At 36.4% G+C, this 72,089-nt stretch overlaps 2 protein-coding genes across 2 annotated transcripts in view; both read right to left on the bottom strand.

The window, feature by feature from the left end:
• Positions 1-83, bottom strand: part of LOC127130288 (uncharacterized) — a 4,196-nt gene extending 4,113 nt beyond the window's left edge. The window contains exon 1 of the mRNA XM_051059326.1: positions 1-83. This exon is cut by the window's left edge and continues 3,217 nt beyond it. Within this exon, the coding sequence (XP_050915283.1) occupies positions 1-83 (83 nt within the window).
• A 25,211-nt stretch (positions 84-25,294) lies between these two features.
• Positions 25,295-33,786, bottom strand: LOC127126094 (auxin-induced protein AUX28). Its single transcript, XM_051054944.1, has 5 exons — positions 33,356-33,786; positions 30,084-30,304; positions 29,860-29,995; positions 25,767-25,828; positions 25,295-25,588 (listed from the first exon to the last, which is right to left on the bottom strand). Exons 1-5 carry the CDS (start codon positions 33,631-33,633, stop codon positions 25,551-25,553), a joined length of 735 nt encoding a protein of 244 aa, XP_050910901.1. The 5' UTR covers positions 33,634-33,786; the 3' UTR covers positions 25,295-25,550.
• Between the last annotated feature and the right edge of the window lie 38,303 nt (positions 33,787-72,089).

Raw genomic sequence — 72,089 nt, 5'->3', positions numbered from 1 at the left:
TCTTGTGCTTCGGCAACCTGAGCTTGTGCTGTTTGAAGTTGAGCAGCTTGGGCTGCTTGGTTTGCTATCAATGTCTCGACCATAGCAGAAAGGCGGTCAACCTGAGCTTTCAATTCTCGGTTCTCGTTATCTGTTATCTCCATTCTTCTTTTGTAGTTGGCTCTTGTGTTGTAATTATGCGTCAGCTTGAAATGGATCTGCTGGCGGGAAGCAACTGTTAGAAGACTGGACCAAGACAGACAACCTATATGCACGTGATGCATGGATATGCAAAATGAATGATTTTCCAAGGAACTCTAAGTGAAGGGAAAGATAGAATTGCAAACATTTTTGATAACAAAACAAAATTTTCCATTTTAAGCATTTTTATCAAAATATACAAAGTTATCAACCCAAAATACAACCAAGAAAACCATTTAAGGACATGTGTCATCAGGACGAGCATAAACAAGTAGGAGTTGTCCTTCAAGTCTCTCAATTCTTTCTTCATAGGCCTTCTGCATAAAAGCTTTCTCCTTCACCAAACTGTCTACAAGACCTTTCCGTGCACCTGAGGACGGTGGAATCTGGGAGTAATCTGTTGTGCCTGAGGAAAATAAATCCTCTTGCACCATTGGACGTTTACCTGCACGATCTTCTCCACTCTGCTCCTTTAACTGTCTCTGAAGTTCTTCATTTTCCATTTCGAGTACCTGGGCCTTATCCTTCCAAGCGTCTCTCTCTTTCTCGACCCTCTCCAAGGTGGCTTGGAGTTCTTCTTTGTCATCTAGCGGAAGGTAGAGGGTCTTCAACGGAGCGGGTTTGATAGGATCATGATGTGGGTATGGAATTTTCAACTGTATAGCTCTGGCTCTGATCCACTGGAGGTACGGCTCATAGGAGGTACAATCTTTCTTACCCAATTCAAGTCTCCCTTTGCGACAAACACGATGCCAAGCTCTTACTACTCTCTCTTTCATGGTAGGGTCCTCCTCGTTGTCCCTCAAGAAAAATACCTTCTAAAAGAATGTTAGGAGGCTTGTCCTTCATAGGGTAACCGAGTTGTCTCCTAGCAAGTACTGGATTATAAGAAATGATTCCCTTTGTGCCAATGAGGGGCACATTGGGGAACTCCCCGCAACTATCAATGATCTTCACATCGTCTAAAACTCTACTATACCATGCAATATCTGACTGGGTAAGAGACATAATCCTCTGTGACCACTGAAGTCCTGACTTGCGATCCCAAAAAGTAGCTGACTTAGGAAGATGAGAGACAAACCATTTGCAGAGTAACGGTATACAGCAGACTATGGTTCCTCCTCCTTTCAAAGTACGGTAATGGATGGAATGATAGGTGTCTCCGAGCAAAGTTGGAACAGGATTACCACTTAGGAAGATGCGTATAGCATATGAATCCACAAAACCTTCAATATTAGGAAATAGTAACAAACCGTAGATCAACAATGCGAACAGATGCTCCACAATAATATCACAACCTTGACTGGAAAAATAAGAAACCTTCCCCATTAAGAACTTGGCAGTGAAACCTGGAAGTCCTCCTTTGGTGGTGAAGTTATTCTTGAATTCTGACTTCTTCATGTACAACACTTTTGCAAGAGAACTGTGCTCGGGTAACTTTTCTGAACCAGAGAAAGGTACTGTATCAGCAACTGGGATGTGAAGCAACTGGGCATACTCTTCCAATGTAGGCATGAGTTGATAGTCTGGGAATGTGAAACAGTGATAAACTGGATCATAGAACTGTACTAATGTCTGCAATAACCCTTCTTCCATCCTAAGTGTCAATAAAGATATAAGTGCCCCATATCTATCTCTGAAACCAATAGGATCTGCGATCGAAGAAACCAGTTTCTTTAGTTCATCTATCTTTGGATTGATGAGATTGTACTTTTTCACACTTCTCCGTCCAAAATCCATGTTTCCTGCAATATTTGCAATCCTCACTTTAAGTTCCTTGGAAAAAGGTTGAAATAATGGGAATGAATGCATGTCATGCATGAATGCAACAAACACAAACATGGTCAAACAATACAAGGCTCAAAATTCATCACCAGCATGGAGTTTAGGACAAAGCCCCAAGATAAGTTCTAAGGTTCACCTGCCAAACGGGTTCTAAAAGTTCCCAAGGTTATGGATCCTTCTTCGGATAATACCGGGTTAAGCAACTGCTCGCTTTCCAATATTATTCTCGAAAGAATCTCGCTTGAGTGTGATATCGCGTATCAACCAAACCAGACTTTTGGTCCGAAGTGGTCACCGCATCACATCCTAAGTAAGGCCAAGATGGGGTAAAGGTAAACTAAGGTCCTTGGCTTCACGGGCCCGTCGAAAGCAACAATGCCTCACAAATGACTTGTTTAGCACTATCACCCTCAAAGAGGCCTCCACCAAGCGGACAAAGGCTCAAGTCAACTCGGTAAGGATTGTCTCATATCAAGTCAACCTGAATTATCATCCATCCTATCTCAAATATGCCCCAAATCCGGGTATAGGATTTATCACAAGTATCCCCCAAAACCCAAAATAACAAACATTACAAACAATACAATTTAGCAAATATTCACAAAGCAAACATATAAATAAGCAAAGATAGGCTAAACCCTCAAATAAGTTTAATCATGATATCCCCAGCAGAGTCGCCATTCTGTCGCGGCGGGATTTTTCACGAGATTAAGTATTGATTGAACTTAACCCGTTTGAAAAATATTTTAAATGCAAGAGTCGCCACCGTCTTTTATTTTATCCAAAAAGAGGAAGGGAAAAATAACGATAAATCCCTTTAGAGTTACGGGTTCGGGGGTTGGTTATGCAAAGGGAAGGTATTAGCACCCTCTACATCTGTGGTACTCCACAGGAACCTTTTTGCTTATGTTTATGTGAATGCTTTGCTTTTTTCGCTTTGATCGTTTGATTGGGGAGATGAGAAAAGAACTTGATTTTATTGTTTTTGGACTCAATAAAGTCGTAGACTTCATGCCTACGTAAGCCCAAGAGCCTAAACCCTAAAGAAATAAATAAATGGGCTCATTACAGGAAAGCCCAAGAGTAAGCTTATGAGTGTGTGAAAAGGGTTTCTTAAACGGCGACCGTTGGAATCGCATCGGGTTTCTCTCTTTTGGATTTTTCGATTTTTTAACATAAAACGTGAACAATACGATTAAACACACAATACAGAAAATAAAAAATGCGAGAAAGTAAATTATTACAACACAGTTAGCTATGAATACTTAGTATTACGAATAGTTAGTGGAGTTAATCGAGCTGAAACTGAAACGAAACGGTTAGTAACAACATAAACAAATATAAAAAACAATATAAACATTTACTTTAGACAAAATAAACATTTGATATAAATAAACATTTAATTAAAATAAACATTTAAACAAATAATTAATTTAACTAACATTTAAATAAAACATATATGCAAAATAATAATAAAAGATAAACAATATTTAGTAAACAAAAGTATATATATATATATATATATATATATATATATATATATATATATATATATATATTATATATATATATATATATATATATATATATTTAGACAATAAATATATAGTAGACAAAAATAATATATATGTACATTTAGACAAATAATATATAATAGACAAAAATAATATATATATATATATATATATATATATATATATATATATATATATATATATATATATATATATATATATATATATATATATATATTTATTTAGATATATAATAGACAAAAATAATATACATATATATATTTAGATAAATAATATATTAAAACACATGTCGGCAAGCCGGAACTTTGCCGATTTCAGAGATAAGTGAAGAATATTACCTTGTGTGAAGAGGATGAACTTCTGATCGTCTAAATGATCGACCGAAAGCTGGAAACAGTCACCGATGCAGTGCTGGCTGCCTTCGTGAGTACCTGACTTCAACGTCGCTTTTGATCGGTGAAACGACGCCGGAATGAAATGAACCTTGGATATTTGTGACCTGGACTCAATGAACTTCAAAGATATGAAATCAGTTTTGTGTTTCGGTGAATAATCGGGACGATTTTGGGTTACCCAAAATGAAGAACAAGTGAAATACGGTAATGCTTTTGGAAAAATATTTCTTTTCAATTCTCTGTTTCTCTCACCACACGTTTTTTCCTTACTGATCCCCTCCTTTTTTTCTTTTCTTACTAACAACATCTATATATATATATATATATATATATATATATATATATATATATATATATATTTAGATTACTTAAACAATAGGAAACCTAAAAAATATCTAACATAAATTAATAATATATATTTAGATTACTTAAACAATAAGAAACCTAAAAAATATCTAACATAAATTAATAATATACATTTAGATTACTTAAACAATAAGAAACCTAAAAAAATATCTAACATAAATTAATAATATAATTTATATATTATATAATAATAATAATAATAAACTAATATAATATTAATCCTAATTAAATAAACTAATTAACAACTAAATACAATTAATATTAAGCACAAATAATATTAAACGGCACACGATTAAAATACGATAAAATCGAGCGACACGAACGCGATAAAAACGATGACAATTTGCACAGCAAAACAGACAAATTGATAAAACCAATAAACCAGTAAACCGATAAACCAGTAAAATCAACAACACGACTCAAACAGACTCGATTAAATCACACGGCACAATACGTAATTAAATAAACAACCCTAGGCAATAATAAAATCAACACGACATCACGAAAACGCTGACAAACACAATCACAAATAATCGAACAATACGAAAACTCTAATATATTTGAAATACAGTCAAAATACCGACAAACAAACAATTAAATAGATAAAAACGCACAAAACCTAATCGAAGCGATGCCACGCACAAAAGAGATAAGCGAGATAAATACGAGGCAACGATATCGGCCAGGTTTTGCTAAAACAACGAAATACAACACGGTAAGCAACGAAAACACACAAAACCTAATCAAACCAGTTGTCACGCGAAGTTTAAGAAATTGAGATGAATACGAGACAACGAGATTAATCAAGATGTGGTCAACAAAGCCAAAGTCAAATTTTGGGGTGCGACAGTTGGTATTTGTTAAAATATTTTGTGCAAACATGATTGGGGAGATGAGGGAAGAATATACAAGTTATTTACAATTTTGTGTTTGAATGGATAAACACATTGCCTACGTACCATCTTAAAAAAGATTAGGATCAAAACCTCGTAGTTCGGGGTAAAAATCTCAAAAGAAGTTGGTGAATTGATTGGTCAAAAGCCTTAAGGTCTTTTGTTATCAAAGGGAGAAAACTCAACCTAAAACCACAAATCCACCATGTGAGGAGAGCTTCAACATGCTAGTGAGGGGTTAACCCTATAATAAGCATGAAAGTCTTATAGTCCATCACTAAGGATATAGGTGAGTATTATATCAACCTCTATGATAACTCAAACCTAATAGCTAATGCTTATGAAAAGCTTTGGCAAAAGTGGCCATTGGAACCACAAAAACAATTGAGTGAGTTGTATTTACAAATGAAAAGTATTCACAAAGTAAGGTCAAAGTTGACTTAAGGATTCAATTCAAAATAAGTGTTATGAAAAGAGTTTGAAAAATCAAAAGCATAGTGCTTAAGTTTCTAATTTTGAAAACAATGTTAATGTTTGCACAAAAGTTTGGCTTGGGTTAGAGTGGAGAGAAGAAGAGAATGGCTAGGTCCTAAACATGCAAAGATGAAGGAAGAAAAATAAAACCACATTGGAGTTCCCTTCCTGAGATCATAAAGATTATCCAGGTTGCTCCCATCCTTTGGAATTAGCAAGCAATAAGCAAATAACTCAAGCAATCAAGCATATATCAATCAAGCTCCTAGGAATCTTCCAATTGGCTTTTGTATCTCTCACTTTGGATGTCCATGACAATGGTTCTTCTATTTGGAAAATTTGGAATCCCTAGCACACAAGAACACACAAATCAAAAAGTTCCACAATGCATTAGAAAGAATGGACAAGAGTGAGTTTAGAACTAGGATTCTTTCAAGTTCATCTTCAAGATTAAGCATTCTAAAGGCATGAGGCATAGTTGCTCTTTGACAATTTTAGCACTCTAAAGGCATGAGGCCTAGTTGCTCTTCAAACACCATTAGCATAGGTAAGGTCCTAAAATCTAAGTCCTTTGTCCATTTGCATTGGGTTCACACAAACAAAACAAAACAAGCACAATAGTATATACACAATAATGTGCTCAAGTGAGCAAAAGGCAAATTGCATTAACATAAACATGAGCTCAAGTGAGCAAAAGTCAAAAGGAACAAACAAAGGTCAAACTTCAAACCCATTTCAAATAAAATATTTTTGGTATTTTTGAGAATTAAAATAATACTTGAATTAAAATAAACAAACAAAGGTCAAACTTCAAATCCATTTCAAATCAACTTGGAAAAGTCCAAAAGGATCATCCTAAGTTCAACAAGGTCAAACAAAGTTTGACAAAAAATTTCATCATTTTTAGAAACCAGAAACTAACTTTAAACAATTAAAAATTAAGAAGATATAACATAATTGAACTAAAATCTCAAATCAATTAAGAAATTGATGAGAATATTTTTCATAGATTCATCATCATTCAAAGATGTTAAGAAAATATTTTTGCATTTTTTGAATATTGGAAACTATTTTAAATGAATTAAAAATAACCAGAAAAGAGAAAATTCACAAAAAATATTAAATGACATCATAAAAAAATATTAAAAATCATTTTCAGAAACTAGAATTAAAAAGGGAAATAATGCAATTGGTCCCATATTTTTTGGATTTAAAATGAAAGAGTTATGAATTGTTGAAATAAAATGAAATAAAAGAAAATAGAATAGAAAATCAGAAATTAGAAAAATCCTGGCGTGTTGGATCACATTCATTAATTGACGTGTCCAATCTGAGGGTTGTGAGGCGCGCGTGTATGATGATCCAAAGTCAAATGAGAAACACAGGGCATTAATAAAAGTCATAACATTGCATGGTCCAGATCAGATTGGAGTCAAAGCATCCAAGGGCTGGGAACTCAGCCACGTGGGGACGGTGGTGGAAACCACCGTCTTCTCCGGTGAGCTTCACAGTTCCGGTGGAATTTGCAGGTATTGAAAACTTAACCAAAATGGACGATCCTCATATCATTGGAAAGCTGGGGTGATGTACATCACCCCTGTGCCATTGGTTTCTACTCTAGACCCTCATGGAAGGAGAAATCTGAGCTAGAAATTCATGGTCTTCAAACTGAACTTGATCAATTCATGAAATTAAATACACAGATCAATTGCCTCTCACATGAGGACTTCAGAAGAACCAACAAACACAAGAAATGAGCAAGATCCAAGGAGTTTCGAATCAAAAAAGTTTGAACAACAACCTTTGAAGTGAGCTTTACAAGGCATGATCTCTTCCAATTCTTTGATGCAGTGTGATCTTGAGATGGCAAAGTAGCTAGGCTTAGGAATTGAAGCTCAATAATCAACTAAGGAAGTTGAAAATTGAACTGAAAAAAAATTGAAAGTGAAAAGAAAAATTCCTTTGAGTGAAGGGTGGGGATTCAGTTCTACAGCAATTTAGGCGCCTTGAGGTTGGAAATGAATGAATCCATGCATCTGTATTTATAGCAAATGATGATGCAAGCCATGGAAAATTCGTGTGCATGTGGAATGAGGGCCTCCATGCATGGGCCTGTACAGGCGCATGTAAGGCCGAAAATCCATTGCAAATGCAAGCTGATATGAGTATGCAATGGTTTGGATGTGCAGTTTTGATTACATTGGCTTGTGCATGGAGTTTCAACATTGTTTCCATAAATGAACACAAATCTTCATCTCTTCGAAAATGCACTTTGCCAAATTGAAACATAGCCATGTGGGTAATGGTTGGAAAGTTCTTGACATGAGGAACATATGTTATGTTGAATAAAAATCCATTTGGAGTTGGAAAATATATGAAAACAGGTCATGAAGTTCAAGGTACAAAACATGTGTATGTGAATTTAGCCAAAATGGACCAACTTCAAGCCCTTCTATTTCAATGATGCAAGCCTCAAATGACAAAACCTTCAACATTAAAGTTGTATATATTTTCAAGCAAATCTATTTGGACTTAAATTTTGCATCATTTAGATTTTTGATGAGAAAGTTATGGGTACTTGAAGTTGGACTTTTTCACATTTCAGTGACTTTGGTCCAAAGCGACCTATAATGTTTTGTATTATCAAATGTGTTTCTTTTAGGATTATGAAATTTTGTCCAACATAACAATTGAATTAGACATCTTAAAATTTCCAATTCATTTGATACCACCACAAAATCATGAAAAATAAGGGAGTTAGGTCCTTGGGAAGTTGACCCAAAATTAGGGTTTCAGTCAAAATGACCTATAATGTTTTGAAATTAATGATGACCTTCCAAGATTCAAATCAATTTTTGATGAACATGAAAGTTGTTCATATGGTTCTTAAGAACACATTTGCTCATGGGTTCATCATCATTTGAGAAACACATCAAAATTTAGGTCTCAGTGGATTTCAAAATAATGAGATGAATTGACTGATCAACTTCTCAAGTCCAAACTTCAAATATTGATGAATTGATGATTGAGGACACTCACATAAGCTCAAATGTGAATTAAATGATGAATTAAAGAACTTCCCTTGGTTGTATTTAATCATGGGTTAAGGTTACTTCATGAGCAAGACATAGTCAATGCACTGTTGAATTAGGGTTTCTTTGGGAAACAATCCTCAAGCACTTTGGTTTATCTTGATCAAATTGACAAATTGAGATACTTGGGAGGAATATATGATGATTAAGAGATTTTTGACCCAATGTCATGCTTGCTTTCACTTTCATCTGGCCATTCTTTGAGCATAGGGGCCTCCTAGGAGCCTTGGATCACATGATTGCTCAAGCTTCAAAAGAAAAGATGTTAGTGACATATTTTTGTGCTTTTGGTTAGTAAACAAAATGAGAAAAGCAATAGTATACAAATCAAGCATGCTTGGTGGTCTCAAACCACTCACACAAGTCCCAACCCTAGGGTAAGGGGCCAAGATGTTATGATCCTTGAGGCAAATACAATGTGCAATGATATGATGCCATGAGGGATCTTAGGGTCAAAATTAGGGTCTTACACTAAGTTCTCTGGACTCGTGAATTATTATTGACTCTTCACACACACACACACACACACACACACACACACACACACACACACACACACACACACACATATATATATATATATATATATATATATATATTAATTATTATGTTTTTTTTTATATATGTCCATTATTTTATTTTATTTTATTTTGTTCTACTTTACTAGTTTATTTTGTTTTGTTTTGTTTAATTTTGTTTTACTCTATTATGTTTTGTTTTATTTCATTTTATTTTATTTTATCAAGCTTAAAATAAAAAACAAAAAAATAGCATTCGTGGATACCTATATACACCCCCCATTACAAAAATGAAGACGAGAGGATTAAGGCCCAAGAAGCAAACAGCACAGCCGACCCAAACCAAACCCGAAGACATGGCGGGCACCATAAGCTCCATGGCGGGCGCCATGACGTAACGGTCAGATTTTCCTTTTTCATTATTTATACCTTCTTCCACCTCTCCAAACCTATTCTCTTCTCCTCCAAACTCCACCAAATTCATAAAAATTTCCAAGCTTCTCATTTTCACTACAAGCCATTACAATTCTCCAATTTCACTTCTCCAACTCTTCACCAAAAAAATCCATTAAATTTCATTTTCTCTTTTCTTTTCTATAAATACCCATTTATCTCTACAACCACCATTAATGGCCGGAATGGAGTTTAACAACATCGCTCTTCGTGGAGGAAAGCCCGGTGAGCGACAAAACAAGATTTTGCAAAGATTGGAAACTCGGGAGATCCTCGCTACCAGGTATGTTGACGAGGACTATTTGTACACTCTAGGCACATATCATAGTGTTTTCCACATGCTAGATAATTTAGGATTACACGATATTTTTGCTAGTAAAGCGCTCACCTACGATAGGCTCACTAGGGAATTTTTAAGTTCCCTAATTTACACTGTTCATCCTGGCACTGCTAGCACGGTAGGTACCGTTTATTTTAGAATGTTTAATGTAGAATACGATTACACTACCGATGCTTTAGCGGGTTTGCTCGGAATGCCTTATGGTGATGATGCTATTTGTGAGACGCCCTTAGATACCGAATGGGCACTCGAGGCATTTACTTTTTGGAACCAATTATCTAATGTGAATGTCACTTCCTTTGAAGGAATTTTGGCTTCTAATATCCATAACTCGGCCATATGTATTTGTAGATACCTTTTGGCATGTACTATATTTAGCCGAGAAAACTCTAACAAAGTAAATGCCCAAGAATTGCTATTTTTACAGGGTTGCCTCACTAGTCACATGATCAATCCTGTTCCTTTCATGTTGGCCCATATGTCTGCCCTCCTTAAGAAAGGAGGAACCATATCTTTCGGTGGTTTGATTACCTCCATTGCTAGAGCGTTGAATCTACATACTGAGTTAGCCACCTTGGAACCACTCCCTCACCGAACCATTAACTTAAAGTTTTTGAAAGATATGAAATTATGCAAGGTGCGGCAAGAAGGTGGTTTCTACCTCATGATACATGGTGCAGTTGTACCCAGTGTTGTCCTACCTTGCTCTCAGCATACTGATGTGCAACATGTGAGGAACTGGACATACGATCTTGATGCTCCACCCTTTACCGATCTTTTGCCACCTAACGTTCCTATGGACGATGGGTTAGGGACCGATGATGAGTATGACCAGCGCGACCAGTCACCAACTCATGATATTCCCGCTGCATCACCTGCACACACCGCACCTTCTTCCTCTAACCCTTTTGCAGGTACCACTCCCGATTTCTACATCACTGAGGAGATGTGGCGCAAGCACTTGGCTCGTGAGGAAAGGCGTGACACCCTCTTGAACACCATAAATCAACAACTGTTAGATAATATGAGTTTTATGGTAGCTTCCGAGCAGCGTAGTGAGCGAGCACATCAGACTGTCACTGAGTCTTTGCTTGCGATCACTAATGAGCAACAACGCATGTGACAGTCTAATGAGTGTCACTTTGCTCGCATCGAGGCCACCCAAGGATCTCTCCTAGGTCTCTCTCAGCAGCTGTAGGAAGGACTTAGTACTCGAACCAGTCGTCGTCGACCCAGGCATCCTGACCAGGGCGGTGACAGTACCGGTGCTCATCCCTAGCTCTCTCTCTCTTCCAGGTTACTCCTATCCTATATCATATCGAAACATTGAGGACAATGTTCGGTTTAAGTGTGGGAGGAGATTTTATCGCTTTTCATCTTTCCTTTATTTTTTATTGCTTTTTATGGCTTTCCTTTACTTTTAGTATGTTTTGTTTATTTTAGTTGCTTGTTTTTTTCCTTTCAATAAAATAACATGTGTCTGACGAGTCATCTGTGTAAGTGTATCCTTATTTCCCCTATTTCTTTAACCTTACCAAAAAATTTTAGCCAAGAAACCAATACATCATGAACATTCAGGCTACAAGACAGGTTTATAATAGGATGTAAAAGATTTGGGAAAACTTTTTCTAAAAATCGGTATTATCTTAACACCATAGGCTTCATGATTATAAGAGTCGATCCTGATACCCCATATGTTGTAGCCCCAGTTTTTGTTCCAAATAGGTCCTTAAGTAGTTTTTCCTAGCAGTTTGCTCCAGCTTAAGCATGCTCTACGTAGGGGACCGATGAAAATAAGTGAATGATCACAAAAATCCCGGCTTTGTTCCCAAATCGCATGAAAATCCGGGCTAGGTGACTCTCACACGGTCATTTAACCCAGCAAAATAAAAACATATGTGGAACATGCAGGAGAAAAAGAAAAATAAATAAATAATGATAAGCCTATTTATTTGTTGGTTCAGAGGTATCTGGTGCTGAACTTGGTAGGGTGGATTACGATCCAATCCCCCACAACTGCAAATTGGGTTGAATAAAGGGGTTACACCAACTTATGTACCGAAGCCCCATGCTTAGAAAAATAAAAAATAAAGCTTATTTGTTTGTTGGTTCAGAGGTATCTGGTGCTGAACTTGGTAGGGTGGATTACGATCCAATCCCCCACAACTGCAAATTAGGTTGAATAAAAGGGTTACACCAACATTTGTACTAGAGCCCCATGCTTAAAGATCATTATCACTAATCGGTCACTTTACTATAAGTATGTACGGATAACGTGCTTAATGTGATTGCACTTGAATGAAAAGGACTTTAAGAAAACAAAAAGAAGGCTTAGGTATGGTGGGGTAATGTGGATTGATTTGAATAGGAACGGAGCCTACGACCGCAATTGCGGGATGTGTCACTACAATACCCTTAGCTCGATTCGTTAGTACCTATCGATACATCCCTTGAACGAACTTTTAAGTCTTTTTGCCTCGAATAAACTCTAGTTGGTATTGATTTTCTGGCATAAACTATAAAGAGTTTTGGTTGAGGACAAGCAAAGGTTTAAGTGTGGGAGAATTTGATCACACTGAATTACACCATGTTTTTGACCTGGATTTCACATGTTTATTAGGAGTTTATTATCATTTTGTTTGCATTATGTTATCTTTTCTCTTGTTTTCAGATATTTAGCACTTTCTGACTCTTTTGGAAGAAACGAAGCAAAAAGACCTAAAATTAGGGTTTTTCAGCGAAATTACACACATGGCGTTGCACATGGCGGCCGCTATAGGGGAAGCCATGAGTCATCAGCCCTCAACTAGGAGGTACCCGCCACGTTCCCATGATCCACCCTATTTCCACACATGGCGGGCGTCATGAAGGGATGGCGGGCGCCACCTTTGTTAATCATGTTCCCACTAAGTCCCACTAAGGAGAAGTTGGAGGGCACCATGGTCTTTACAAACTGCTGAAAATCTCTATAAATAGCTCATTCCATTTTGTTTTCTAATCATCCAACTTAGTTTTACAACACTAAGCATATATTTATCATTTGTAATATCAATAATCCGTCACATCGGAGGGTTATCGCACCTTTGTGAGATTGAGTTGGGTCACTTCGAGTTGCTGTCGTCTTTAGCTTCAGGAATCAGAGGTTTATTTTTGTACCAGAATCGAAGCCTCCGTTTGGAGCAGGTTCTTATTTATCGCTTTATTTATTTATTTCCCACACGCGCTTTTATTTTATTTATTTCCCGCACTCGCTTTACTTTATTTATTTTCCGCACTCGCTTTATTTTATTTCTTTTTCGCACTCGCTTTACTTTATTTACTTTACGCACTTTACTCGCTCTCTACGCCTCACATTCTAAAACAAACTTTTCATCATGATTAACACTGTTGTGTTCGTTTGTGTTACCATGTCTGGCTAATTCTTTTAAAGGTTAGAATGTAAGGATCGCGGTTAAAGTAATGTTTCACATATTGAAATCTGTAGAAATACTTTAAAGGCTATTTTGATTTTTAACTTGAGTTTTCTAAAACAAACTTGGTTAGTTTTAACTATTCTAGGAGTGCGAAAGCACCCTGGCTTAGTAACTAGGAATTTTTATCACTTTAAGGAAAAACTATTTTTGAAACTGTTTTCAGACGCGTTGATAGATTTAAAATCAGTAAACTCCTTGGGTAAACTTTCCAAATCAAAATCACTTTTCAACTAAGTTTACGAGTCTCATTTCTTAAAAATAGGTTTACTACTTTAGCATTTTGCGCATCTTTTATAAGTGACAATAAAAGGCCTTAATTTAAGGGTAAACTCGGCTCTGAGTACGCGAAAGCGAAACTTCCTGTTAAATGGATTCTTTTCAAGAGTAGAAAATATTGCCTCATAAGTAGTTCTATTTAGACAATCGAAACATTACTTAACTGACGTGAATTACATTCATCCTGTCTTTACCTGTATTTATTATTTACCGTTATTTTGCAAACCCAACATCTCTTTTATACCGCCTTAGATAAACACCGTAACGATAGTAATCGATAGATTGACGATTGGTCTCTGTGGGATCGATATTCTTTTATATGACTTTGACATAATTCGTGCAATTGCGAATACACGCGATCACATACCGATACCGATAATTTAGCCGGATATGTTAATTAATGCAAACATAGACGAACATAAACAAATTAACAATAAGGCAAACATGATTATTTAATAATAAAGTAATAATAATAATAATAATAATTGAATAAAAACCTGGAACTTTGATTAATTGAATATGCCGAATCTTGAAGTACTTGAGCAGTCCTCCACAGGTCGGTAGGATTCTGCTTCTTCGAAACAATTGCTTAAATTAAATTAAATAAATTGCAGTAGTTCTCCAATGTAGGAAAATACTACTTTTGGCTAAGTGAAAAACGGAAAGGGAAGGGAAAAATCAAAGCTCTAAACGAAACGGTAAACAAATTGCGGTAAAAGAAAACAGTGTTGCTGAGGAAAAATAATAGAAAACAAAATTGCAGTGGAAAATAAATGCAGAGAAAATAGCTTGAGCGTTTGCTTCAGGGAGGCTCAAAACAAACATGCTTGTAGGTTTCTAACTTCCATCCTTTTATAGTATCCATTTGGTCTTCATAGTTGGGAGAAATAAGGGTGACTTGGTTGAGTGAGAGATTCATGGGAAAATGGGTTGAGGAGCAAAAAATGGGGCGTGTGGATCACTTCTGTTGACAAATTCATTACGCTGCCTTTAACTTTGTGACAGTCGTGGTGGGCCTGTGGCGTTCGTCACACCCAGGGAGTGACGATCATGACGGGGCGTGTGACGGTCGTTGCCTGCACAAGATTTATACTTTCTAGTTTTTCTAGTTTTTATGTTGTTTCTCTTCTGTTTCTTCTTCTTTTCCTTCCTTTTCTATACTTTGCTCATTTAAGCATGTGAATTAAAATACCTGCAAAAATAACTCGAACACTTGCGGAATAATCAGAATAGAAATGAAAATGATACGATTTTTGAATGTAAATCAAGGCAAATATACGATGTATTTTCACTTTATCACCCGTGTCAGCTGACACGGGCCGTGTCAGGCACCACACCCAGCCATGTCACCCATGCCAGGGGCGTGTCAGCCAGGACAGTAGGCTGACACGGCCACCCGTGTCAGCTGACACGGGTCGTGTCACCCCAAGCCCAAAAATTCAGTTTTCTCGGGCTTTTGTTCGTCAGGATTTTTCAGAGATATTTTTGGACATGTCCAACTACTGCTTGAAATTTTCACTATAAAATAGGACCTCCTGTCTAAGGAAAAATCATCTTGGAATACGGCAAAATACAGTATTATGAAGCAATCAAGTATTACAGAGGGCAAGGCATTCGGAAAGTTGAAGGTTTTCATAAGTAGGAGTGATTGAAGATCAAAGTCATCCAATTACTTGTAATGTGTCATTTTTATCTTGCATTTGTTTTACACAATAAGAGTAGATAAACCCCCCAATGCTAGGGGGGTGTCCCTGATTTAGAATTGTAACGAATTTGAGTTTGCATTTGCATTTATAATATTCTTTTTACGGTAACCTTTTTATGTGTTTATTGCTTTCTCTTTCGGACCAATCGAGATTGATTTGTGGTTATCAATTAGGATGGACCGCCATTGATAAGGTTTTCATAAGGTTACTCTACAATAGATATCACCTAGGACTAGGGATACCCTGTATGAACCAGAGTATTCTTGATATTATAAAGCTTAACTTCACCTTAATTGGCTATGGACATAGAAATTAGGGTAGATTGATTAAAGGTTTTCTCACCAAGGACTTGGGAGAAAATACCCTTAAGAACTGGTAGTAATTTATATTTGTTGATGCAACAGTGACTCAGAGTTGTTACAGGGATAAATCATACACCTTCCCTGGCATTGTTCCTTTTTCTCTATAAACCCTTATTTTCATTCTTGTTTGCCTTTACCTTTATTCGTATATTTTTACACCTAAAATACCAAATTTATACTTTTTGTTTAATTGAATGATAATTTAAACTCGATAGTGACTTGCAGTCCTTGAGATCGACATTCAGTGAATTTCCCCATTATTACTATAAAAGGCAAAATAATACACTTGTTATTTTCTCGATCACATATGAAAATGATTACAAGAGCAACGTTACTCTAAATGACATTACAAACAACTTTCATGTTGAAGCCTAGAGCTAGTTTTGCTTGGAAAGTCATTTTTTGTGGTGAAAGATTATAGGTCATTTTGTCTAAACCCTAATTTGGAGGTCAACTTCCCAAGACCATAACTTGCTCAATTTTTATGAGATGAAAGCCATTCAAATTGCACGATCAATTTCAAGATGTGTACTTCAACTTTTAAGTTTGTAGGAAGTGTAAATTCAACTTGCAAATGCATGTGCTAAGAGGAAACATTATAGGTCATTTTGGGCCAATACCATTGAAAAAGTGATTTTCCTCAAATTCTAAAATGTATAACTCCTTCATCCCGAATCCAAATGTGGTCAAGTGTGTGACAAAATTGAAGGGATTTGAAATAGATACAAATTTTATGAAGGAACTTTTCACATTTGAAGCCCATAGAAAAAGTTATTCAAGGTGGAAGAAGTGAACATATGGATTGGTACTTAGAATTTTTTTTATATGTTTGATTTTCCAAATTTCCACCTCAAAATTCATCATGATCCAAGCTTCAAATTAAAAAGTGTTCAACATGAAAGTTGTTCCTCTTGATCCAACCTTTCCAAAAAGTCAAAAATCATCTCATTTGGACAAAGGATGAATGACTTGCGCATGGGTTAAATTTGAAGGACCATTTGGATAATTTCAAGTTCCACTTTTCATACACGAATTCATGGCTTGACAGCATGATTTCAGCATGGCTTACACTCAATTTTGGACCTTAATGCATCACTTGATGGGCCTATCACACACCCATGCAAGCATGCAAGAGAGATTTTCATGTTTTGCCAAAAATGGAAGTGTGCAGTTATCAATCCCATTGGCCTATAAATAGAAGCTCTCTTACTCAGAAATGAGGACCCTCATGCATAAGCTTTGATTTAGCAACCCTAAACCCTCACCATTAAAGGATAAGCTTGAAGATTTTCTTTAAAAATCGAGTTTGAATCTCCCACTGTTTTTGAGATTGAAACTCCAAGAGTCCATCCCTTTCCTTGATCCATTTCTACTCCATCAAGCATCTGAAGCAAGGCCAAGCATAATCGAGAGCAAGAACGTGCCAATCTGAAGCTCCATTGAAGGTGATTTTCCAGATTTTTCCATTCTTCAATTCTCTCTTATTTATCCATTATTCTAGTTGATTTTTGGTTGTCTGAAGTCCTACCAATGTAGGCAATAAGATTGAGTTGCTTAGAGGTCAAATCGAAGTAACTCAGATCATGATCCTCAAAATTCAACTCCTTGTATCTTCCTATATACTTGGAGTTAGACAAAATTGAGGCCAGATTCGAGCCCATAAGCATTTTTTCTTTAAATACATGTCTTGCTTTTTCATTTTGGTGATGGTTGAAGGTAGACCAGTCCGGTGAGGTCCACCGGAGAAGAAGACTGAAGCTCTAGCTCCGGCGATGTGTTGGCAAGTCTCTAAACCACATGATCCATTTAAAATGTTTTAATCCTGAGCGTTGGTTGTGATTACCACGCCTGTAGCGTGTTTGAGTCAAGACCACATGGAACATGCGCTAGGGAACATCTAATTTTCCACCTCAATTAATGAGGGAGATCAGATGGTCCACGTATTTTTGATTTTCTGAATTTCCATTTTAATTTCTTTATTTTCATTAATTCATATTAATTTTAATATTGATCCAAAAAATATGCGACTTTCACCAATAAATTTCAAATATTTTTCTCTTTCATTTTCTGAATCAAAAATATTTTTTGGATCAATATTAATATTTTTCATGATTTAATTGTTTTTGTGCATATTTTAAATTGTTTAAAAATACATTTGCATTTCCAAAAATAATGAAATTTTTTCTCCAAGGTCCTTTGACCTTGCTTGACCTATGATAAATCTCTTGGCCATTTATTTGGTGTTTTGAAGAGGTTTTAGGTTTTTGATCAAACATAATTTAATTTAATGCATTTTTAATTGATTTTTAATTGTTTAATTATGAATAAATTGTGTTGACCTATTTTTATTGACTTGTGAAGTTTGACTATTGTGTTTAGGCCTTGGTAAAGTTGATTTGACTTTGTTGGATTAAAATCATTGGATTTAGGGGATTGATGGAATGTACATTCCATCTCCCAAAATAAATGAATGATTTTAATTTGATAAAATTCCTCCCATGACCAATTTGTGTTTGTCGTATTCCCCCTCCCTCTTCATCTTCAATCCCATTCTATCCCATCCATTTCATTGACCAATGATATCTCTATATCCTAAGACTAATTGGTTCATAAACCAATACAAGTATGGATGAGATTAGGTCCATCCTTTTGCCAATTTCTTTTTAAGTGTGGTATGTTTTAGGAGTATGGTTCATTATACCATATCTCTAACAGGCATTAACACTAAAATTTCTATTGCCCGACCTCAGATAGTTGTGCTTCTACATAAGTCCAATTAGGATTGCTTAACATAGCGCTAAATTTTGACCCAAAAGCATAGCATTCTAGTAAGTGAGATTGTAAGTCTCCCCCCTTTCATGGTATTGTATGGAAACTTAGCCTTTTTTCCTTCCTTTGGGAGATGTCTTGGTTCAATGATTCATGCTTGTGAATAGAGGGTTGAGTGTTCTCCAAAGAATGACTTAAACAATTGAAAAGAAAAAACAATACTAACATCTAATCAACTAACATTTGACTAAGTTTTAATTTCAAGTCATTTACCTTATGCACTTTAAGTTCAAGCCCTTTTATCATTTGCCATTATTCATATCATTTAACTTGTTTATTTTAATGCCATTTTTACTTTGCTCACTTGAGCCATGAATTGTGAATATATTGTGATTGTATATACTTGTTTGTGTATTTTGTTTGTGTATTTTATTTGTGTTTGTGGTCTTAGGACCTTAATGTACATAATAACAACAAAAACCCTTTAAAAATGTTTGTGTGGACTGTTGGATTTGATTTGAGCTTTGGACTTAGAATTAGGCAGCACTTCCTATGCAAAAGGACTTGGCCAATGCAAACTTTTCTGAAGCCAAGTCATTGTGAATTGAACTTTCATCTGATGTAATTATTGAGATCCCTTTTGAGTTCATATGCTACATGGTTTTGATGCAAATTTTACTTTGAACCCGTGTCTAATGCCTATTTCTGAGCCATTCAAGGAGTATGTCATCTGATGCATGGGAGATTATGAAGAAGACTATGAAGTTGCTATCTTGGATGTGACTATCTTTATTTGATGCCTTGCTCTTCATCTCACTTGCTTATTGATATTGCTTGATTTTAAATTCCAAAGGAAAAGTGGGTTTCTATATGACATTCTTGTATATTGGATTGCATCCCATTGGTCAGATCTTTTCAACTCTTAACTTTTAAATTTTTGCTTAGGATTAGTCTCTTCATCTCCTCCCATTTCTTAAATTTCAAATCTCTCCCCTCTTTCAAAACATTCTTTGCTTGTGATTTCTAAACTTAGACTTTATTGCAAATTAGAAACTTTGGCCTTACGCCATTGCATTTTCAAACTTCTTTTCTTAATTCAAACTTGTAAATGAACTTAACCATACTTGACTTAAAATTTCAAAAGACAAAAAGAACTAACACTCATTCAAACTCTTTTAGACCTTTTGTGCATCTCTTAAACTTAAGTTTTTGTTAAAAGCAATTCACTCACTTTGAAATTGATACCACGAACTGCGAGGTTTTGATCCCTCATTTTTATGTTGTTACGTAGGCACAAGTCCGAAGGTCTTGTCAAACACAAAAATATAATTAATGAATTCTTTTCTCATCCCCCCACTCTATTTATTGCAAATATCTTTTATACCAAAACACATGCACACATAAAAAAGGGCTCCCTAGGAGTACCAAGGACACTTTGGATGCTAACACCTTTCCTCTGTGTAACCAACCCCCTTACCTACAATCTCTGGCATTTTATTAGTTTTGATTTAAAAACTTCTTATCTTTGGGTTTTGTTCGTACTTTTCCCTTTTCCTCTAGAAATAATAAAAGCGTTGTGGCGACTATGGTTTAATTGACGTTAACTTTATCCATAGCTTAATGGTCATGAATTTACCACTACACTCCTCACGTTTTATCATATTAGTTTGATCAATCCTTAATTTGATAAACTTTAATATGTCTTGTCGAATATAACGTACATCATTAACAACAATACCTTTTCCAACGCATCTTGGATAGAAAACATTAGTAATAAGCAATATAATTTTACCAATTAAAATAACACTAAACTTTAACCTCTTTAGTAACACATTATATCTTCCTTGTCACCAAGTCAAGAAATATAGAAGTGTTACAAGTATTATGTCTTAAGCTTCCACAAACGAGATCCCATACTCTTTTCATAGTGCCAAGATATTTATCCTGCAAGATGAACGACTAGTGTTAGGTAAATAATCTTCATTGGGTCCTTGATGATTAGTGAAACCTTGGTTGCATTTAGGCAACCATTGATGAGTTCCTTTGGGGACCAAGAGTCTCCTAAAGTTACACTTTGAAATGGTATCACCCTTCATGCAACAAAAATAACAATAAACATTGTAAGAAGACGCTCTTTTTCTAATCGAACTCTTTCCAACATAACTATACCTTCTATGAGGATTATGAGAAGGCATATCATATTTTGAAGTGTCAATAGAAAAATGACTTTGGGTTGCAAATCCTTATTCAACCTTGCTTTAATATCTCATGACTCTTTTTGCCAAATATGACAAGTCTCACATCCAAACCACGAGATTTTATTATCATCACACTTATCCTTTAAAATATCTATCATAGATTTCCTTAGAGCCTCCATATTCTTTTTATTTTCCAACATTTTAGCTTGCAAATGAGAGAAAATTCTTTTATTTGAGGCTAGCTTTTTGAAAGCTTATATGGCTTGTCTTTGTAGATTTTCAAAGGATTCTTGCAATTGAGAATAAGATAAGTCATTCGTAGATTTACGCTTAGAGTGACTTACATTCTTTTTCTTTCCTTTGTTGGCCATGTAACACGTCTATTTCATGTTTTTCCAAGAAAGTAAGTTCTTGCTCATGTTCTTCCAATTTTCCAAACAAGGTAGTCAGATCAAGTTCTTTAAGATCATTCGCCTCTTTAATCGCGGTGATCTTGGGTTATCATTCCCTATTAAGACATCTTAAATCCTTGTTAGTAGCAATAGCATTGGAGATAGGATTACCAAGAGCATTCAATCTATAAATAAAATATGTGGATCTCTTTTGCATGTCGGCAATGGTTTCACCATGCTTCATACGAAAGAGTTCAAACTCTTGATTTAATGTATTGATTCTAGCTTGTTTGGCATAATTAGTTCCCTCATGGGCAACTTCTAATGTGTCCTACATAGCTTTGATGGTACCACAATAAGAAACATGATAATACTAATCAACACCTAAAATGGATATAAGAATATCATGTGACCATAACCTCTTATCATTATCATTCCATTGACTTTTTGGTTTTAGTATGGTGACATCTTCATCATTGGTCATTGTAACTTCATTTTCACCATTGATGATTGCATCCCATATACCCTTGTCAACGTAGTTGACATGGATCCACATACGAGCTTTCCGATAGCCATATTTTTTCCGGTAAAAATAGGTTCTATATCATACGCCTATTTAGATTCAGTAGCCATTATCTAAGAAGAAAATCTTAAGACTGGAGTTCGTGATGCCACTTGTTAGACGATAGGTCTAGATCTAGACGGGGGGGGGGGGGGGGGGGGGGGGGGGGGGGGGTGGAGGGGGGGGGGGGGGGTTGAATATATCCCAAGTTAAAAATTCATCTGAAAATTTGGCTTAAAAAAATTTATGGTGCAGAAACAAGTTTAAAATATTTCCTGGATAAAAAATCGTCTAACTGAACCTACCGTTGAATAGCCCGGGTATGCGTAAAGGTGTCAATGTTATGAAAATAATCCACAATTCAATCAATAATATTTAAGCACAAATAATTGAATACTCTACAATAGTGAAAGTCTATCTCCAATGATATCCACACACAAAAAACTAAGTCAAACAATTTATCGAACATTTGGTGTGCCAAAAATAAAGTTTAGAATTTTATATAGTGTTTGTTGTTCTAAGAAATTCAATCACAACCAAATGGTTAGTGATCAATACAATAAACACAAGATTCAAAATGTAATCAAAATTATGATCCAAACTATGTTGATCTGGTGATCATAGCAATCGACAATTTGTGAATTGAAAAATAAGAGAGAGAGAGAGAGAGAGAGAGAGAGAGAGAGAGAGTACACAAGGACTTGTTTAGGTAGTTCCCCAATCGACCACGCTATGGGTACGTCTGCCCTCAATTCGAATTGAGATATTATTATAATAAATCTTACTTGGCAAATGTGTGTATACAAGAGATGAGAGATCAAATCCCACAAACCTTAAGTTTGTTCTTAACTCTAGCACCTCCAAAAACCTTGATCAAAGATTGATCAAGACACCAACAATGTCTCTTCAATTCACATGTTGTTGCTACTTCCTTGTATGACCTTCTTGTCTTAAGGCTTTCACCCGGCTGAATTAATCCCAAGCGCACATTTATTGAACCCAAGATTTGTCAACACGATCCACCATTTCACGCTACTCCCTTGCATGACACACCTAGTCCGAAAGCTTTCACTCGATCAGATCTTTCACTCTAAAGATCTTGAAGGAAAACCTCACCTTGTTTTTCTGATTTGAATCCGTCAAAGATCTCAATCCAATATTCTCGGTACAACTAATATAATTGGAAGTTATTAATCCTAATCTAGATGGTACCCAATCAAAAAATGATTATGTGTAGGTTGATTATGTGTATGCATAGATTTAATTGAAGATGATGAGATGCTTTGAAATCCTGGATTCATGTAGGTTTTACTCACTCTAGAAACCTTACTAGAGAATGATGCATGTATATGGTATTTATATGTATGTGACTAATAGAAATCAAACAGAATGCAAAAGGACTGAAAATAAGAGCAATTTTTTAACATTTTTGTTCAATAGGTCGACCTATACGAGCCATGTGTTGACCTATTGAAGCAATGTGTCGACCTGTACGATGTCATGTGTCTACCTATCAAGGCAATGTGTTGCCTATAGGTTGACCTATTCAGTTAGCTCATAAAATATAACCTTATGGGCTTTAATAATGCAGTGTATATGTCGACCTGTTCCTACAATGTTTCAACCTGGGTATTTTGTAGATGAGTTATGTGTCGACCTGTGTTTACATGTGTTGACCTATAATGTGAAAATTTTCACACAAAACCAAATTTTCAAGAACAACACAATGTTTTGATGCACAACCCTTTTCAAAACCATTTCCAACAATGTTGACATGCTTCCTAATGCAAGAACGCTAAAATGCACACCTAGACTCAGATGATAATGTCTAATATACATAAACGCTAATACCTAGTTTTTACATCATACAAACCCTATCTAAACAAAAAGATGCACTCACAATAATAATTTAAAATGCCCTACAACTTCCACCTCCACCTACTTTCCATCTCCTACATAGATGTATCTTTCAACATCATTTGCCTTCTGGTAGTTCAAGCAACCCCTCATTGAAATACTGATGTTATTAGTTGCACCAGATTTTAACCATCAAGTATTTTCAGGTACTAAAGCTAAATTGACCTTAGAACAGATCAAAGCATGACTCATGTGATTGGAGCAATCTCACTTCTCATAATCTTTCCTCTATTCAGAGGTACTAGATTTCATAGGAGAATGTAGTTCCTCCATCGTTAATACAAAGTCAAGATCAATGCAGCCAAGAACAATTTCCTTGTTCTCATTCCATTCCTTGAAATTTATTCCATTAAGGACCGAAATCGAACTCATATTAGCATATATCGAAGCAATTATAACTGAAAATAGAACAACCGAAATCGAACTCATATTAGCATATATTGAAGCAATTATAACTGAAAATAGAACAAACAAAACACTATAGATATACTCACAAAATAAGTTGAATCTTTAATACCTTCAACTAATGGCATAACATATCTTAAGGTACTCAGTGCACCATCAATATCAAGTCTTTTGATAATAATATTGACAAGTAGTGGTACTCTTGTTGTAATGATCAAACATTGATAATAAAACATGTCAAATAATAAATCTCTTTTTGAAATGATTTATCATTCACATATGAAACCTTATAATTATCATATGTTTACCATCACAGGTGTGTATGAAATCCATCCAAACATCAATTGTCATTTGGGTCAGTTGACACTCACATGGATAAATACAAACACAAATTAAAAATAAAAATTATTTGACATCTCTCGGAAGTAATCTCCATTAAAGACATTTGTGACTTTTTATTTTAACTCACTCTTAAATATGAAACTATTGTATAAATCACAAACCATAGTCAAAATTAAACAAAAATATATCAAAATTAATCGATAAAACAACTAGAAGACACGACCATGCAAATTTACACGACCTGACCGTATTCCAATCCATGTTTGAGTTGTTATGCGAAGCATAGCAAAATAATAAATTCTGAATTTTATAAAAGTCAAAAGCAAAAAAAAATAGGTGTTCTAAGAAAAGATGACTAAGATATGATCCTGAACAAACCTCATCAAATCCAACTATTTGAAGCTTTGGACACTATTTGAGAATTTCAACTAAGAAATGCCAACGATAATTGATCGAGTTAAGGTCCAGGTAAGGCAAATTATAAAAGGTAGGAAGGACATGATTATTGGAATCCATCTTAGCCATTGAAATCCAAAGAGATTGTACATTACAAAGTGGTTCCAATAAAAAGTGAAAATAAATGGGGCCATTAGCACATATAGAAGCCTTTATTTCTTCGTCCTCGTTAGTTTATAAAGCATGCATAAATGTTCCATGAACAAGCACATGTTTTTGTTTCCCCACCCATTCCACCATGTTCAGGGAACATTTCCAGCTATTTATTCGGTTATTGATCTAAATAAAAACAAAAATATATATAAATAAATTTTTACTATATAAAATATAAAAAATAACTGATTTAAATTTTAAATATTTAATATGAAGGAATCATATAAACTTTAAAGCTAGCAAACACACTAATTGGAAATCAAATATATATAATTTAGAGTCGTTTATTGTGTCTGTTCTTACTACTTACTGCAGCACTTAAGACTCTTAATTATATTTTGTTTTAAACAATATATATAACAACACAAACCATATAATAAATAATACACAAATTAATTATATTGAACATCCTGTTATGTCCATTAATTTGTGGCTGCTGTGCTCTTAATTATCTTACTATAATTCAAACCGGCATCAAAATATGATAAAGGATGGAGCAGGTGGTAAACTAGCTCCTGTTTTTGCATTTCTCCATAGCTCTTGGTGCTGAAATAAAAAAACCGAAATAAATTATTCTTGAAATGAAATTTTCAAAGATTTTCTTAGCAATTTCATGACTAAAATATAAGGTTTAATTGCAAATTTACAAATGAAATGATGACTCAGTAATGTGATTTTATTTTCCTAAGATTAGTAGTAATATAATTAAAGACTTGATACTAACCGATACCAATAGCCTCCTTTCCTTTCATGATACGGAGACGTTTGCATGATTCAACAAACATCCTGGTTGGCATGAAGACAGTCAATGTCAGTGTTGGCATGAAGATAGTCAATGTTGCATGATTCAATAACCCGTCGAGCATGTCTCAGGGGAAATTATCCTAAAAACTAGATGCAAGTTCAAAGAACCGAAAAACCATTTTCAACATGCATATATTCTCCATTAATGACTCGCCTAGAGTAAATTATTATTTAAAACAAAGCATATTAAACAATTTAGGGATCCTTTTATTTCAAACTCCTTAAGACATTAACTTACTTTTTAAGAATTATGTTTTCTTGTACACATGATTATCGGATGTTGAGACATATTATCTGATATTCTACATTTTATGTTTTAGTAAACATATTGACCAAGATGATGAGACTTGTTGTCTAACATTCAGCAATTTGTTTTCTGAATAGGAGTAATACACCTTTTCTTTAAATTTGATGGCTCGCCATTATGTAGTCTTTGAAAGTCACAATATTGTTTTCTTGATTAAATCCACCTTTTTCATCTATCTTATCATTAATGATATAGTAGATTTTTCTTTGCTTCCTAAACAAACTTGAGCATTCAGTTTGAATATGTCCAAAATCTTTGCATTTAAGACATTAGATCAAGTTGAAATTGTCATCACATATTCCTTTATGTTGAAAGTTACACCTCTTGAAATTGTGTTGCTTATTGTCTTTAACATTTGAAGAGACATTATTCCCAGATCTCATATCTAGTTTTGTAAGACTTTATTGAAGATTTTAGCAAGTCTGGGATTTTCTTCAGTATAATCTACTTGGTCTTAACAATGTTCATAATTGTGTTTGACTACGATCTTTGGAGGCCTCTTAATACCAAAAAGAATATTTGGATGACGAACTCCTCCTCCTCTTTTGAAATTCATCTTGAACAGATTAAGAACCTTAAAACACACCCAAACTGAATAGGGTGCCTACTCTGATGCAATTGAAATTATGTTCTTTGGAGGACAGATGTTGGACCAGATGCTTGGGACAATGTGTACAACTCGTTTATAATAGATAACATATTATAAGGACAAATGTCAAACACGATGTTTGGGACATGGTATGCCATAAAAGTATATCGGGAAATAAAAATCAATTACACAACCAAGTTATGACAAATTAACTTATACAAGATGATGAAGCTGCAAAGCAATAAAGAACACAATAATTGTTAATCAAATTCAGTGTAAATCAAACCTACATCTAGGGGGCACTTTACCCAAGAAAGTAAATCCACTCTTCTATAGAATTAGTACAAAATGTCTTAGATGAACAAGCTCCTTGTTCAAGGCCCTTCTTCTTAATTCTACCCTAGTGTCTCTCTATCTAGGATTCCCCCTAAATATGAGAACTCCCTCTCACTTTCTCTCAATCACTAATCACAAGTGATCAACATTAATAAACAAAATGATGAAAGTTCAATACAATTCAACTAAAACAAACCAACAATTATGCCTTTTGAATGAAGCAATAACGTGGTGTATAATTAACAAAAATAACTTATTCTCAAACTTATAGAATTAGTATCTTGGAACAAAGTTTTACAACTCAACAAAGAAACCATATTTTATGCCTTAAGATATGAATTCAGGCGCTAGAGTGGTGCACAACGATAATTCAAATAAATATATATATTGCCACAAATGAAATCAACTTGCATCGGTCCACATACATCCGAATACACCGCATGTGACATTTGGTTTTACAAAAAATTTAGCTTATATGTTTATCAATGGCCCCCCATCATCATTCCATTATTTAGCAAGGCATTGAGATCTCATAATTTAATATGCCCAAGCCTATAATTCCATATCCACTCTTATTGACTAATCGATGTAGCAAGATACCTACACTCCATAACCTTCAACTCAACTTTGAGAGTTCTATTAGGTGCTATAGGAGCCTTTGGACCAAAATCCAATTTGCATTCATAAAGCGTAACACCTTGTTCTCTATTTGAATCTTATAATCATTCTTAAGTAATTGTCCCCTACTCATAATATTACACTTGATTCTGAGAATATACAACACATTCTTTATCAAAGAATGTCTACCAACCCTTCTCTCAATCGATGCATCATCGATCCCTTCCTCCGCGAATTTAACATTGTTCTTCATGGAACGATTGATCATAACAAACTAATCCCCCCCCCCCCCCCTCCCGTCATATAGGTTGAACACCCAGAGTCCAAATAGCAATGATCGGTGCATTGCACTGCTTCTTTCAAAGTCACAATGGCATTTTCTCTAGTATGGTTGGCATAAAACTACAATGGTTCCACTTTGGTTCTATAGTGTTTTTCAAGCCGCTGTTGCTGCGTTGCAACCAATTGTTGTTGCATTTTCCTCCCATGATCATGCCCAATAGTGTTTTTTCATCATCAAACTCTTATATTGCAACTCTAGTTTCATCTTCTTGAGGTTCCTTTCTTGTTGACATTGCACTCTCTTGCAAAATGATCAAACTTTTGATAATTATAGCACTGCACACTACTCTTGTCAACCATCATTTTTCCTCCTCTACCTCTAGGTTGCCTCCTCTAGAGTTGTTTGATCCAACAACCCTATTGCCATTGTTTTCACCCTTTTGGAATATCAAATTCTTGGAATTTTGGGACTCTCTTCCACCAAAATTCTAAAAGTTCCCTCTACCTTTGTTCATGAGCCACTTTCCCTTCGCCTTCTTGTTTCTCCCATTAAAGCGCGCTTATAAAGAGATATCCACATTTGCCTTATTAACATTCCTTTCCTCCATTCTCTGCTCATGCGATTCAAGAGAGCTTTGCAACTCCTATTTGACACCAACAGAAGATCCTTCGATTCCTCATTCACAACCACCACACTGTGAAATCTTTGCGTCAAAGAACATAAGATTTTTGCGGTAACATACTGCTCTGTGATTGTTTCTCCACACACGTTTACCTGGTTCACCAACCAAGTAATTATCTTCATAAAATCGTTGATAATCTCATTCTCATCCATTTGAATTAGCTTAAGTTGTATTTTTTTAGTTTGTAACCTTACAACCTTTGCATTATCGGCCCATGCATACGTTTTCTCCAAGATTTCCTATGCTTGCTTCGATGATTATAAATCACTAACTTTTTTGAAATTATATGCATCAACACATTGATGGATCAAAAATATTATCTTGTAATTTTACGTCTTCTCCTCCTTATGCTTAGACTGTTGTGCATCAGTTGCACCTTCTACAAGTGTAGTTACCCCGTTCTTGATCACTTCCAGAACATCTTAATTGTCAAACAACACATTCATTTATTTGCACCACTTGTCGTAATTCTTCACATCAAGGATAAGTAGATTCGTAGAAATTACTGTGTTTGCACATTAGGTGTTTGATGGATCGAACCAAACTGTTGATGGAAAATGTTGGAACTTGCAACCACAAGGTTGATGAATAATTGAGTGTGAAGAGGGAAAGAGTGAGGGAGAATGAGAGAGAGTGATTGAGGGAGAAAATATGTGGATTCATAAGATACTCAAAGGGTATATATACAACAATACAAGATGAGGTACAATTATCAAACAAATAAAACTAAAAACTCTCAGGTGTAACCGATTGTACTATTATATCAATCGATTACATTCATTCACTGACTCAAATTTTAACTAAAAAATTTCAAATATAATCGATTCATACATTATGCCAAGCGATTGTATTTAGCAACTGTAAATTCTCTTTAACAAATATAAAAGGATGTAATCGATTATACTAATATGCCGATCGGTTCCATGCAAATGAATTCCTCTTTTCTAAATTTAGAAGACTAATGCTAATTATTCCTAAACTTCTTAATCCAACGTTTTAGTCAATAAAACCAATATTTACCGTACCTATTTTTAAAAAATCTATGTTTTGATATTTTTAAATGAAAAATACACTTTAAAGAATAAAATAAGAACTTCTAAATGATTGAAAAGTTATCAAACACTATATTTTAACATTTTTATCGATGATACCTAATATTACCAACCATATATTGACAAGTAAAAATAGAAATACTTACTCCCATGGAACGTCACCGACAAGCATCCAGTCACCATCCTTGTCTTCGTAGGTTGGGACATAATCAGAGTTGTTTAAAAGATCCATCAACTTACTCTCATTCATAAAATCCTTCATGCCTTGAGATTCACAGTTTCCTTAAGTATATAAACACAAGAATATTTAATGAGCATTATCAATAAAAAAAAAGGTGAAATTAGTTAAGCTTAATGAATGAATTAATACCAATGGTGAAGGAGCTGAACATTTTGCCTAAGGAATCGGAAAGCTGGGAGTAGTTTTTGTACATCTTCAAGTCTACTTTACGGAGGTAAGGTGCTCCATCCATGCTAACTTTCACAAAGCTAATAGCAATGTGATTTAGATTGCCACTTTCTTCACTCTTTTGTGTTGCTAACATGTTCTTCCTGAACGACCTCACAGGTGGCCAACCTACCACTTGCGTCCTATACATACATATATAAAACTCAGGCAATAATTTTACAGTACCTATTACAAATCTGAAGAAGATTCATACTATGATCGGGTGATCAAGGACAGCGTAATGTGCGCGGAATTTCTTTATATTATGATAGTGTTAGAAAATGTGATTGTTAGAAGATGATTCAAAGTTTGAATAGAAACCGACTCTAATGGAGCTCTTCATTGCATCATGAATGAGACTTTCATGCCATGGGAGCTCCTGAACAAATAGATTAATTGCAAGAATTTTCGGATATATAAAACATAACTCACAAATCACGATATGAGCTAATAATAGGGTGAGTCACTTCGGTCTCCACTAGATGTGTTATTGTGTTGTTTTTTCTATTACTTTTACAAGTATCATTGGATTGGAGAGATCTAACTCTGTCTGGATTCTATTTTTCTTTGTCTTGCCTCTACTTTTTTTTTTCTGGCTTTGATATCCTCGCCTGATGGTTGGAGTTGTTATAAATATTCATATTTTTTTTTAATTTTTTACTCGGAATAGATACTCTTTGTTTATTTTCTTTCGGGTGTCTCTTGAACTTTACTTGATTGAGTCTTATATATATATATAGAAAATTCAAACTTTGAGTGAAGTGAAAATCCAAACTTTTAACGAATTATACCAATCTATAGAAAATAAGGAGAGAGAAAAGTTTATATATAGACTTGCTAAGGGAAGAGAAGAAAAAACTAAAGATTTGGATCAAGTGTTAAAGATGAAGAAAGCAATGTTTTCACTCAGGAAAAAAATATAAAGGATAGGTGAAATACTCATTTTTACAACCTAATTAATGAACTATATGATATCACGCCGGAGTCTAGTAGACTCAACATTAGAGAAACATATCAGAACTATAATCACTACCGTCAGATCCATAAATAGGAGGTAAAGGAAATGTTGAAAAGAATGAGTAGTAGTAAGGTGGTTGGACCAAACAACCTACCTATTAAAGTGTGGAAAATTCTTGGAGATAGAGGTATTGAGTGTTTCTAACCTAGAGGTGAAAATTGGAGACCATATTATCCCTCAAGTAACACAATTTAAATATCTTAGATCCATAATACAAAATGATAGAAAAATAAAAGGGGATGTAAACTATCGAATTCAAGCCAGATGGTCGAAATGTTGAATAACATAAGCTATTTTATGTGATGCAAAGGTACCGCTAAAGTTGAAGGGAAAGTTTTATCGGATTGCGGTAACACCGATGATTTTGTGCGAGATAGAATATTGGACGGTTAAAAATCAACACGAGAATAAAGTAAGTGTAGTAGAGATGAAGATGATGCAGTGGATGTTGGTAAGATTTGAAATGAGAGAATTAGAAATGAAAATTTTAGAGTGTCAGATAGCGCCTATACTAATGAAGATGGTGGAAAATAGACTTAGGTGGTTTTAGCATGTAGGGTGAAGACTGGTATATTTTGTAGTATGGAGGGTAGACCAGATGGAGAGAAGAAAAATAATTAGAGAAAGGAGAGGACCAAGAAAGACTATCAAAGAAGTTATTAAGAAAGATCTTGAGATTAATCATTTTGAGAGAAACATGATCTTTTTAGAACATTAAAATTGATCCATGTAGTTGATCCCACTTAATAGATAAGGTTTAGTTATTAGAGGCCATTAGTAGTGGCAGAGTGGTCACAAGTTTTTGGAGGCCTATGAGATTAGTCTAGCTTAATCATAATAAAACAAATAGAGCTCATATTTAATTAAGATTTAACCTAATAAATATTTTATGAGGTTTTATATAGTTATAATTTAACTTTGACAAATTTGAGACTCCATCCAATAATTTATCATGCACGTCTTCAAAGACGATCCTTGGTGGTGGGATTCATTTCCTCGTTTTATTAAAGATGAGTTTGACAAATATCAATTGAAATTAGTCATATTATCAATTTGTTGATTTTTTGTTTAAAGGTTGGAGGATGGATAAACATGCTGAAATGGTAGGCCATCTCTTGTCGTATTTAGTTTTTTTATATTTTTCAATTTTTTTATTTATTGATTTTCTCTAGTCAGACATAATCATATATATATATATATATATATATATATATATATATATATATATATATATATATATATATATATATATATATATATATATATATATATATATATAATTAATGTTATGATTGATTGAAAATTTAATTTTAACTTCTTTTATTGTACACATATATAACCAGAAATTTGCAACTAATATTTAATTATAATTATTCTGGCCTCTTTAAGTGACTAGGTATAATAGAACAAATTTGTAACATGAAAAGGTACTCTATTCCATATTTATGCGTTGCAGCATATAATCAAGAACTTTTTATTCTACTATTATTGAGTTTTTTTCATTTTAAAAATTTGTTTTTAAAAATAAATAAAAAACCATATTTTTATTTTTTTCACAGTCTCTTTGTCTAACTCACAAATTCTTATTTCATCCTCTTTCATTAATTATTTCTATCTTCCATGATCTATGCCTATTTCTCTCACACACATGCATAGAAAACTACTACATGCTTACACGGCCTAAAAATGGCTTAAAAACAAGTCAGTTTTCAAAAATAAATACATGTGACAAAACGGTATCAAAGGACCATTATTCACTATTTTTATATAAAATATAAATTAATATGAATCTACTACTATTAGTATCCCAATTTTTAAACCGATTAAAATCGTAAAAGATTTTATACAAACTACAACCCAACTGTAACTGTTATTTAAAACCTTACACCTAACTAAACCATGAGTTTGTTCATGGAAAAATTTATAACCTATATTTACAAGTTTTAATATGAAAGTTAAGAAAAGAATATGAAGAGATCTCGTCATTTTTAATATAAAAATATGTAGTTACATCTCAGTTAATCTTTAAGATATTTTAAAAAATATATAACTTTCTGTTTTGTTTTATTAAAATGATAATTATTAAATCTCAATAAATCGTGACAACAAGATTATGCATGCAAATTAAAAATGTCAAAAGAAAATTTAGTGAGTAACTTATTAGCTAATTACTTACTTTGTAGGAGGTTTAGCTGGATCTGCAAGCAAGAGAGTCTTCTCCTTTGGCAAAGTCTTGGTGCTCTTATGATTTGGATCTACCTCAGCAGTAGCTTCCTTAGAGGAAAGATTAAGCATCAAATCCATGGTAGTTTTCTCATCATCATGATGAGTTTCAGTCTCAGAAAATCCTCTCTTCCTTACAACTTCTTCAGAAACTATGGCTGATCCAATTCCAAGTCTCAGCTCAGTTTCTTCAAATCTCATATTCTCCTTCTTCATGCCAACAACCTCCATGATCAGTTATCACTCTTTCTCTCTCTAAGCATTCAAGTGAATAATTTGTATGGTATGTGGAAATAATAATAATAATAGTGGTGGAAAGGGTAAGTATAGTGTAGTATAGGGGCAGGGAGAGTTTTGGTGGGCATTAATAGAAGAAAGTATGGTGCGGTTTGTCTTTTTTATTAACTCAAGTTTTAATTAGTGGAAATTATGGGTTTGTTAATTACACGTGGAGGAATGTGTGAGTTGGACATGTTGGGCTGGGTGACGACAAGGTGATGTTATCTTACTATGATTGTTCAAGTGGAAGATGTGGAAGTGGACACTCCATGTGCATTGCCTTTTACTACTTTCTTTACTTCTCTCTCTCTCTCCTAGGGTTTCTTTTCATAATTTGAATCACAAGGCCGAGTACTATTGATTTACTTATGAATGTTTGTCCCAACTACAAAAGTATTTTTCTCGAGGTTGAAATGGAGATTTAACCATGGATGGTTTGTATAGTAATAAAGTGTGTGATAGTAATTGAGATATTTATTATCACGGGTTAATAAGTATCGTAATATTGGCGGAGTCGGACTATAAAGTTTGGGGGATTACAAAATTAAATTATAATTTATAGATCAAATATTCATACCATATTCATACAATAAAATATTTAAATTGTAATACCTTGAATATGAAATGATTAAAAAGTGTTGGATGTAAATATGGAAGTAGAAAAAAGGTCTAGAGGTGTGTAAACAAACCTTTCTTACAAAATTCAACCGCTTTTTTAAAAACAGAATATCAAAGTTTTTTCAAAAGATGCGCGCGGAAGGTTTAAAGCGAAAATATGAAATTATATTTTTCGAAACTTGATCATGTTATCACTAAATCGATTCACAAAGATCAAAGATGGTTTTATGATGATACACAAAGGTATTCAATTGATTCAATTGTATATTCCACGAGATGTGTTTATACAACGATTCAATATCAATGAATTCTAACCTCAATTATGTCTCAGAATTTAATCACCAATTCAGCTCGATTAGGCATTAATTCGAACAAAATCTAATGTTACGTTATAAATTGATACAAATTGAATAAACGACAAACTATGCTAGAATTGAAATACCCAAACATGCAAATCCTTTAAAAATTAAATGCAAGAGTAAGGGATAAAGAGTAAACTGAGATTTATAGTGCTTCAACGTTCGTCCTCGCTTTGCCTACGTGCACTCTTCAATGATTTTCCATTGGAACAAGCATTGTTCCTTTTTATTTTGACAAATATTGCAAGAGTTCATATAATCACCAATCCACAATAATGTTGAGAAAAATAAAAGCTCCTATTTGGATCTTGACTTGTATACAATGTAATGCCAAACTCTTCTACGTGATCTTTACTTGATTGACGCTTCTTGAATCTTCCAATATCACCAATATGCTAAAAGCCTTTGTGTGTAGTAATCACCCCTTGAGTGATGAATTGTTCAAAGATTTGAGAAGAACTATGTCTTGTCTATAGCCTTCCACGCAGTCACTACCAAGGAAATATGGAGAGAAGAACCTCATTTTTTTTGCTGGAATTTGTCAGCACCAATGACAACAACCATAATCTTGCAAGCTACCTGAAAATCTTTACCCAATCTTCAAGAACGATTAGTTTCGAGACGGTTTTTCCTTCAATCAATTATAAATCTCTCATTATCAAGATCTTAAATCAAACTAAAGTTGAAGATGAAGGAAATTTGTTGAAAGGTTTTTTTGTACTTTCAAAAGTGAGAGGGTGTTAGTTTTTCTAAAAATCACAATGTTGATTATGAAAATCTTTTTGAGTGTTTTTGAAAAGTGAAGACAAAATGATTTTATATATGCTTGAGATGAAGCACAAAAATGGATGAAAAAAGTTAGTTAGATTCTAGTCAAGTGCATTTCATGATTTGAGTCAAATCAGCAAGTAATGTGAAACAATAACTCATAATGAAAGTGGACCATTTTTATGTGATTTGACTGTAATTCGAGTCACACATGTTCATGATTCGAATCATGTGTTAAGCCTAATTCTAATCAGACATGGCAATGGAAAATAAGAAGTATGTGATTCAAGTCATGTGCAAACTATGATTCGATTGATTCACATAGTAGCATGATTAAAATCAGGTGTAATATGCGATTTGAATCACAGGCACCAAAAATTTCTTCTTTTGCCTATATTTTGATTGATTTGAATCATGGATTGTGAGTGATTCGAATCATATATAAGAAATCTCAAATTTTCAAGTTTTTGAAATAGTTTGAGATTTCACTTACCACGTGACTTGAATTGATATCACTTATGGTTCTTATTTCACTAACTCGGACAATTTTCTTAAACCATCATGATCAAAACTCAAATATAACAATTGGTTTATGCATTCTAAAAATGAATTGTTTCAAAACTTGATTCAAAGAGGATGTGCAATTATGAATGAGACTCAATAGTGAAAAGTAAATAAGAATGAAAGTGATAAGACAAGAAACAGAATCACTGTATTAGGGTACTCCCCTGAATGTATCAAGTACATGCAACTATATTGTCCCCCATTTCTGATACTTGGCAAGCTTGTTATTTGTGGATATGGAAGTAGAAAAACGTTCTAAAGGGGGTGATAGACCCCATTTAAAATTCAAAAATAAGAGTGTTTTCAAAAATAATTGTGAGTAGAAGGTTTGATGCGAAAATGTGAAAATTATATTGTTTGAATTTTAATCAAGTTAACACTGGATCGTTTTACAAACACCAAAGATGAATATGATGAAACACTAGGTATTAGATTGATTCGATTGTGTAATTCATAAGATGTGCTTATACAATGATTCAATGTAAAGAGTTCTAATGTCAATTTGTTCCATAAAAATCACCAATCTAGCTTAACAAGTTACCCAATTCCAACAAAACCTAATGCTTACGTAATAAATCGTTATCAATGAATAAATGATATACTACAATAGAATTGAAAAACCTTTACTTGAATTACGTTTCTTAAATCTTCCAATATCACCAATATACTCAAAGTCTATGTGTGTAGCAATCAACCCATTGATCCTATCGATTCCTTGAGCGATGAATTGCCCGAAGATTTGAGAAGAACTCCACCTTATTCGTAGTCTTCCATATTATCGCTACGAAGGAAATTCTGGAGAGAATAACCTACTTTTTTTCAATGGGATTTGTCACCACCATTGATAATCACCTCAATATTACCAACAACCTCAAAAACCCAACCAGATCTCCAAGAACGATTAGTTTCAAGGACGTGCCTCCTTCAACCAATTATAAATCTCTCGTTATCAAGATATGAATCAAATCGAAGTTGTAGATGCAAGCATTTCGTTGCAAGTCTTTGAACTTTTAAAATAGAGGAACTTGATTTTTCACTAAATTACACTGAAAATTATGATCAGAATGATTAGATCTTTTGTGAAAAATGATGAAAAAAAGGTTTTATATGTGCTTGAGATTAGGCACGCAAAAGGGTTGAAAAAGTTAGCTAGATTCGAATCAAGATTTGTTCATGATTTGAATCAAATGAACAAGTGAAGTGGAATAAAAGAAAAAAAATAGAATTTTGAACATTTGACAGTTGATTTGAATCATGAGGAAAGTGTGATTCGAATATGGACCACGTGATTTAAATCATGTACAAAAAATGATTCGGATCAAATCTAACAACCCCAATTGAAAAATGCTGAAAGAGAATCATGTTCTAAATTTGGTTTGAATCAAATAAAGCAGATGTGGACATCAAGAAATTGATTCGAATCATGTGTAAAAAATTATTCGAATCAAATATTCTGAAAATTCGAATTTTGCCTATGTCCAATTTGATTTGAATAGTAAGTGTGTTTGATTTCCATGATTCGAATTAGACACATAAAATCTCAAATTTTTATAGTTTTAAAAGAACTTTGAGATTTTACTTTGAATCAAACTCAAATGAAAAACATAAAAGGTTTTCATTCCATTTACTCATGCAATTGATAAAAAAAATCATGATCAAGATCAAACCTAACAAATGGTTTATGCATGCTAAAATTGAATCTTTTCAAACTTGATTCCGAGAAGTGCAATCACAAAGAAGACTCAATAAATCAAAACTAAATCAAAGATGAAATCGATAATTCAAATAAAATAATAATCGGATATAGGTTATCCCCCTGAATGAATTAGGGACATGCAACTACAATCTCCCCCTTTTTTATGCTTAGTAAGCTTTCATTTGGAATTGAATCGACTTTGAGTATAATGCAAAAAATTGCTTATGCTCCCCATGAAACATTGCACACAAGCCACTCACAGCATAAACATGCATAAAACAATTCTAGACTCATTACAGCTTCTCCCCCTTTGACAAAATCAAAAAGAGATATGTCAAAATGCACCGAAAATCAAGTAAACAACCACCAACGAATAATTCCAATGAACATATGAGCTAAACAGCTAAGAAGTATATACAACAACAATGATCTTATATTGAACACGAAGATAGAAATATAAAAAAAAAGATAATGCAAATAGACATGCAACACCAACATTCAACAACTGACAATTAAGTGATCAAAAACTTGTATGTCAAGGTATGCATTAACAATCATAAATAATGCATGAACAAGTACACAAAAGCTCAAATGCACACAGTTAGCGAAACACATTTAAAAAGACTTAAATGCAAATAAGAAAAATCAAAGACATAAGCTAGATATAAATAAGTAAGATAAGGAGGAAATAAGCAAACAAATGTACAAATCTAGAACAAAAACATAGAATTATGTAAACCAGATACAAGGGTTATAGATACATACCATTGTAGTTCTGTAAAAGCTATGATTTGGCAAAAATTAGTGTTAGTGAAAATCAAACATATATATCAAATGAAACTAAACAAAATCCTCATTCTATTTAAGGCATGAAGAGTGTAATACTCCCAAACCCTACAAATATTGTGAAAGGAATTTGATGACAACAATTTTATAAATATGATAGCAATCTCACTTTTAGTGTCAATGTATTCAAAAATAACATCCCCTTTTCCATATGATATCTAAGGAAATGGTATTGTATCTCAATGTCGACTCATGACCGGTTCGGGTTGGAACATGATCCAACATGTCGGCTCATAATGTATTTTTGGGTCATTTCACTTCATTTCTCATTCTATCTTCATACATGCATTCATCTCCAAACCTCTTAATTTCCTCTTGATTCTTGTAAATACTTCAATTTTCATTAACTCCTCTTAGATTCATTCACCATATCTTATCCAATCTCCATTTACCAACATAACCATTTAACCTTATCAGTAAATCATCATATTTCCTCTTATATAAAACCCTCATTATCCTCACATTTCAAATCACATCCAAGTCCTTAAAACTCATAATTTGCTATCGTGTTCAGGTTACTTTGACATCTTTATGTGTTTTTGTATCTGTTTCTCTGATTTGAGTTTGTGGGTACTCATATATCCCTGAAACTTTTGCACTTCTCTTTCACACATTCTATCGAACACTTGGCGTGTAAACTCTTTTTGAAAATTCTCCATGGAACCTAATCTTACATGAACCAATGGTGATTCCAAGGGTAATGGTAAGGCTACCACATCCTCTACCATTCCGGAAAAATCCATTTTCATTGGTTTCGTCTAGGTGTGTTGAAACATTTGAAGAGAAACACCAACACCTCCTTATTGTGAAGTAATATATTTGGAAACCTATTGTTACTGGCTGCTTAGATATTCCAGAGGTTGTTCATCTTGTTGAGCATCAACAAATCGACTATTTTTTTAAGCTTTCACACGACTACAATGAAGATCTCATTCCTGTGTTCTACTCTGAGTTGCACAATAGACGTGACCCATCCTTAAAGTTCACTATTAGTAATACCGTTTATGATTTTACTGATGTTCTTTGGAAGTTATTATTTGGAATAATTATTGTTGGTGTTGATGTTGAATCGTTAGTAACATATACCAACCTTGATTATGATTTTAAATGGAATATTCATCTGAATGAGCTACTTAAGGCTCTTGGTTCATATAATTTCTATGATCTTATAACAATTGGTCAGTTGAAGATGGTTCCTTAGATTTTTCTTTGGCTTGTTTCTCATGTGTTGTGTCCAATGAATGGTGGGTTCTCTAGGATTGATAATGCTGAAATTCATATTGTCTACATTCTTCTGAACAAGATTCGGAAAAATTGGGTAAATTACTTCGTGTCCATGATGTTTTCTATCAAATAGTGCAACAAAGGAACATCATTATGTTATGTTTCTCTAATTGCCAAAATCTTGAACTATTTCAACATTGGGATGTCGAATCTTTAGTATAGATCTTCGAGTATGGCTCAAGAGTTATCCCAACATACTTTAACCACATGGGATACATTTGGGATGAAAACCTTCAGGTGTATTACTTTTGTGTCACCAAGAATGGTAGGAAAATATTAATTTCGATGACCCTGTTGAGTTTGGTGATGAAATTTCTGAGACACATGTGGTTAATGATAAACCTATAGGTACTTATCATGTGTCTCCTCAAGGTGTTGCTCTTATGAAATATGTTGATCATGAGGATGGTTAAGGAAATAGATTTAGTGTTGGATATGGAGATCTATCTTCCATTATGACTATGCCTCAAAACATGCAGGTTAGGCAAGATGAGCTTTATGAGGAAAATTATTGGAGGCGAGATTCTTTTAAGGAAGCTCAAGTGGAAAGGTTTTGTCTCATTCAAGAGAACATGATAACACAAGACACACTTTTAAGCCTTTGCCTCTTATGTGACTAAAAGGATTGTCTCTATGCGTAGTGAGATGCATGTTAACCATGCTACCATAATTTCCAGAATTAATCACAAGATTTCGTCTAAATATGAGAATCGTTACCATTATTCTCAATTCTACTAAGAGATGTGCGGTTTATTGGATCATCACTTTGGTAATGATGGACAAGGTTTGCATCGTGGAGTGAGGTAACTTTGAATCGTGGAGTGAGGCCATTGCTTAGAGGTCGTGGGGGATGTTAAACTGTTGAGTTTTTGAGTTTTTGTGTCTTTGGGTCAAATATCTTGTGGAGAATTTATTTCATGTAGTTCATATCTTTGAGTCATCGTGCATTATTTTTTATGTTTGTTTTGGTTTAAGCTTATGTCTTGACAATGTTATTACTTGTTTAAAGTGAGACAATGGATATGAAATGTGTATTGCCTTTGATGACAATATTGTAATGTTGAGTTTTCTATTTATGATGTGTTAAATTCTATTTGTGTAACTTCATGTATATGTGATATGTTGAGTGCATGCTCTTTCTTCGCAAACGCCTAGGTATGGTATATGGTATATGTGATATGTTGTATCTATGCGATACTTCTAATGGCTTGCTTTGTCTCTTTTTGATGTTGTCAATGGGGGAGAAGAATATGCAAGCTATGAAGCTATGATGCACATAGTCAGGGAGAGACTTCATGAAGACATCAAATGTATCTTCGCAAGTTTTTCAATCATAAAAAAGGGGGAGTATGTGAGTGCCCTTCCTAGTAGAATTATTTTGTATGATTTCAAAACTAGGGTACTTTAGCATTTATGTATATTGGACGACATCCTTTGAGTCTAAATGTACATCTTAGCATTATGAAGCATAATAACATGTTGGAAAAGGTTTAGAAAAGGTTTCATGCATCAAAAATTGGGTTTTATGTGAAAAACAGTCTATGTGTCGACACATACGTCCCATAGGTCAACATATAGAAGAAAACTTTTCCTACAAGTCGACACATACAAGGTACAGGTCGACACATTTAAGTCATTTTAAAGCCTGTAGCTTCTGTTTGATGTTTCGCCTCTATAGATCAACACATGCATCGTATGTGCCGACACATGACTTATATAGGTCGACACATGTATTAAAAATCTTGAAAGTTTACATTGTTTTATATTCCTTTTGCATTCCTTTTGATTCATACTTGCACACATATATATACTTCATGCACGCATCATTTCTAGAAAGGTTCTAGAGTAACCTTATACGAAACCGGGATTTCAAAGAATTCTCATCATCTTCAACTTGCATTTTATCCAAACACATAAACAAATTACACATAATCATTCTTTGTTTAGGTACCATCTAGAATTAGAGTTGATAACATCCAATTTAGGTTATTGAGTTCTAATTGGGTTGAGATATTTGAGGTTTTCAAATAAGAAAACCAATATGGGGTTTTCCTTCAAGATCAATTAGGGATTTGAAGGTTTTGGATAAGATTATGCAATTTGCATCTGATCGAGTGAAGGCTTTGAAGAATGAGGGTTTCTTGTAAAGGAGTAGCATGAGACGGTGGATCATATCGGTAAATCTTGGGTTACAACAATTCACAATTTAGAATTTATCTAGTGAAGGCTTTTAAGAACGGAAGTTTCTTGCAAAGGAGTAGCGTGAGACGGTGAATCAAATTGGAATTATTGGGTTACTTGATCAAGCTCAGATCAAGGGAAGGGAAATTGTTAGAATAAACATCAAGCATAAGTTTTGTAGGGTTAGATTGCTATATCTCTCTTGTATACTACTTTGGCAAAGTAAGGTTAATTTCATTATCTCAATTCGAGTTTGAATTGAGGGAAGATGTACTCATAGCAAGGCTGATTGGGGAACAACCTAAAAAAAATCCTCGTGTACTCTCTCTCTCTCTCTCTCTCTCTCTCTCTTATATTTCATTTGCAAATTGTTGAATTCATTGATTGTGCAATCTATAAGTTTGGTTGATCCTTTTGAAAACCATTTGAAAAAGGTTTTATCGAGTTGATTACAATGTATTAGATTATGGTTGGATTTGAACAAAACCATACAAATTTCTAAACGAAATCGATTGCACACAAGGTGTTATGTAATTTGACTCAATAGTTTTTTTTTTGTATTTTATCATTGGAAATTGTCTATACTTTTAGTATTGCATTCAATTGGTTATGGTTGAAAATTTGTTGATCAAATTTGTACTCATTATTATACCTTGATTGTATTACGCATATCTGAGTTTTTCGATAGCGGTTCGGTTTAGATGATTCGATCTGTGTCACTTCCGTTGCACCATAAAAAATTTCAAAATAGTTTTTCTTAAAGTTTTTAACTTGGGATCTATTCAGTTTTTTTGGTATCGCGGTAGAATGGATTAAACATTGTCCATTTGTGAATCATATTCAACCTCATTATTGGAGCAATGACCATTAATTTTGAAATTGTATTTAATTATAATCCATTAAGGGGAGATAATCAAGATCCCAACCTCGGTTCCTTTAGTGTGACTGGAACCGTCAAAATATAACTTCCATGTTAATTGCTGGACATAATTTGGTGCTACTTATGTCATTGTGTGATCTAATATGAAATCAACAATGACTTGGCCTTTCATGGCTCTCAATAGTGCATATGTTAAAGAATATTCCATTAAGTCCAAAGCCTATTTTTCTATTCTACTATGTAGAACTGGTTTCGATAACATGTGTTTTATAATATCAAAATATGAATAAAAAAACACATCAGTCGATTTTATATAATATTTCAACTTCATACATGAAAAATACAAAGATAGGCACAACTTTTCTATCAAGCTATACCAAGTTTCTGCATCAATTAACAAGTGACTGAGATAATATATGGCTAGCATGTTGCCTATCGTCGAACGTTTATTGATGTTCTGGTTCCCATATGAAACCTTCCTCCTTTTTCAAATTTAGAAAATGTAAGAGTACCTTTGTCTTACCGCTAAGGTTCGAAATAAATCTTCTTAAGAAGTTGATCTTTCCCAGGAGGGATTGTAACTACTTCTTGGTTGTCAGAGGCTATGTATTAAGTATATCATTTATTTTGTTCTGATTTATCTCGATTCATTTTTTATCAACCACGAAACCTAAGAAATCACCTGCATTGACACAAAATGCACACTTTAATGGATTCATCTTTAATCCATATTTCCTCATCCTTTCAAAGCACTATCGAAGGTGGTCGAGATGGCCACTTTTTATGAGGATTTAATAATAATATCATCTATATAGACTTGCATAAATGTTTCAATGAAATCATGAAACATAGAATTCATTACCCATTGGTAGGTGTAAGACCCCAATTTTGTCCCTAAGATCCCTCATGGCATCATAACATTGCATTTGCATAGCCTCAAGGATCTTTAAGCATCTTGGTTCCCCTTGCCTTTGGGTGGGACTCCTTGTGAGTGGTTTGAGATCACCAAACATGTCTGAATTGTATATCATTTCTTTTCTCACTTTTATTCACTAACCAAAAAGTACAAAAATATGTCACTAACATCTTTTGTTTGTAGCTTGAGTAATCACAAGGCCAAAAGCTTCAAGGAGGTCATTGGTACAAATGCATGGCCAAGAGAAAGTGGAAGCAAGCATGGTAATGGTTCCCAATCATCTCATCCATCAAATATGCCCCCCTAGTGTTTCAATTCATCATTTTTGATCAAGGCAAGTCAAAGGATTTGAGGTTTGTTCCCCAGAGAAGCCCTAATTCATCTGTGCATCATAATGCCTTGCTCATGAAGCAACCTCAGCCCATGGTCAGATACAATCAAGGAGAAATTCTTTAATTCATCATTTCATGCATATTTGAACTTATTTGAGTATCCTCAATCATCAATTCATCAAGGTATGAGTCATGGACTTGAGAAGTTGATCAGTCAATTCATCTAACTATTTTGAAATGTACTGAGACCTAACGTTTTATGTGTTGGTCAAATGGAGATGGTTCCAAAAGAAAAAAATGTTCTTAAGGACAATATGAACAACTTTCATGTTCATCAAAAATTGATCTGAAGCTTGGAATATCATCTTTCATTCCAATACATAATAGGTCATTTTGACTGAAACCCTAATTTTGGGTCCACTTCCCAAGGACATAACTCATTCATTGTTTATGATTTTGAGGTGGGATAAAATTAATTGGAAAGCTTAAGATGTCTACTTCAAATGTTATGTTGAACAAAATTTCAAAATCTCAAAGAAAATACATGTGATAATGCAAGACATTATAGGTCCTTTTTGACCAAATGCATTATAAGTCAAAAAACTCCAACTTCAAGTGCCCATAACTCTTTCATAAAAAATCCAAATGATGCAAAATATAAGTCCATTTTGATTGTTTTGAAACTATCTACAACTTTTATGTTTGAGGCTTTTCCATTTGGAGCCTGCATCATCTAAACAGAAGGGCTTGAAAGTTGGCCAATTTTAGAAACCTTGCCTTGACATGTTTTGCACATCACCCTTCAAGCTCAAATTTCACTAATTTCCAAGGCCCAAATGAAATTTTGATCAACATGACATTTGTTCCTTATGCAATAAGCTTTCCAACCATTACTCATAAGCTTGCATTTTGATTCTGGACATGGCATTTTCGAAGGCTTCAATGTAATAGTGCATTTTGTGAAAATCATTTCAATTGCCATGCATGATCCATTAATACACAATCTGCACGTCCAATTTGTACATGATGATGATCAGCTGCCAAAACCAAGTGGAATTGGGCCCTCCATGCGCCTGTACAGGCCCATGCATGGAGGCCCTTTCCATTCATGCAAATTTGAAATCATGCATTCAGCATTGCCTTGCCTATAAATACATTCCATATGAGCTTCATTTCACTAACTTGAAGGCGCCTGAAACTCTGTTGAATTGAATCCACACCCTCACACCAAAGGAACTCTCTCTTTTCTCCAAAAAATTCAGATCTAGAAAAATATTCTCATCAATTTTTGAATTGATTTGAGATTTATTTGAGATTTTAGTTCAATTAGGTTATTTTTATTCATTTTTAATTGATTAAAAATAGTTTCTGACTTCTAAAAATGCTGAAATTTTTTGTCAAACTTTGTTTGACCTTGTTGAACTTAGGATAAATCACTTGGACTTTTCAAAGTTGAGTTGAAGTGATTTTGAAGTTTGACCTTTCCATTTTTTTTAATTCAAGTTTATTTTAATATTTAAAAAATGCCAAAAAATAGTTTATTCATTTCTTGACTTCCAATCTTCATCCCACTTCTGTTTTTGGTTGTTTGACCTTGACTTTCAATGTTACTGGTCAACATATGAGGATTGGTACATGACCTTCCATTGAATGCATTTTATTTTGTCATTTCCATTTTCTTTTATCCATCTTCTCCTTCTTCTTCTTCTACTTCTTTTCTTTTTGATCAATGAGTTGAAGGTTGATAAGTTAGCATTGATTAGGAAGACTTAACATTCCTTGATTCAAATCTAATTCATCTTGATCAATTGATCAAGTGAATGACTTTGCATTAAGGATATGTTGTCTTCTAAATCATTCAAATGGCTTAAACCAATACAAGATCATTTTCTTCCTCTTTTTGGCATGGCAAGTTGTTGGGACCTGGTTTACTAATCAAGACTCCTAACTTGTGTTTGTTGCCTACATTATTATTGACCGGCCTCAGATAGTTGTGACTTCTACATAAAGTCCAATTACGATTGCTTAACATAGCGCTAAATTTTGCCTTATGGCATACTAACTATTAACCACTAACAACTAACTTTTACTTTATGCAATTTACTTTTATGCAATTTACAATTCTTGCACATATTATTCATTTGCTTTTTTCCTTTGCTCATTGGAGCACATGTTTATGTTAATGCCATTTGCCTTTTGCCCACTTGGGTTTATAATTGTGAATATATCTTTTGTGTTTGTGTTTGTCTGTTTGTTGTGAATCACATACCAAGAATTGGACAATATGGACTTAGAATCTAGGACCCTACCCAAGCAAAATGGAATTTGAAGAGCAACTAGGCATTGGGCCTTTAGAGTGCTATAAAAATTGAAGAGAACTTTGAAAGGACTATCTTCTAAAACTCCCTCTTGTCCATTCTTTGTTTGTTTATAGAACTTTTTGATGTGTGTTTTCTTGTGCTAGGGGACTCCAACCTTGAGTAACTTTGAGGAACCATTACCATGAGCATCCAAAATGAAAGATACAAAAGCCATTGAAGGATTCCTAGAAGCATGACCTGTGTGTTGATTGCTTGAAACATTTTCTTGTGAATGCTTATTCCAAAGGATGGGAGCTACTTGGATCATCAATATGATCTCAAGAGAGGAACTCCTAGTGTGGTTCATTTTTCTATCCCTCACCTTTTTGTTTCACTTAGGACTTAGCCATTCTTCTTCTTCTCTCCACTCTAATCCAAGCCAAAACTTTTTGTGCAAACATTTCATTTGTTTTCAACATTAGAAACCTAAGCCTTATGCTCTTGATTTTCAAACCTCCTTTTCATAACACTTATTTTGAATTGAATCTCTAAGTCAACTTTGACCATTTTTGTACATACTTCTAATTGGTAAATATAACCCATTCAAATTTCTTTTGTGGTTCCAATGGCCACTTCTTAATCAAATTTTTCCATAACCTTTAGCTATTAGGTTTGAGTTATCTTTGTGGTAGATGTAATACTCACCTTTGTCCTTAGTGATGGACAATGGGCCTTCCATACTTATTATAGGGTTAACCCCTCACTAGCATGTTGAAGCTATCCTCACATGGTGGACTTGTGGTTTTAGGTTGAGTTTTCTCCCTTTGATAACAAAAGACCTTAAGGCTTTTGGACCAATCAATCCACTCATTTGTTTTGAGATTTTTAACCCGAACTACGAGGTTTTGATCCTAATCTTTTTAAGATGGTACGTAGGCAATGGGTTCATCCATTCAAACACAAAATGTAAATAATTTGTATATTCTTCTCTCATCCCTTCAATAATGTTTGCACAAAATAAACTTTCACAAAATACCAACCTTACAACAACTATGAAAAGGGCTCCCTAGGAGTACCTAAGATGTCTTGGGTGCCTAACACCTTCCCATTGCATAACCAACCCCCTTACCCAGATCTCTGTTTCTTTTACTAGTTTTTATTAAAACTTTTAGGTTTTTGTTCGCTTTCTAACCATTCCTTTGGATAAATAGAAGTGCGGTGGCGACTCGACTTGTATGGTTTACCTTGGATTTAGTTAATATCTCTAATGTTAACGAATACCCCGCTACAGAAAAGTGGCGACTCTGCTGGGGACCGTTTGTCTAGTGGGTTTTTCCTACTTTTCATATTTGTTGTATTGTATTGTATATTTGTTTTGTAACATATTTTTGTGCAATTTGGGATTACTGTATTGTATGTAATGGTTGATTTGCTTGATATTATTTCCTTGTATGCTTGGTGATCTTTGTGAGATGAGTTCTATACCCGGACTCGAGTTCACTTAGGATAGGAGAATGGCGTAGTCTTGTTGACTTGTGTGGAGTTATTCCTTAGCAAGTTGACTTGCAAGTCCATTCACTTGGTGGAGGTCATGTTGGGATCAATAATGTCATACAAGTAAGTTATGGTTAGACATTACTCTTTCCAATATAGACCTTAGAAGCCAAGGACCTTAGTTTACCAAGTCCATCTTGGCCTATTCTTAGGATGTAGTGCGAAGGTCGTTCAAGTGTAAGATTTGATACGATTGTTACGCGACACTACACTCATAAGAGTCTCTCTCGAGAATATTTTTGGAATACGAGTATTCGTTTCTACGATAGTATCCGAAAGATGGGATGATGACTATGGGAACCTCTTGTAGAACATGTTTGGCAGGTTTAAACCCTAGTACATTCCCTTTGGGTGGTCCTTAACCAAGACACCATGCTCGTGACTTGCAACAAACCCTTGATTCATGGTTGATCCGTTCATGCATCCTTAATATCAATGGAACTTGGGTGTTGATAAGGTGTAAACCATAATCCACCAAAATGGATGATTGATATTAAGGATGATATGATCCATCCCATGACCTTTGTTTGGCGTGCTTTGCTTGATCATTGAGTGTGATTGTTGCATTCATGCATTCATGCACCCATTTGCATCCATATCATCAAAATAATAAAGAAAGTTTTCAAGGAACTTAAGGGGTTTATTTGCAAAATTTTCAGACATGGAAAGACAAAGAAGGAATACAAAGAAGTACAGTTTCAGACAACCAGATCTGAAAGAGTTAAGGAATTTGACATCCTATGTACTAGATCCCTTGGGTTTCAAAGCTCGTTTTGGGAAGCTTCTTCCTCTTCTGACTACTCAGGTGGATGAAGGATTGATGAGCGTGTTGGTGCAGTTTTATGATCCTCTGTATTGTTGCTTCTCGTTTCCGGATTTCCAGCTTTTGCCTACCCTTGAGGAGTATGCTTATCTTGTGGGAATACCTATTCTGGATCAGGTGCCCTTCAGTGGCTTGGAGAGTATTCCTACTTTTCAAGAGATAGCAGACATGTTACACATAGATGAATCTCTGGTTGGTGCTCATATGACTACCAAAGGTGGAATTCAAGGTCTCCCTTCTAAGTTCCTCATTGCTCAAGCTACTATGTATGGGAAGGCCATGAGTGAGGATGCCTTTGAAGCCATATTTGTGTTTCTCATCTATGGATTGGTTTTATTCCCCAACATAGACAAGTTTGTAGATGTGAACGCTATTAGGATTTTCTCTGCTCTTAATCCCATTCCTACTCTGTTGGGTGATACTTATTTCTCTTTGCACATGAGGAATGCAAAGGGTGGTGGCGCTATTGTGTGTTGTTTGCCTCTGTTGTATAAGTGGTTTATTTCTCACTTACCTCAGACGGTCGCTTTCAAGGAGAACAAGGGATGTCTACGGTGGTCCACGAGACTTATGTCTCTCACTAATGATGATATCTCTTGGTACAACCGCGTGTATGATGGTGTGCAGATTATCGACTCTTATGGTGAATTCTCCAATGTGCCTCTTCTTGGTACATGTGGTGGGATTAACTACAACCCTGTTTTGGCACGTCGTCAACTTAGGTTCCCCCTAAAGGATAAACCTAATAACATTCTGTTAGAGGGTGTGTTCTTTCAGGAGGGTAAAGATCCCCAAGGCCTGAAAGCTAGGATGGTTCGCGCTTGGCGCAAGATTCATAAGAAAGGAAGGAAGGAGTTGGGTCCTAAGAATTGCATCGCTTTGGAGCCTTATACTGCTTAGGTGAGGAGGAGAGCGTCTGAGTATCTCATGCCTTACGAGTATCCGAGACCTACACCTATGATTGAGGCTGGGCCTTCAACCCTCCCTAATCAAGGAGTAGAGGAGTTGAGTGACGAAGACCGTTCACATGCCTGGATCCGTGAACGTGAAGAGATGCTTTGATTGAGTTCCTTGAGCATCAAGTTATTGATGATCCTAATGATGATGGACTTCTCTACTTCCTCAGTCTTCCCGGTTCTGGAAGAGGAAGTACGATCGACTTGCCAAAGAGAAGGCGGATATGGAGGCAGCCTATGAAAGGGAAGTGAAGAGGCTTCGTGCATCATATCTTCCTGTGTCCCGAGCATTAGATGATTGTTTCTAGGGATCCATAAGATGATTATTTTCCTTTCCTCTTGTACATGATTGACAATGCTGTACTTCTCTCCCTTGATATTTTATGAGATATTTCCATATGTAAAATGCTTAATGTTTCCAGAATTTGCAAAATAAAACCCTAAAGTTCCTTTGAAATATAAAAACAAATCATATGCACAAGCATTGCATGCATCATGTGCATAAGCAGGTTTTATTTCCGGTCTCTTGTCCTGTGGTCTAACTCTGTGCTCTCCATTTATTTTGAAGACAAGCTGACTCACCGGTACTACACTAGAGCCAACTCTGCAAGATTGATGGATCAACTAGAACAAGAGAACCGTGAACTCAAAGAGGAAGTCGCCAGGCTGAGTGCTTTGATGGAATCGTTCCTGGCTGCCCAGAGCCAGTCTTCTCCGACGCCTTCAACTCCTCCTCAGAGGACAGTTATCTTAGAGATTGTATCCTCAACTGTGCCTGCTGCCAGTGCACATTTTGCTCCTACTGCCATGCCAACCGGATTTCCGTGGGGGATGCCTCCTAATTTCATGCCTGAGGGTCCTGATCCGACTTTTGCTTCTATGCCGGCATCTAGCCCGGTCCTTGCTGTTCCTCCTCCTGTCGTGCATACCATGCCCAGGGTAGACGACACCATCTATTATTCTAAGCCATCTAAAGGCCCAGATGTCTATGAGAAGATGGACGCTATGAATGATCAATTTCTTGAGCTTCGCAAGGAATTGAAAACTCTCAGAGGAAAGGATCTTTTCGGCAAGTCTGTTGCCGATCTCTGTTTAGTGCCAAATGTGAAAATTCCTGTGAAATTCAAGGTCCCTGACTTTGAAAAGTACAAAGGGAATACTTGTCCTCTCAGCGACCTGGTCATGTATTCCAGGAAGATGTCTACTCAGACTGATAACGACCAGTTGCTCATCCACTACTTTCAGGACAGTGTGTCCGGTGCCGCTCTGCGATGGTATATGGGTTTAGACAGCGCGAACATCCAATCCTTCAACGACCTTGGTGAGTCCTTCGTCAAGCAATACAAATATAACTTGGATATGGCTCCCGATAGGGATCAATTAAGGGCCATGTCCCAGAAGAACAAGGAAACATTCAAAGAGTATGCCCAGAGATGGCGAGAGGTGGCAACACAGATCGTGCCTCCGCTAGAAGAGAAGGAAATGACCAAGATCTTTCTGAAGACCTTGAGTTCATTCTATTACGAGCGGATGATTGCTAGCGCTCCTTCTGACTTCACCGAGATGGTGAATATGGGGATGCGTCTAGAAGAAGGGGTTAGAGAAGGACGGCTAACCAGGGATGAAGGCTCTTCTGCCAAACGTTATGGGGCGTTTGCAAAGAAGAAAGATGGAGAGGCACATGCTGTGACCTCCCATGTGAAACCAAGAAGACCCTCTGTGAGGAGGAAGACTGTACGTCCAGCCAGTAACCAGTACCAGGTGGCTCATATAGCACCTGTTTTCAAAGACAATCAACAGTATCAGCATCATAGCAACAATCAGCAATCACCTCAGCAATATCAGCAACAACAATACCGTCCGCAACAGTAGGCCTACTAGCCTCGCAATAGTAATCAAACCAACACAAGTTACGAGAGGAAAAAGGTCACTTTTGATCCTATTCCAATGACATACGCAGAATTATATCCCTCTTTGGTAGAGAGGAAGCTGACTACTCCGAGAGACCCACCGGCTATACCTGTTAACCCCCAGTGGTGGTATAAGCCCGAATTGCATTGTGCCTATCATTCTAGTGCTCCCGGCCATGACGTGGAGAATTGTTATCCTCTGAAGACCAAGGTTCAAGACCTTGTGAGGTGTGGCATTCTGTGTTTTGAGGATATAGGTCCTAACGTGAAGAAGAACCCATTGCCCGAGCATGGGAAATCTTTCAACATGGTCCAGGGCTGCCCTGCCAAATACAAGGTCAAATATATCAGTCATATCCGACAGTCTCTGGTCGAGCTGCATCGTTTGCTATGCGAGTACAGTCACTATGAGCATGACCATGATAGATGCCTAGTCTGCTCTGTTAACAGATTGGGTTGTCGCCAAGTGCGCAAAGATCTTCAGGAAATGCTGGATGAAGGAGTTATTGAGATCCTTCAGAATAGGAATGTTGACGAAGATGAACCAGAGGTCAACGTAATTTCCCCAGTATTCCGGATACCCGAGCCTGTTATCATCAAATGCGATGGTAGCAAGCAAAAGGTTTCCCCTGCTCTTATCATTAAGCCTGCCGGTCATGTGCCGTACTCTTCCGAAAAAGCAATTCCCTTTCGTTACAATGATGTTGCTGTAGAAGGAGAGAAAGAAGCGCCTTTGCCATCCTCCTCTGTTGTAAATATTGCTGATGTAAGTGGGCTGACCCGAAGTGGTCGCGTGTTTTCAGCACCACTAAAGCCTCAAGCTAATGCTGATTTTGTTGAACGCCCGATTGGGAATGCTGTGAGCACTCCGAATCCGGCACTTGCTGTTAAACCCTCCTCTACATTGATAACTCCTACTTCTGTTGGCCCTAGTGGAAATGTGAAAGAAGACTGTGATGAGATGTTAAGGCTCATAAAGAAGAGTGAGTACAATGTTGTAGACCAGCTTCTACAAACACCATCTAAAATATTCGTGTTATCATTGCTTCTGAATTCAGAACCACATAGGGAGGCTCTGCAGAAAGTTTTGGATGTGGCGTATGTAGATCATGATGTCACAATAGAACAATTCGATAGTATTGTTGCAAACATTACGGCTTGTAACAATTTAAGTTTCTGTGACTCTGATCTTCCTGAGGAGGGAAGAGACCACAACCTGGCTTTACACATTTCTATGAACTGTAAAGACGACGCCATTTCCAATGTGTTGGTGGACACTGGGTCATCCTTGAACGTATTGCCAAAGTCCACTCTTTCAAGACTGTCGTATCAAGGGCCTCCCATGAGGCAGAGTGGAGTTGTTGTGAAAGCTTTCGATGGGTTGCGTAAGACTGTGATTGGGGAAGTTGATCTCCCAATCAAGATTGGACCAAGTGATTTCCAAATTACCTTCTAGGTTATGGACATCCACCCATCGTACAGTTGTCTCTTAGGTAGACCATGGATTCACGAGGCTGGCGCCGTGATATCCACCCTACACCAGAAGTTGAAATTTGTAAAAAACAAGAAACTGGTAGTGGTAGGGGGAGAAAAGGCTCTCCTGGTTAGCCACTTATCTTCCTTCTCCTACATAGATGCTGAGGATGAAGTTGGAACTCCTTTCCAAGCTTTATCTATAACTGAGCCTATTGAGAAGTGAACTCCTTCATTTGCTTCCTATAAAGATGCAAACTTGGCCATCGAGTGTGGTGCAACTGCTGGTATGGGAAAAATGATCGAGCTAGAAGACAATAAGTCCCGAGCTGGAATTGGCTTTTCTTCTGGGGTCTTCAACGCGCAAGGGCTATTCAAGAGTGGAGGTTTTATCCATACTGGTCAGGATGAGGAAGCTGCTGCTGTCTTGGAAGAGGATGCAGAGTGTAACACCCTTCTAAAATACCCCAAATATTTAATTAAAATAGCAATATATCAATAAGAGTAATTATGCAATTAAGGGTGTCACACAATCATTTTACACCATTCACCAAATAACTGTCATGCTCTTTTATTAATTCAAAACATAAAGCATTTGCACAATACGCAGCGGATAGAAATCAAATCAATCATGCAAAACATGTAACACATTACATGTAAAATTATTCAACAAGGTAAAACATCCCGTCCCGATGTTACATCTATCAGAGCATGACCCACTAAGGAGACTACACTAGACTCCAAGCACTAGCTCCTACTCAATCACTGCTCGTTACCTGAAAACATAGTTGTAAGGGTGAGTTCCTCAATCGATATAATAAGCATTATAAAATATCATGTAATGCTAAGTAAATAACGCATTAACCATCCTAATCATATCACACATTCGGTAACGGCACATCAACTCAAATAGCATACTCAATACCAACACAATTCATACTCATACTCAATGCCAACACAAACACACGTATAATATTGGAATACATCCATTCATTTTATACGTCATACATACATTATGCAATGAGACTCCATGCATGCGGTACAGACTATTCGTGAACATATAGTTCAACCTCACCGATCAAATCCAGATACGGCTACCAAGCCCACTAGTCCCACTCATTTGAGACCTAGTGACTCACTCACTAATTCCTCACCATGGGAATTAGCTACCACCCCAAGGGCTATGCTATGCACGCTAATCACCTAGCATGCAATCATCAACAACAATCCACAATGATTTACTCACTAATTCCTCACCATGGGAATTAGCTACCACCATAAAGGCCACAATATGCATGCTAATTCACCTAGCAATGCAACATCATCAACAACAATCCACAATGGACATATGCTCACACTCTAAGCCATAAAACAGTCCATTCACCAACACATGCATAATATATACTTTCACAACATTATGCATATTTTCACACATCATCAGCATATTTATCACATAATCATATCATGTCATGCCAATTAATCAATCACAGTATTAGCACACTCTACTAATACCTATACTACTCAAAACAACGGGAAATGATCCCTACTATATCACATACCGATATAGGCCAACCATCAAATATGTACACAACATTTAAATACCAATTTTCCCACTTTTCAACAGTGTTAACCGGTTAACGCCCTGGGTTAACCGGTTAACGCAGACCAAGACACGCTTCCTGGCAAAACTTGACAGTGTTAACCGGTTAACGCCCTGGGTTAACCGGTTAACGCAGACAGAACAACAATATTTCCACAACTCACAACAGTGTTAACCGGTTAACGCCCTGGATTAACCGGTTAACGCAAGCAAAACAGCAATACCTCACAATTCCTAACAGTGTTAACCGGTTAACGCTCTGGGTTAACCGGTTAACGCAAGACAGAAAGTTGTTCCTGCGCTAACACGAAGCAGAATGCAGAATTCTCCGCATTTTCCGCCGTTGGAGGACTTCCGGACCTCCGATTCTGATTCCGTAAAAATCTATACGTTCGGAAAATCACTACCCATCCAATTACAGATTCAATTACAGCTTTAACATAGTTTATTCATCACAATTTTTCAGCACTCATCATCCCAATTAGGGTCAATTCAACGGTTTATCACTACCCATTAAATGTTAACCCATAATACCCATTAAACGACGATAAACCCCCCTTACCTGAGTTAATCCGGCAATCCTTTAGCTTCAAGCTCTTCTCTTCTCCAACCTTCTTCCTCTTGCTCTGCCTCTTTGCCCTTTTTCTCTTTTTGAGCCGCTTCTCTGTTTTCACGTGAAAACTCTTTTAACCAAAAAATGGAACTCTTTTTCCTTATTTCCAACTTATATATATTTTCCAATAATTATTATTCCAATAATAATAATAATAATCCAATAATTCCAATTATTTAATTAAATTAATAAATATAATATTAACTTAAATTAAATAATTATCTTATTTTTATCGGGGTGTTACAACTCTCCCCCACTAAAAGAGTTTTCATCCTCGAAAACATACCTCAAGCGAATAACTCCGGATAAGACTCCTTCATCTGACTCTCAAGTTCCCAAGTCACATTGCCACCTGCTGGTCCTCCCCAAGCTACCTTCACCAAGGCAATCTCTTTACCCCGCAACTGCTTCAACTCTCGATCCTCGATCTTCATAGGTGATGTTTCAACAGTCAGGTTATCTCTCACCTGTACATCATCTATTTGGACCACATGCGACGGATCAGGAATGTACCTCCTCAACTGAGACACATGGAAAACCTCATGCAAATTCGCAAGTGACGGCGGTAAAGCGATACGATAGGCTACCTCCCCTATCCTCTCCAAAATCTGATAAGGACCAATAAATCGAGGTGTCAACTTCTTCGACTTCAAAGCTCGACCAACCCCAGTTATCGGAGTAACACGAAGAAACACATGATCTCCCTCTTGGAATTCAAGTGACTTCCTCCTCTTGTCGTGATAACTCTTCTGACGACTCTGAGTAATTCTCATCTTCTCCTGAATCATCTTAATCTTTTCCGTAGTCTGTTGAACAATCTCCGGTCCAACCACAACACTCTCACCGGACTCATACCAACATAAAGGCGTCCGACATCTCCTACCATACAAAGCTTCAAACGGTGCCATACCAATGCTCGAATGAAAACTATTGTTGTAGGTAAACTCAATCAAAGGTAAATAACAATCCCAAGCACCTCCCTTTTCCAAAACACAAGCTCTCAAAAGATCTTCCAATGACTGAATCGTCCTCTCAGTCTGACCATCAGTCTGCGGATGATATGCAGAACTCAATCTCAGCTTAGTTCCCAAAGCCCTCTGCAAACCTTCCCAGAACTTCGATGTAAATCTAGGATCTCTGTCCGAAACAATACTCGACGGAATACCGTGCAAACTTACAATTTTCTCAATATACAACTCAGCTAATCTCTCTAACGGATAATCCATTCTGATCGAAATAAAATGAGCCGATTTTGTCAATCTATCTACAATCACCCAAATAGCTTCAAAATTCTTACTTGTCCTCGGTAAACCAGAAACAAAATCCATACTGATACTATCCCACTTCCATTCTGGAATAGCCAACGGTTGCATTAGCCCAGACGGCTTCTGATGCTCAATCTTTGACTTCTGACAAGTCAAACAAGAATAAACAAAACTCGCAATTTCTCTTTTCATTCCCGGCCACCAAAATAACTTTTTCAAATCATGATACATCTTCGTAGCTCCAGGATGAATACTCAGGCCACTACGATGTCCTTCCTCAAGAATACTCTTCTTAAGTTCGGTAACATCCGGAATACACACCCGATTACCAAATTTCAAAACACCATTCTCATCAAATCTGAATTCACCACCTTGACCTTGATTCACTAGAGTCAACTTATCAACCAAAAGCACATCGGATTTCTGACCCTCTCTAATCTCATCCAGAATACCACTCGTTAACTTCAACATTCCCAATTTAACACTATTGTGAGTACTCTCACACACCAAACTCAAGTCTCTAAACTGCTCAATTAAATCCAATTCCTTAACCATTAACATAGACATATGCAATGAATTCCGACTCAATGCATCAGCCACTACGTTTGCTTTACCCGGATGGTAATTCAAACCAAAGTCATAATCCTTCAGAAACTCTAACCATCTTCTCTGTCTCATATTCAGCTCTTTCTGATCAAACAAATACCTTAAACTTTTATGGTCACTGAAAACCTCAAATCTTGACCCGTACAAGTAATGCCTCCATAACTTCAGAACAAATACCACAGCTGCCAACTCTAAATCGTGTGTCGGATAGTTCCTCTCATGAACCCTCAATTGTCTCGAAGCATAAGCTATAACCTGCTTGTTCTGCATCAACACACCACCCAAACCCAACAATGAAGCATCACAGTAAACCTCAAATGATTCCGACGAACTCGGTAATATCAGAATAGGAGCAGTAGTCAACCTTCTCTTTAACTCTTGGAAACCTTCTTCACATTTTGAGTCCCAAACAAACGCTTGCCCCTTTCTAGTCAACATCGTCAACGGTAACGCCAACTTAGAAAATCCCTCGATGAACTTCCTATAATAACCAGCCAAACCAAGAAAACTCCTTATCTCCGAAACTGACTTCGGAGCTTCCCACTTAGATACCGCTTCTATCTTAGAAGGATCAACAACAACACCATCTCTTGAAATCACATGACCAAGAAAACTAACCTCTTCTAACCAAAATTCACACTTTGACAGTTTAGCAAACAACTTCTTTTCTCGTAGAACTCCTAAAACCACTCTCAAATGCTCAGCATGCTCTTCTTCAGATTTCGAATACACCAAAATATCGTCAATAAACACCACAACAAACTGATCTAGGTACGGATGGAAAATCCTATTCATATACTCCATAAACACTCCAGGCGCATTAGTCACACCAAAAGGCATTACAGAATACTCATAATGTCCATACCTTGTTCTGAAAGCAGTCTTCTGAATATCCTCAGTTTTCACACGTATCTGATGATACCCCGATCTCAAATCTATTTTGCTGAACACCCTCGCACCAACCAACTGATCCATCAAATCATCAATCCTCGGCAAAGGATACCGATTCTTGATCGTCACTTTATTCAGTTGCCTGTAGTCCACACACAACCTCATAGTACCTTCTTTCTTCTTAACCAATAACACTGGTGCACCCCACGGTGACACACTCGGACGAATAAATTTCTTATCCAACAGATCTTCCAGCTGACTCTTCAATTCAGCTAACTCAACAGCAGACATACGGTACAGAGCCATCGACACCGGCCTAGTACCAGGTACCAAATCAATCGAGAACTCAACTTCACGCTCTGGCGGTAATTCATTCACTTCTTCCGGAAACACATCAGGAAAATCACACACCACAGCTAGATCGCAAATCACCAGTTTATCTTTAGCCTCCAAAGTCGCTAACAGCATAAACAACTCTGCCCCATCTGCTACTGCCTCATTCACCTGCCTCGCTGATAGAAACAAACTCTTTCCTTCCTCAATCTCAGGAAAAATCACAGTCTTATCAAAACAATTGATATAGACTCGGTTAAACACCAACCAGTTCATACCCAGAATAACATCAATCTGCACAAGTGGAAGACACACTAGGTCCATTCCAAAGTCTCTACCAAAAATACTCAAAGGACAATTTAAACAAACTGAAGTAGTAGTCACTGAACCCTTCGCAGGAGTATCAATCACCATACTTCCATGCATCTCAGATATCTCTAACTTAAGTTTCACAGCACAATCCAAAGATATAAAGGAATGAGTCGCACCTGTGTCAATAATAGCTACAAGAGGAAAGCCATTAATATAACACGTACCTCGGATCAAACGATCATCTGCAGAAGTCTCAGAACCCGATAAAGCAAAGACCTTGCCTCCCGACTGGTTCTCTTTCTTCGGCTTAGGACATTGTGGGCTAATATAACCCACCTCTCCACAGTTGAAACAAGTCATAGTCTTCAACCGGCACTCTGCAGCCAAGTGACCACCTTTTCCATACTTGAAACACTTCTTCTCATTACTGGTACACTCATGGATACGATGTCCAGCCTGACCACATCTGTAACACTTAGCAGGGGCACTAGAGTCTCCCTCACTAGGCCTCTTCATCCCACTCTGTCTCTGGAAACCTTTGCCAGCTGCATACGGTTTCCCACGATCATTCTGATTCTTGCCTTTCCTATCAACCCTCTGCTGATAGCTTTCCGCTTTGGCCTTGGTATCCTGTTCAAAAATCCTGCAACAGTCAACCAAATCAGAAAACACTCTAATCCGCTGATACCCAATAGCCTGCTTGATCTCGGGACGTAACCCGTTCTCAAACTTCACACATTTCGAGAATTCCCCAGTAGCCTCATCATAGGGAGTGTAATACTTCGACAGCTCTGTGAACTTAGCAGCATACTCAGTAACAGACCGATTGCCCTGCTTCAATTCTAAGAACTCTATCTCTTTCTTTCCTCTAACATCCTCTGGAAAATACTTCCTCAGGAATCTCTCTCTGAACACAGCCCAAGTGATCTCAGCATTCCCAGCAGATTCTAACTCAGTGCGGGTAGCAACCCACCAATCATCTGCTTCCTCAGACAGCATATGCGTACCGAACCTGACCTTCTGGTTATCGGCACACTCAGTCACTCGGAAGATCCTCTCGATCTCCTTCAACCACTTCTGAGCACCATCTGGATCGTATGCTCCCTTAAACATTGGAGGATTGTTCTTCTGGAACTCACTCAGTTGACGAGCAGCTCCCTTCCCACAACATTCGGATTTCCCCCAAGTACTCCAGCTAGCATACCCAGAGCCTCAGCAATCGCATCATCGTCTCTACCTCTTCCAGCCATCTCTATTCTGAAAACCCAATCAAGCTAAAACAATAAGTACTGATAGGGTTACACAACACCTATCCCGTATAGGGGAAACAGAATAATTACGACTCGACTCGACCGACTATGCTCTGATACCACTAATGTAACACCCTTCTAAAATATCCCAAATATTTAATTAAAATAGCAATATATCAATCAGAGTAATTATGCAATTAAGGGTGTCACACAATCATTTCACACCATTCACCAAATAACTGTCATGCTCTTTTATTAATTCAAAACATAAAGCATTTGCACAATACGCAGCGGATAGAAATCAAATCAATCATGCAAAACATGTAACACATTACATGTAAAATTATTCAACAAGGTAAAACATCCCGTCCCGATGTTACATCTATCAGAGCATGACCCACTAAGGAGACTACACTAGACTCCAAGCACTAGCTCTTACTCAATCACTGCTCGTTACCTGAAAACATAGTTGTAAGGGTGAGTTCCTCAATCGATATAATAAGCATTATAAAATATAATGTAATGCTAAGTAAATAACGCATTAACCATCCTAATCATATCACACATTCGGTAACGGCACATCAACTCAAATAGCATACTCAATACCAACACAATTCATACTCATACTCAATGCCAACACAAACACACGTATAATATTGGAATACATCCATTCATTTTATACGTCATACATACATTATGCAATGAGACTCCATGCATGCGGTACAGACTATTCGTGAACATATAGTTCAACCTCACCGATCAAATCCAGATACGGCTACCAAGCCCACTAGTCCCACTTATTTGAGACCTAGTGACTCACTCACTAATTCCTCACCATGGGAATTAGCTACCACCCCAAGGGCTATGCTATGCACGCTAATCACCTAGCATGCAATCATCAACAACAATCCACAATGATTTACTCACTAATTCCTCACCATGGGAATTAGCTACCACCATAAAGGCCATAATATGCATGCTAATTCACCTAGCAATGCAACATCATCAACAACAATCCACAATGGACATATGCTCACACTCTAAGCCATAAAACAGTCCATTCACCAACACATGCATAATATATACTTTCACAACATTATGCATATTTTCACACATCATCAGCATATTTATCACATAATCATATCATGTCATGCCAATTAATCAATCACAGTATTAGCACACTCTACTAATACCTATACTACTCAAAACAACGGGAAATGATCCCTACTATATCACATACCGATATAGGCCAACCATCAAATATGTACACAACATTTAAATACCAATTTTCCCACTTTTCAACAGTGTTAACCGGTTAACGCCCTGGGTTAACCGGTTAACGCAGAACAAGACACGCTTCCTGGCAAAACTTGACAGTGTTAACCGGTTAACGCCCTGGGTTAACCGGTTAACGCAGACAGAACAGCAATATTTCCACAACTCACAACAGTGTTAACCGGTTAACGCCCTGGATTAACCGGTTAACGCAAGCAAAACAGCAATACCTCATAATTCCTAACAGTGTTAACCGGTTAACGCCCTGGGTTAACCGGTTAACGCAAGACAGAAAGCTGTTCCTGCGCTAACACGAAGCAGAATGCAGAATTCTCCGCATTTTCCGCCGTTGGAGGACTTCCGGACCTCCGATTCTGATTCCGTAAAAAGCTATACGTTCGGAAAATCACTACCCATCCAATTACAGATTCAATTACAGCTTTAACATAGTTTATTCATCACAATTTTTCAGCACTCATCATCCCAATTAGGGTCAATTCAACGGTTTATCACTACCCATTACATGTTAACCCATAATACCCATTAAACGACGATAAACCCCCCTTACCTGAGTTAATCCGGCAATCCTTTAGCTTCAAGCTCTTCTCTTCTCCAACCTTCTTCCTCTTGCTCTGCCTCTTTGCCCTTTTTCTCTTTTTGAGCCGCTTCTCTGTTTTCACGTGAAAACTCTTTTAACCAAAAAATGGAACTCTTTTTCCTTATTTCCAACTTATATATATTTTCCAATAATTATTATTCTAATAATAATAATAATAATAATCCAATAATTCCAATTATTTAATTAAATTAATAAATATAATATTAACTTAAATTAAATAATTATCTTATTTTTATCGGGGTGTTACACAGAGGACTCTGACAATTTCATCATCCCTGGAGGGATGCAACAATTGGGTCGCTGTGGATATTCCTACAGTTATCCACAAGTCAACGTAATGATCACTTTGTTTAAAAACCCTTCTCCCATGCCAAAAGGAGGAGTGATGACATTGTTGGCAACATAAATACAATGATATTTTCATTCAATAAATTCATGTTAAATGTTTGTTTTTCCAGTTTATTTTCCCTTTTTGCTTTTCGCATGAAATTGGTGATCATATAAAACCCTAAAAATAGAATAAAATCAATCTTTTCATCTGCATAATGATTTGCCTTGTTTGAATTCTAAAGCTTTTCATATCCAAAATCATTATGCAGGTTGATCTCTAGACCCATTGAACATAATGACCCAACGCCATCTCCCAATTTTGAATTCCCTATATTTGAGGCAGAGGAAGATGATGTTGAAGAGCTTCCTGATGAGATCACCCGTCTGCTTGAGCATGAAGAGAAGATCATTCAGCCACATCTTGAGAATCTGGAAACAGTCAACTTGGGGTCTGAGGATTGTGTGCGAGAGGTAAAGATCGGGGCACTCCTGGAAGAATCTGTTAAGAAGGGGTTGATTGAATTGCTACGAGAATATGTCGATGTTTCGCCTGGTCTTATGAAGACATGCCTGGTCTAGATACTGATATTGTGCAACATTTCCTGCCTTTGAAGCCTGAGTGTCTGCCTGTGAAGCAGAAGCTCAGAAGAACTCATCCCAATATGGCAGTGAAGATCAAAGAGGAAGTTCAGAAGAAAATTGATGCGGGGTTTCTGGTGACTTCTACATATCCTCAATGGGTGGCCAATATTGTGCCCGTGCCTAAGAAAGATGGAAAAGTCCGGATGTGTGTGGACTATAGAGACTTGACTAAAGTTAGTCCGAAAGATGATTTCCCTCTACCACATATTGATATGTTGGTAGATAATACAGCAAAATTCAAGGTCTTCTCATTTATGGACGGATTTTCCGGATATAATCAGATTAAGATGGCACCCGAGGATATGGAGAAGACAACATTCATCACACCTTAGGGAACATTCTGTTATCGAGTGATGCCTTTCGGTTTGAAGAACGTCGGAGCCACGTATCAACGAGCTTTGACTACCTTGTTTCATGATATGATACACAAGGAGATTGAGGTATATGTTGATGATATAATTGCTAAGTCAAGAACGGAAGTTGAACATGTAGAGCACTTGTTGAAGCTTTTTCAGCGTTTGAGGAAGTTCAAGCTTCGTCTGAATCCCAACAAGTGTACATTTGGAGTCTGTTCTGGCAAGTTATTGGGTTTTATCGTCAGTGAAAGAGGTATTGAGGTTGATCCTCCAAAGGTCAAAGCAATACAAGAGATGCCTGCGCCCAAAACTGAGAAGCAAGTCCGAGGTTTTCTTGGCCACTTGAATTACATTTCCAGATTTATATCCCACATGACTGCCACATGTGCACCGATATTCAAGCTCCTCCGGAAAGATCAGTCTCATGATTGGACCGAGGATTGCCAGAAAGCTTTTGACAGTATTAAAGAGTACCTGTTCGAGCCTCCGATCCTGTCTCCACCCGTGGAAGGGAGACCCTTGATTATGTATCTGACTGTTCTTGAAGATTCAATGGGTTGTGTCCTGGGTCAGCAAGATGAATCAGGAAAGAAAGAGTATGCTATTTACTACCTGAGTAAGAAGTTCACTGATTGTGAGTCTCGACACTCAATGCTTGAGAAAACATGATGTGCTTTGGCTTGGGCTGCTAAGCGCTTACGCCAGTATATGATAAATCATACAACTTGGTTGATATCCAGAATGGATCCAATCAAGTACATATTTGAGAAGCCTGCTTTAACTGGGAGGATTGCCCGTTGGCAGATGTTATTGTCTGAGTATGATATTGAGTATCGAGCTCAGAAAGCTATCAAAGGTAGTATCTTGGCTGACCACTTGGCACACCAGCCGATCGAGGATTATCAGTCAGTTCAGTATGACTTCCCGGATGAAGAGATTTTGTATTTGAAAATGAATGATTGTGATGAGTCTACACTTGATGAAGGGCCAGAGCCTGGTTCCAGATGGAGTATGGTATTTGATGGCGCTGTAAATCAGTATAGAAATGGTATTGGGGCAGTAATCATTACCCCTCAGGGCACACATATTCCTTTTACAGCAAGGCTAACTTTCAAATGCACGAATAATATGGCTGAGTATGAGGCCTGTATTATGGGATTGGAGGAATGCATTGATCTTAGGATCAAGCATCTTGATGTTTATGGTGATTTGGCCCTCGTTGTTAATCAGATTAAGGGTGAATGGGAAACGAATCAACCTGGTCTCATCCCCTATAGAGATTATGCGAGGAGGATTTCAACGTTTTTTACTGAGGTTGACTTCCATCATATCCCTCGAGATGAGAATCGGATGGCAGATGCTCTTGCTACACTTGCTTCGATGATTGTGGTCAAACTGTGGAATGAAGTTCCCAATATCATTGTGATGCGCTTGGATAGACCAGCTCATGTATTTGCAGTTGAAGAAGTGAAAGATGATAAGCCTTGGTATTATGATATCAAGTGTTTCCTTCAGAGCCAGATTTACCCACCTGGGGCATCTGTGAAAGATAGGAAAACTTTGAGGAGATTGTCAGGCAGTTTCTACCTCAGTGGTGATGCACTTTACAAAAGAAATTTTGACATGGTTCTGCTCAGATGCGTGGATAGACACGAAGCAGACCTGTTAATGACTGAGGCCCATGAGGGTTCATTTGGTACTCATTCCAATGGACATGCCATGGCTAGAAAGATGTTGAGAGCAGGCTACTATTGGCTGACAATGGAGTCTGACTGCTACAAATATGTGAAGAAATGCCATAAGTGTCAAATTTATGCGGACAAGATTCATATTCCTCCAACACTTCTGAACGTGATTTCATCACCATGGCCTTTCTCCATGTGGGGAATTGACATGATTGGCATGATAGAGCCGAAAGCATCCAATGGACACCGATTCATTCTCGTAGCAATTGATTACTTCACCAAATGGGTTGAAGTGGCGTCATATGCAAATGTGACCAGGCAAGTGGTTGTAAAGTTTATCAAGAATCAGCTCATATGCCGTTATGGTGTGCCAGATAAGATCATTATTGATAATGGATCTAACTTGAACAACAAGATGATGAAAGAGCATTGTAGCGAGTTCAAGATAGCACATCATAATTCTTCTCCTTATAGACCCAAGATGAACGGGGCTGTTGAAGTTGCTAACAAGAATATCAAGAAGATTATCCAGAAGATAGTGGTTACGTACAAAGATTGGCATGAGATGTTGCCATTTGCTTTACATGGATATCGTACATCTGTCCGCACTTCAACAGGGGCAACCCCTTTCAACCTTGTTTATGGCATGGAGGTTGTACTCCCAGTAGAGGTGGAGATCCCATCAATGAGAGTCTTGATGGAAGCCAAGTTGACTGATGTTGAATGGGTTCAGAGTCATTATGACCAACTGAATTTGATTGAAGAGAAGAGATTGACTGCCATGTGCCATGGCCAGTTATATCAGCAGAGAATGAAGAAAGCTTTTGATAAGAAGGTCAAGCCTCGTGTGTTCCGAGAAGGGGACCTTGTGCTCAAGAAAGTTTTGTCTTTCGCGCCCGATTCCAGGGGCAAGTGGACTCCAAACTATGAAGGTCCATATGTTGTTAAGAGAGCCTTTTCAGGCGGTGCTTTGATGCTTACAACTATGGATGGGGGAGGATTTCACTCGTCCTGTGAATTCAGATGCAGTCAAGAAATACTTCGCCTAAAAATAAAAACAGAATAGCTCGCTAAGTTGAAAACCCGAAAGGGCGGCTTAGGCAAAAATGAGCGTCTCGGTGGATTGAAAACCCGAAAGGGCGATCCAGGCAAAAATAAGAGACATGAAAAATAAATATATATGTATCCCGCTAGATTGAGCACCTCATCCTGGGGCAATCTAGGCAAAAATTAGGGATTTGGCAAGTAACTGCATCCTGACAAGACTTTTGTTCTACAACTGTCATCCATCAGAGATTCTCGCTCAGTCATCATCAACCGAAGCTTCAAGTACATCGGATTCGGAATTGGTAGAGAAACAATCATTATGTTCAATGTAGCCCTTTTCCAATATATATCACGAATTTCAAATTTGTAAAGATCTATGGAGTCTTGCCATTTGCAGACTACCATTCCATCAAATAAATTTGAGCCTTTATTCAATTATTTGCACTCTTATTTGTTTCCATTCAACAAATGTTTTGCATGTTTTAATTGAGAAAATATCATTGTTTTAAACAAATAAATTTTTCATAAATTGTTTTTAAAACAAAGTGAACATTCACAATGATGAAAGGATACTTAAGAGATCCTCAGTGCTCTCCCAAGGGTGGTATGATTTCCGACAGGGTAAGACATTTGTTCATATTCCTGGCATGACTGTATCCTCTTCCTCCAGAATATTGTTGTGGTGTAGTCCACCAAGTAGAGTACTTGTTCACCTCCCCTCCCTTCAGCAGAGCAGTGATCTCTCCTCCTCAGCAGATGTGTCCTCTCTGGAAGATTCGTTTTTTGGGGATCAGTCCCCAGAATTCCTTCTTTTCCTCGGATAAATCCCCAATAGAGTGGTTGGTATGGTGGACTTTATCTTTGATGATTCATCCCCTGCAGAGATATTGTTGTTTTCTGGTATCCTTGATCCCTGGCAGATTGGATATTCTCCGGTGATCCTGGCTTTCTCTCTTGAGATGTAGTACCGGGTGGTTGATTCCTGGACCTGTGTGTGTTAGATATGTCTGTTTGTCAGCATTCATCAAACATAAATCACGCATAATGCATGCATAATCTTAACATTCAGATATTCATGTTGCATTCTTTGCCATATATCATTGTTTGTTATCTCCTGCTATTTGGTGATATATATCTCCCCAAGCGGATGTGTGTGTCTAATCTCTCCATATAGAGTCAGCTCCATAGGCAGAAAGCGTCTATCCTTTCTTCCATATTCCCCACCGAGTTATATCCTCGTGGATGATGGTTGTTTCTGTTCCTTCCCAACACATATATTGGGATGGGTTCCCCTATTGAGTTATATCCTCATTAGGACGAGTCTTGATTCAGTTCACCTCTTTAGTTTGATCCTAAATTGGCATCTTGCGACTGTTTCCTTTGCTTCCCCGTGATAAATGAATAATTGCTGAGTAATTAGTAATCATTCATTTTATCCCCGGCGGAGTTTGTGGTTTTTCTACCCTTATACCGGTAGTTGTAAACCCTATTCTTTTTCCTCGCAGAGTTAACCTTTTGTTCATCATAATCGATGACGGTTACTCTTCCGTGGTTTCCTACCCAGTATCCGGTAGGTGTAATCCCCTCCTTGACGGTTATCTTCATCCAATATTCGGTGTTGATATTCCCTCTTTTGCTCGGATAGTTGCCCTGATTATGCAATTTATCCCCTAACAAGTTATCTCTCGTTTACCCTGTTGTTGGTAACGATTGATTCTCTTCTGAATTGGTCATCATTATATACCTAGTTTCGGTATCCCGATGCCTTTTCTTTTCGGTTGATTTATCCTTTATTAACCCAGTAACCGGTTGTGGATAATCTTCCATGCGAGTATATTATCTACGTTCTGACGGTAATAGACAATATATCTCATGCACTCTTTGGTTGAAGCCTTTTGTTCTTCCCCAGTCGAGTAAGATTCGTATCCCCTTTACGGAATCGAATATCCATCCTATAATCGAGTTTGCTTTTAGCCCTCTTTTGGATGATGAGTGTATTGGAAATATTCCCCAATTCACGCGTTGGTTGGTCACCTGTTATATGCCCAGTAACCGGTATCCCTGGTGTTCCTTCCTTTCTGCTCCCTATTATGACTTTTGTCCCCTGTGGAGTCAGAGTTCCTGAGTTGAAATATATCTTTTTAGGTCTTCCTCAGATGTTTTGAAGTTTTGATATCTCTCACCCTTATACCGGTCTTAGATATTCATTTCTTCCTGAGTATGTGGTATCTCTCACCCTTATATACCGGTGTTCGGATCACATGTCTCTTCGAGCTTATTACCCAGTAACCGGTAATACCTCATCCCCCTTCTTCCCTAAGAGATTCTGTTGGGTATCCCCAGCGAGTCCTTAGTTGGATTGTCTTCGTCCGGATTTTTATCTGAAGTATCCATTACGGATAGTTTCGCTGTATTGGCATATTCCCCAATACATGCATCTTTGAGTCAGCTCGAGTCTTTCCAATGGATTTTTCCCCTTTGGAGACTCTTTTCCCCGGCTTCGAGTCATGACCTTCTCACTCGGTTTCAGTCCTTTACTCCCCAGTAGAGTCTCTGCCCCATAAAACGAATTGTTCATGGGAGTCGTCAATTTCATCTTAATCTTTACCGTTGTAGACACACATTCTCCACAGAGTATTACCTTTTGCATACATACATCTGCATCATGAGGTCTCTTAGGGACCAAAATTCGTATCTTTGTGATTATTTAAGCCCATTCTACCTCGTTGAGACAAAGATTTTAACCTTCCCTTCTCCGGATAGAATGACCTTAAATAGGGGCATCTGTAAGACCCCAATTTTGTCCCTAAGATCCCTCATGGCATCATAACATTGCATTTGCATAGCCTCAAGGATCTTTAAGCATCTTGGTTCCCCTTGCCTTTGGGTGGGACTCCTTGTGAGTGGTTTGAGATCACCAAGCATGTTTGAATTGTATATCATTGCTTTTCTCATTTTTATTCACTAACCAAAAAGCACAAAAATATGTCACTAACATCTTTTGTTTGTAGCTTGAGTAATCACAAGGCCAAAATATGTCACTTGGACCTTTCCATTTTTTTTAATTCAAGTTTATTTTAATATTAAAAAAATGCCAAAAAATAGTTTATTCATTTCTTGACTTCCAATCTTCATCCCACTTCTGTTTTTGGTTGTTTGACCTTGACTTTCAATGTTATTGGTCAACATATGAGGATTGGTACATGACCTTCCATTGAATGCATTTTATTTTGTCATTTCCATTTTCTTTTATCCATCTTCTCCTTCTTCTTCTTCTACTTCTTTTCTTTTTGATCAATGAGTTGAAGGTTGATAAGTTAGCATTGATTAGGGAGACTTAACATTCCTTGATTCAAATCTAATTCATCTTGATCAATTGATCAAGTGAATGGCTTTGCATTAAGGATATGTTGTCTTCTAAATCATGCAAATGGCTTAAACCAATACAAGATCATTTTCTTCCTCTTTTTGGCATGGCAAGTTGTTGGGACTTGGTTTACTAGTCAAGACTCCTAACTTGTGTTTGTTGCCTACATTATTATTGACCGGCCTTAGATAGTTGTGACTTCTACAGAAGTCCAATTACGATTGCTTAACATAGCGCTAAATTTTGCCTTATGGCATACTAACTATTAACCACTAACAACTAACTTTTACTTTATGCAATTTACTTTTATGAAATTTACAATTCTTGCACATATGATTCATTTGCTTTTTTCCTTTGCTCATTGGAGCACATGTTTATGTTAATGCCATTTGCCTTTTGCCCACTTGGGTTTATAATTGTGAATATATCTTTTGTGTTTGTGTTTGTCTGTTTGTTGTGAATCACATACCAAGAATTGGACAATATGGACTTAGAATCTAGGACCCTACCCAAGAAAAATGGAATTTGAAGAGCAACTAGGCATTGGGCCTTTAGAGTGCTATAAAAATTGAAGAGAACTTTGAAAGGACTATCTTCTAAAACTCCCTCTTGTCCATTCTTTGTTTGTTTATAGAACTTTTTGATGTGTGTTTTCTTGTGTTAGGGGACTCCAACCTTGAGTAACTTTGAGGAACCATTACCATGAGCATCCAAAATGAAAGATACAAAAGCCATTGAAGGATTCCTAGAAGCATGACCTGTGTGTTGATTGCTTGAAACATTTTCTTGTGATTGCTTATTCCAAAGGATGGGAGCTACTTGGATCATCAATATGATCTCAAGAGAGGAACTCCTAGTGTGGTTCATTTTTCTATCCCTCACCTTTTTGTTTCACTTAGGACTTAGCCATTCTTCTTCTTCTCTCCACTCTAACCCAAGCCAAAACTTTTTGTGCAAACATTTCATTTGTTTTCAACATTAGAAACCTAAGCCTTATGCTCTTGATTTTCAAACCACCTTTTCATAACACTTATTTTGAATTGAATCTCTAAGTCAACTTTGACCATTTTTGTACATACTTCTAATTGGTAAATATAACCCATTCAAATTTCTTTTGTGGTTCCAATGGCCACTTCTTAATCAAATTTTTCCATAACCTTTAGCTATTAGGTTTGAGTTATCTTTATGGTAGATGTAATACTCACCTTTGTCCTTAGTGATAGACAATGAGCCTTCCATGCTTATTATAGGGTTAACCCCTCACTAGCATGTTGAAGTTATCCTCACATGGTGGACTTGTGGTTTTAGGTTGAGTTTTCTCCCTTTGATAACAAAAGACCTTAAGGCTTTTGGACCAATCAATCCACTCATTTGTTTTGAGATTTTTACCCTGAACTACGAGGTTTGATCCTAATCTTTTTAAGATGGTACGTAGGCAATGGGTTCATCCATTCAAACACAAAATGTAAATAATTTATATATTCTTCTCTCATCCCTTCAATCATGTTTGCACAAAATAAACTTTCACAAAATACCAACCTTACAACAAGTATGAAAAGGGCTCCCTAGGAGTACCTAGGATGTCTTGGGTGCCTAACACCTTCCCATTGCATAACCAACCCCCTTACCCAGATCTTTGTTTCTTTTACTAGTTTTTGTTAAAACTTTTAGGTTTTTGTTCGCTTTCTAACCATTCCTTTGGATAAATAGAAGTGCGGTGGCGACTCGACTTGTATGGTTTACCTTGGATTTAGTTAATATCTCTAATGGTAACGAATACCCCGCTATAGTAGGTTGCTTTAAGATCCCAATTTTGACCCTAAGATCCCTCGTGATATCTCATCATATGCACTAGCATTGGGATCACACCTTTGTAGCCTCCTTACCCTCATTCATTGGGTTTGCATTGGGAGAGATCACCAAGCACTTTTTATTGTATCATACTTTTTTTTCCATTATTTACTAATTAAAATACCAAAAATATGTCAATGTATAGTTTAACTCTTTTGTAGGTAGTGTGTGTGCTCACATATGTTCTATCAAGCTCACATCTAGGGTTTGAGACCCTAAATGAAAGGAGTTCAATCAAGATATGGTTCACATTGGTTTTAGGCATCATATATGGATCCCCATAATCTATACATGAAATTTTGATCAAGAAATCTTCAAGAGTTCGGAGTTTGTTTGCCTTGGAAACCCTAATTCACCTAGGTATCTTGTGTGACTTCTTCAACAAGTTTCTTCAACATTTGATCAAGTATTGCAAGGGTTACTTCATATTACATCATCCTACACATGTATTATCCTCCACGAGTCCCAAAAGTCAATAGAATATCAAGCTATCAAGATGGTTCATGGTTGTTGACCAGAGAAAGTCAACTAGTCAAAACTGGGGTTCCATAGACCCTATCTCCTACAATTTTTGTCATATGAAAATTATTCCAACTGAAAAGTTACTAAAAATGACATTCCAAACAACTTTCATGTATAAGTCAAGATCTATTTTTGCTTGGAAAGTCATCTTTTATGGTGAGTGATTATAGGTCATTTTGTCTGAACCCTAGTTAGGAGGTCAACTTCTCAAGACCATAACTTGCTCAATTACTATGATATGAAAGACATTAAAATTCCATAATCCAATTCAATATGTCTACTTAAACTTTTATGTTTGGAGGGAGTTCAAATTCAACTTGCAAATGCATGTGCCAACAGGAAACATTATAGATCATTTTGGGCCAATACCATTGAATAGTGATT

This window comes from Lathyrus oleraceus, chromosome 3, assembly GCF_024323335.1.
Source record: "Lathyrus oleraceus cultivar Zhongwan6 chromosome 3, CAAS_Psat_ZW6_1.0, whole genome shotgun sequence".
Lineage (NCBI taxonomy): Eukaryota > Viridiplantae > Streptophyta > Magnoliopsida > Fabales > Fabaceae > Lathyrus > Lathyrus oleraceus.
This window is presented reverse-complemented; position numbering and strand designations above follow the sequence as displayed.

What these genes read in the sequence shown, in the direction of transcription:
- LOC127126094 (XM_051054944.1), bottom strand. Translation starts at nt 33,633, where the DNA reads ATGGAGGTTGTTGGCATGAAGAAGGAGAATATGAGATTTGAAGAAACT. An exon ending in CCAGCTAAACCTCCTACAAA is followed by an intron (nt 30,305 to 33,355) that starts GTAAGTAATTAG and finishes ATGTATGTATAG; the next exon opens with GACGCAAGTGGTAGGTTGGC. An exon ending in GTTCAGCTCCTTCACCATTG is followed by an intron (nt 29,996 to 30,083) that starts GTATTAATTCAT and finishes TATATACTTAAG; the next exon opens with GAAACTGTGAATCTCAAGGC.